Source organism: Podarcis melisellensis, assembly GCF_964234715.1.
Source record: "Podarcis melisellensis genome assembly, chromosome: 8".
Taxonomy (NCBI): Eukaryota; Metazoa; Chordata; class Lepidosauria; order Squamata; family Lacertidae; genus Podarcis; species Podarcis melisellensis.
In genome coordinates this window covers 14,201,566-14,252,779 of record NC_138540.1, presented here as the reverse complement: position 1 = coordinate 14,252,779, position 51,214 = coordinate 14,201,566, and the positions used below count along the sequence as shown (strand labels likewise).

At 47.1% G+C, this 51,214-nt stretch overlaps 2 protein-coding genes across 2 annotated transcripts; one reads left to right on the top strand and one right to left on the bottom strand.

Annotated features, from left to right (window-relative positions):
• Nucleotides 1-7,398: 7,398 nt before the first annotated feature.
• EMC1 (ER membrane protein complex subunit 1) lies at nt 7,399-36,330 on the bottom strand. Its single transcript, XM_081923534.1, has 22 exons — nt 36,177-36,330; nt 35,649-35,773; nt 34,358-34,423; nt 33,159-33,252; nt 29,500-29,628; nt 28,293-28,419; nt 26,901-27,050; nt 24,891-25,058; nt 23,787-23,858; nt 20,537-20,659; nt 19,454-19,550; nt 18,534-18,650; nt 17,400-17,599; nt 16,205-16,354; nt 15,221-15,382; nt 15,008-15,127; nt 14,078-14,215; nt 12,756-12,929; nt 11,665-11,875; nt 10,259-10,343; nt 8,865-8,994; nt 7,399-8,623 (listed from the first exon to the last, which is right to left on the bottom strand). Exons 1-22 carry the CDS (start codon nt 36,284-36,286, stop codon nt 8,444-8,446), a joined length of 2,928 nt encoding a protein of 975 aa, XP_081779660.1. The 5' UTR covers nt 36,287-36,330; the 3' UTR covers nt 7,399-8,443.
• Nucleotides 36,331-37,308: 978 nt separating this feature from the next.
• Nucleotides 37,309-51,214, top strand: MRTO4 (MRT4 homolog, ribosome maturation factor; the record flags this gene model as incomplete). The annotated part of the gene is made up of 8 exons (XM_081921757.1): nt 37,309-37,524; nt 40,579-40,637; nt 40,966-41,069; nt 42,377-42,458; nt 42,582-42,649; nt 45,492-45,643; nt 49,886-49,962; nt 51,173-51,214. Coding segments are annotated over exons 1-8 (612 nt in total), but the record flags the coding sequence as incomplete, so codon positions are not given.

Below are 51,214 nucleotides of genomic sequence, written 5' to 3'. Positions count from 1 at the left end.
CCCCAGTCAAGCTTGCAAAAATTTATCATTTCCCCGATAATAAATGTTGGAAATGCAAAGAAAATGAAGGTACATTCTTTCACCTTTGGTGGACGTGCCCAAGGATTAAGGCTTTCTGGGAAATGATTTATAATGAAATGAAAAAGGTATTTAAATATACCTTCCTGAAGAAACCAGAGGCCTTTCTCCTGGGCATGGTCGGCCAATTGGTGCCAAAGAAGGATAGAACTTTCTTTATGTATGCCACAACAGCAGCAAGAATACTCATGGCAAAGTATTGGAAGACACAAGATTTACCCACCCGGGAAGAATGGCAGATGAAGGTGATGGACTATATGGGACTGGCAGAAATGACTGGCAGAATCCGAGACCAGGGAGAAGAGTTGGCGGAAGAAGATTGGAAGAAATTTAAAGACTATTTACAGAAATATTGCAAAATTAATGAATGTTAGAATGATGTTGGATAGAAACTAAGTGGTTTCCAGCTGTAATGCTTTAAGAGAATATGGGGGAAAAAAAGGTTTAGAAATAGGTAAAAATTTATTGATAAGGATTTGCTGAACTAACAATTTGAATTGGAATACAAAAAAAGGAGGTATGAGGAGGTCCGGGAAATAAGTTAATGGAAAATAAGTAATGGAAACTCTGTGTGTTTTTAATTATTTTCATTTTTGTATTTTTGTTATTTTTTTTTTCTTTTTGATTTTTATTGTATTGCTATTGAAAATTTTAATAAATATTCTTTAAAAAAAAGGAAGAGCTTCCACAAAATGAATATAAGCAAGGCCTTCTCTCAGGAAAAAAAAAAACCCTCAAAATAAAAACTCCTGAGGGGATTTGTATTTATTTATTTATTTGATGTGACACGCTGTCTGTTATCCCTGCTGGAAATGCATCTCTGATCCTTCAGGCCTTGAGAGGTAGTTACCGTATCTAGAGAAAATAATTTGAATTTTGCATTCAAGCGCCTTCTGTGGGGAAAAGAGCAGGAAACTCCTCAGATGGAAGAACACTCCCATGTCTCTGCCCTCCTGCCTGCTCAAACCCCGGCCTGCTCTCAGGAGAAAAGTGTGTTCTGAGGAGAAAAATCTTAAATATCTTCCCCACTGAAACAACACTGACAATTGCTAGAATTTTTTTGAGGGGAACTGACAGGGGTGGGGAGGCATGTTGGACATTCAGACGACCACCAGCTTGAATTATTTTGATTTTTTTTCTTCCTTCCTTCCTTCCTTCCTCCTTCCTTTCCCTGCCTTTTTCCTGACTACACTCAAGGCCTACTGTTAATAACTGCCCCAACTGACATAACTGCCTCTGGCAAAGGTTTATGACATCACAGAATTCAAACTTATAATGTTGTAGCCCTTGTGAACCCTTTCTTTTCTCCTTCCTTTTCTTTTCTTTTCTCTTCTTTCTCTTTTCTTCCCTTCCCCTTCCCATCGTTCATCAAAAGATCTCAGGGCGTTTTATTCTGCATTTTGGATGCTTTCGTCCCACAAGCCCCTTCTCGGACAAAATGTTATGTCTTTTTTTATTATTGTTATATGTGTTTTGTTTTGTTTTTATTAAAGAAAATAAAAATTATAAAAAAGGCCTAATATCCACATTGGACAACAGTATGGATGATCCCCAAGAGGTAGCAATTGGGCTATTGGTAACTCAAGGAGCTTCATATCAGAGGGGAGATTAGATGGTTATCTCTGCTTTAAGGGTTTTTTTTTAAACTGTTTTATTAAATTTGCTTAGTAACGTAACATTATTATATATATTCTATAAACAAAGAATACAAAACACAATTCATTCATACTACAATGCATACCTACATAGCATTAATATATATGGTTTCTGAAAAAGGGCTTACATAACAAAATCCATTCAAAATACCATCCGGTTTACCTTTTTTTTCTTCTTTTTTTCCCCTCCCTCCCTCCCCCGTCAGGCCTTCCTTCTTCATATCTTTATCCATGTAGACAGTCTGTTCATTCGAGCTTGTATGTTAGGTTTGGCTTCCTCTCTTTCTATCCAGTCCCTGTAAAAAGCCCATTTATTTGTGATTCTTTGGCATTTGTTTTCCCATCTATCCTCTGCCACTATCTGTGCAAATATTTCTGATTGTACGTATTCAAAAACATCATCATTCCATTTTTCCATATTCCATTTGGCCTTTTCTTTCCATCTATCCCAAAGCAATAACTGCCATTCCAGCTAGAATCAGAATCTTGTACAACTCTTGCTTATTACTTTTTACTTTGTTGTCTCCCAGTATTCCCGAAAATAACAAATCCCTATTAACTTCTATGTTTATTTGAAATAATCCAGAAATTACCTTTATAATCTTTTGCCAATATTCCTTAACCAGATTACATTCCCACCACATGTGTGAATATAGTCCTTTTTCCTGACCACAATGCCAGCATTTGGGACTAAAAATTTCTACTTAATTCTTTATACTTTTCTATTTTAATATTGTTTATATTCTTCATCAGTTCTTGGGCCATGTTTGGATGGATCATACCTTCCTGCTCCCATTTAATCTGAATTAGCCTTATCATTCTTTCTTTGTCGCTTATCATCAGTTTATATAACATCCCTGCTATCCCTTTCTCCGTTATTTGTCTTTGTTCAGCACCATATCTATTTTCATTTCTGCCCTCATCATGGACAAAATGCTACGTACAATCATTATTACCTTTAAACATTTTCATAATAATAATTTAATAATAATTTATTATTTATACCCTGCCCATCTGGCTGAGTCTCCCCAGCCACTCCGGGAGGCTCCCAATCAAGTGTTAAAAACAAAACAGCATTAAATATTTAAAACTTCCCTAAACAGAGCTGCCTTCAGGTGTCTTTTAAAGATAGGATAGAGTTCACAGCCATTTGCACAGAGCCTATATTCCCCTTCCAGTTCCCTCCCCTTTCTCCTCCTCCTCAAGAGTCCTGCCTCATGAGTTCCCCTGAGCATGAACAGAAAGCTCCTGTCTTGGGACTCTTGGCACCCTTCCCAGGAAAGGGGGGTGAGAAGCCTTGCGTTCAGCGTGTCCAAAGATGTGTTACAACCGAATGAGATAAGAGTCAGTTCTCAGGCTTGCTCTGACAGAGCCTATTCATTCGCTTTTTGAAGCCTTCTCCTACTGATAAAGTAACATTTTGCCTTTGCCACAGCATCTTGTGAGAAAACAGAGGAAAACTTTAGCTGTGGATTTTTAGAAGACAAAAGGAATTTTGGACAGTTTTGAGGCCTAGGTGACTTCTGGCCTAGGTGGGGCACATGTCCTCGCCTCCTTCACTCAAACTGGAGGGGGGGGCATGTTGGACATCCAGACAACCACCAGTTTGCCATGCCATACACATAACCCCACTTATTTTGATTCTTCCCCCCTTCCTTCCTTCCTCCCTCCTTCCCTTCCCTGCCTTTTCCCTGACTGCACTCAAGGCTTACTGTTAATAACTGCCTCAACTGACATAACTGCCTCTGGCAAAGGTGTATGACATCACAGAATTCAAACTTATAATGTTGTAGCCCTTGTGAGCCCTTGTGAACCCTTTCTTTTCTCCTTCCTTTTCTTTTCTTTTCTCTTCTTTCTCTTTTCTTCCCTTCCCCTTCCCATTGTTCATCAAAAGAGCTCAGGGCGGTTTACTTTGCATTTTGGATGCTTTCTTCCCACAAGCCCCTTCTCAGACAAAATGCTATGTACAATCATTATTACCTTTAAACATTTTCATAATAATAATTTAATAATAATTTATTATTTATACCCCACCCATCTGGCTGAGTCTCCCCACCCACTCCCGGAGGCTCCCAATCAAGTGTTAAAAACAAAACAGCATTAAATATTTAAAACTTCCCTAAACAGGGCTGCTTTCAGATGTCTTTTAAAGATAGGATAGAGGCTTATTTCCTTCACATCTGAAGGGAGGGTGTTCCACAGGGTGGGCGCCACTACCGAGAAGGCCCTCTCTCTGGTTCCCTGTAACCTCATTTCTCGCAATGAGGGAACCGCCAGAAGGCCCTCGCCGCCGGATCTCAGTGTCAGTCCCATTTTGTTTTGAAGAGAGTTGAAAATTTCTTTTGCCTGAGGTTTTGTTAGACTATCTGCTATCATTTCCTTTGCAGAACAATATGATAAGTTTACAAGTTCTAACCGTATAACTTCATGTATAAAATGATATTTCATTTTGGATATGCTTTGTTCTTGCACAAAATTTATCACTTTGAATCAGCTCTAGACAGCTCTGGTTGTTCTCCATTAGTTGAATTGGTTTCTCTCTCACTAGACCATAGTCTTTCATTAGTTGATCAAACCACTGTAATTCTCTACTGGCTTCTGTAGCTGCTATATATTCAGACTCCATAGAAGGAAGAGTCATACAATTTTGCTTATAGCTCCCCCAAGAAATAGGTCCATTTGCAAATATATAAATGTAGCCTCTGGTTGATTTAAATTTTTTAGTGTTTCCTGCGCAGTCAGCCTGTGTAACCTTAATTTTAAAAACCCACTGACACCCATTTACCTTCTTTCCAGTAGGTAGCTGGGAAAGTTTCCATGCTTTATTTTGTTTTTGTTTTTTTATAATGATATTTATTAAAATTTTGTTTGAACAGTAAAAAACATTCAGAATAACATATAATTTTCCAATATCCACATTTCATTCACCTCATTGGACTTCCTCACAACTCTCGTTCCTGCATTCCAAAATCTTAAAATTTACCAGCAATTTATTAACTTGTTTTAATACTTATAATATAATTTTCCAGTATTATGTCCCTAATTTTAGATAATTTAGATCACGGTTTTGAAAACTTAATTTTGACATAGTATTTATCCAAAATTTGTCTATTCTTTTAAATTACATTTAACTTCATATTCCTTTTACCTAATTTGTTGGTACCATATTGTTGCTAATCTTACATCTTTCTTAACATTCATACAGTTTGCAATATTTTTGTAGATAGTCCTTAAATTTCTTCCAGTCCAGTTCTTCTCCCAGGTCTTGGATTCTGCCAGTCATTTCCGCCAGTTCCATATAGTCCATCAGTTGCATCTGCCATTCTTCCAGTGTGGGCAAATCTTGGGTTTTCCAGTATTTAGCAATAAGTATCCTTGCTGCTGTTGTAGCATACATAAAAAAAGTTCGGTCTTTCTTTAACACCCTCTGGCCGACAATGCCTAAAAGAAAAGCCTCTGGTTTCTTAGGAAAGGTATACTTAAATATCTTTTTCAGCTCATTATATATCATTTCCCAGAAAGCCTTAACTCTAGGGCAGGTCCACCAGAGGTGAAAGAACGTTCCTTCAGTTTCTTTACATTTCCAACATTTATTATCTGACAAATGGTATATCTTTGCAAGCTTGACTGGGGTCATGTACCACCTGTATATCATTTTCATAATATTTTCTTTCAAGGCATTACATGCCGTGAATCTCAGGCCGGTGGTCCATAACCTTTCCCAGTCAGCAAACAAAATATTATACCCTATATCCTGTGCCCATTTTATCATAGCTGATTTGACTGTTTCATCTTGTGTGTTCCATTTTAGCAGCAAGTTATACATTCTTGAAAGTATCTTGGAACTGGGTTCTAACAGTTCTGTTTCTAACTTTGATTTTTCCACCTGGAATACTATCTGTTTCCATGCTTTATTTTGATGTAGTGCATCAATTTCTTCCTGTGCAGCCTTTCTCCGTAAATGAGCTTCCGCATTTGACATCTGCTCAATTTCCTCCCAGTTAGAGGGTTCATAGGGTTGGACTGTCCTTGCAGTGTAGGACAATCTTTACTGGTGGGATGCCTTTACTAGATAAGCATCTGATTTCCAGCACTGAAACTGCACCAGTATTTTCATCGCATTCAAAGTTTGGCATTTCCCTTTGGACATAATCTCCTGCAATGTTGCTTCTGCTAGGAGTTGGGATCTCTACTCCTTCCTTCTTATCTTCAGAGGTAGGTGGTGTAACACTGGAAATCAAATTTGGGTATTGACTTGTATGTTTTGGAAAATATATGAGATCTGGTGATTTATTCTCTCATTATTTAGAAGAGTCAAATATAGATCCTTTCATATATGGTTTACCCTCTTCATCAAAATAAATCACGTCATTGTACAGCCATGGGGAGTTGTAGTCCAACATCTGTAGGGCAACAGGTTGGTGAAGCCTAGTCTCAATTATGAGCCTTCAACCAGTAATAATTTATTACTGATTTGAATCGGGGGGGGAGGCACATCTCTCCTGCACATAACAACACTATAAGGACACTGGGGAGACTGAGGAGCTGGCTTACTGTTGGGTTGGTTAAGGGGTGGCCTGGATCTTGGGCTTTCAGGGTAGAAAATGGTGCCACCCACCTCTCCCCATTTGTACATTGAGGAACATGAAGTCAGTTCTGCACAGCAGGACCCAGGCTGATTTCAGTAATAAGAAAAGAAAATGATTTGCCATGTTTGGCTGCTACGTAAGTATTTGTCAACAATTAAGAATGGTCAGAATAAGTGGTCTAGGGTAAGCATGAGCCTGTCTGCATCTCAGTTCTTCAACAGTAAAAATTATTGTTGTGCCAGCATACAGAAAGAGAAGGTTGCACTTCTGGTGGCCACCCAGCTTTGGGGACATGTTTGGAGGAAAGACATTACTTGGATCCATCCCAATCTGGCTTCAGGCCGTGTTAACAGAACTGCTGTGGTAGCATTTGTGGATGTCAATTGTCAGGAGAGATGCAGGGAGTGTGACCCGGCTTATGAAGAGCACCTTCTCTGTGGCAGCCCTTAAGTTGTGGCGGGAGTTGTAGTCTGGAGAGCACCAGGCTGGTGAAAACAGGTTTAGATTCTTCTTATTAAACCAGCTCTGGGGAACCTCTGGCCCTCCCAATGTTGCCGAACTAAATTCCCATCATCCTCAAACAAATGGCTTTAAGTTATAAGAAAGGAAATTCCGACTAAACATCAGTAAGAACTTTCTAACAGTTAACAGCTGTTCGACAGTGGAATGGACTCCCTTGGAAGATGGACTCTCCTTCATTGGAGGCTTTTAAGCAGAGGTTGGATGGCCATTTGTCTTGAATGCTTTAGTTAAGATTCCTGCATTGCAGGCAGTTGGACTAGATGACCCTTGGGGTCCTTTCCAATGCTACAATTCTATGATTTTATGATTCCTGGTCATTGACCATGCTTGCTGTGGTTGATGGGAGGTGTAGTTCAGCCACAAGTCAGCACCAGAAAATCAACATTCCTGCCCCACATAAGGAAAACAAAACCCGCATGGGGTTGTATCTAAATCCTGCTTGGAGTAGTCCCACTGAAATTACTGGACCCGAGTTGGCCATGACCATTATGGATCTACTCTGATCAGGACAATCTGATACATCCCATGGTAAAGAACATGCAGAGCAGAAAGGGTTCACTTAGAACTTAAAAGGTTTTTTATTTTATATTATCAAGGGAGGAAACCTAGCTTCAAGTACTTCCATTCACCCCAATGCAGGATATGTTTTCAGAGCCTACCAGTCACATTTACCATTACACCAGTCAGTGTAATTTAAATGGCAAGCCCTAGAGCAAAGAGATCAACATCACAGGAAAGAGTCAAACAATTATGTGTGTTTGCAGCAGGAACACAAGATCAAATGGGGGGAAATATCAGTGCAACAACCAGAATATTAGACCATAATAGTCACATCTTCTCCAATGCCCCTTCCCTGAGCTATTAAATGTCAAGCTGATCTGATCTGTATTCAACTCCATTTTAATTAGCATACATCCAAAATTCCCTTATGCCACCCTAACCTAATCTCCCCCATCCCTCCCTCAGATGTTATTCAAACTACAGCTCCCATTATCCCTGACCACTGGGCTATGCTGGCTGATGGAAGCTGGAGTCTAAAATATGGAAGGCAACAGGTTGAGGAAGGCTGGCTCCCACTGTCCTCTTCTCCCAACTGCAAATCCAGTCTTTTTCCAACTGCTTTCTTGAGTTAAGGGTTTTCAGGGAGGGTAAGGGGTGGATCAGAAACTGTTGGGGCAAGAAAGGCAGGGGACTCCCTCCCCTACTCCCAAGTAAAATGTATGTGATGACGCAGGCTGAAGACCCAGAGATTGACTTTTATGGCAAAGGTGCTTCAGAGATGGGATCAGAGGTGTTACATTACAAGGCAGTCAAGACAAAGCACCCGGACCACCTTGGACCAGTTCCCAAGGAGAAAATAAAAACTTTATATAGTCTTTTGTTTCGTAGCATATTCTTGTTCCTTACGTTTCTCATTTCCCACGAGGAACTGGGCTTAGCTATTCCAGCAGATGAGACGCAGACAAAAAAAGGACCCCACAGATCTTGTTCCATCCAGGTAACAGCTATCTAATCAACAATGTGGCTGAGATCCTCCCTCTCCTTGTGGACCAGGGTCTTTGTTGTCCAGCCCCAGCAGGTTTGCTTCTGCAAATCTGGTTATCGCCAGGCCCGGTTGAGGAGCTTCACCTGAGCCAGCCTCTTGGTGATCATGGTGGCAAAGACCAGCCCGAAAAGGACACTGCTGATCAGGACATAGTCGTAGTCATCCTTCAGGACGTCAAACTGCTTGGAGGGGTAGACTCGGGTCTGGTAGATGTCCAGGCCGTACGCCACAACCTGCGGGTGAAATTAAGAAAATAGAAGTGACAAAAGGCCAAGGACAGCCGAGTCCTGCCTCAAGCAAATATTTGGATATAGTTGGTGCAGGGGGGTACTGAATCAGACCAAGGAGTCCATTCCTGTCCTTGTACGGTGCCACTGGCAGGCCAGAGTTACCCTGTCCCTGTAAGCCCCGTGTGACCATCACCACCTTGTTGAAGAAACTGCATCGTTCGAGTGAGGAGTTAAGAGGGCTCACCAGACATGTAGACTCAAGGCCTGACGGGGCTGTGTAAATGCCTCTCATTCGGGAGATGGTCTGGTTGTAGTTGATGAACCTCTCTGCATGGATCTGCACGTCTGGGGAATACGGGATCAAGTTTTCTTCCCTGGAAAACAGCAAGCAAGACCAGGACATCAAAGCAACAGGCTGTCACCTCTCCACAAGATCCATTTGGACTGCCCCATGGGCCCCCCCCAATATTGTAGTATTTTATATATTGTAATTTCGCTGTTATTTTCACTGATTATAATTTATTGAAATTGTTGAGAGTGAATTTCTGTTCGATTATTATTTGTTGATATTTTGAGAGTTAATTTTATTGCATATTATTATATTCTAACGGGTTACTGAATATTACTTTAAGTCATATCTTCTATTGTGACCTATTTGTATTGGATCACATTGTTTAAAGATGCAAGATCTATGCTGCATATTTTGTTGTTTTTTCAGCTGGTAAATTGCCTTGTGTACAACAATATGGAAAGGCAGTATACTAAAAAAGAAAGTAGAAACAAGGAAATTAAAAATAAAGGAAACCCCCCAAAGCCCCCCTTCCTTCTCATGTTGCCTTTTATTGATGATTTTTATATTTCTTTGTAAGCTGCTTAAAGGTTTCACCACAATTAAGTGGTATCTTAATTTTGTTAAATAAATAAATAAATAAATAAAAATAAAAATAAAATAAATAAAAAATAAAATAAAAAATAAAATAAAAAACAAAATAAAAAAACAAAATAAACAAAATAAAATAAAATAAAAATGAATGAATGAATGGTCCGCTTAGAACTTCAGGGTTGTGGAACCAATAATGATGGAGGTTGAGGCCTTCTAAATATTTCTGGACTACAACTCCCATCATCCCAGACCACTGTAATTGCTGGAGGGCTACAGGTTCCCCAATCCCCAATCCTGATAATGGGGGAAAGACCTTTCTTTTCTGCAGGAATTCCTTGAGAGTGGAATCCAATCACAGTAGATCACACTGGACTATTGATGGCCAAGCTGTCTTGGGGGCAAGGCAGTTTGCTCATATAAAAGTACTTCTGTACTGCCACAATGTAAAATAGCAGGGCAGTGTGCCACATTTAAGATACAGAAAAACATTAAGATGACTAGTTAAATAAAAAACAATTAAGAATTAAACACCATACAAAAGCCTGGCAGCATAAAAAGGACTCCAAGAGAAAGACCAAAAAGTGAATGTTGAGGGAAGAGTGCTTCACAGAACAGGACCTATCTGGTTTCTACCTGAGGCCAATTCTAGTTTTCTACAGTCCTCCTACTAGATGGCCTGACTGTCTAAAACCTGCAGCACACACTCAAAGGCTTCTCCAAAGGCCTAGGAGTTACACCCACCCCAATTTCCTTACCTAGTTTGCTCTGTAGGGATTTCTGGCCGCCGCGGGTCCAAGAGAGCTTTGGGGAGTGAAAGGATCGCCCCAGAAGGAAGTCCAACTGCAGAGTTACAAATGAAACAAACCCCATGGCAAACGTTATTTCAACAATTGCCACAAAATCCACACTTCCTCCTGAGCAACAGAAGTGTTAGATTATACAATTTTTTTAGATTATACGGTAATCGTGTTCAGGAATGCATTGCAGTGCAGAACTCCATGTGTTGCCTTTCAGCTAGATTTACTATTTTCACGGGCAAATGATTTGGAGGTCTCCTGTATCTCCTTTTGGGGTGATCCAAGTTCTACTTTCTGTTGGTTTCTGTGTGTTACCACTGTGCAGTGCTCTTGGAGTCACAAGACTCTGTTTTGCATTCCAGAGACATTCCAGACTGTTGGAAGTCTCACGGAAGACAGGAGACGGATGTGATGTTACTGGTTTCCTGTTCCTTTGTTTTTCAGTTGCTCTCTGCTTTCACAGAGAGAGGATGTTTCTTTTCTGTCTGTGTAACTAGAAATAAAATGCTTAGCATGTACAGTGGTACCTCGGGTTAAGTACTTAATTCGTTCCGGAAGTCCGTACTTAACCTGAAACTGTTCTTAACCTGAAGCACCACTTTAGCTAATGGGGCCTCCTGCTGCTGCCGCGCCGCCGGAGCACGATTTCTGCTCTCATCCTGAAGCAAAGTTCTTAACCTGAAGCACTATTTCTAGGTAAGCGGAGTCTGTAACATGAAGCGTATGTAAGTACCACCGAGGTACCACTGTAGCTCATATTTCTCGTCCTTCCCTGTGCTGGATTCTCTGTGTAATGGGAATGTGCTTGGAGCCTTATCAGAGGCTCAGGTCATTAATCACGTCGGAGGCGATTCCAGAGGAGTTGCTCGGTCGAACGCAAGTCCGACATTTTCCTTGAAAACCCATTGTACATAACAGAACTTGTGCACCATTCTCTGGAAATAGAAGCAACTTAAGTTCTCCATGTTCCTAAATGCTTAGCTTTGGAGCATAGAGAACAACTCATTGGTGTTCTTCCCACACGCCTCCTAGAGTGATCCTAGGAGCCATCTTCAGTGGCTGACTTGCCTCATTCCACTCCAATCGGCATGAAAAGTAAGAAGACACTTTCTCGGTGGCTCAGAAGCCGATTTCATGCTGATTGGCTCTAGGACACTGGGGACAAGAGACCCTGCTGCAGAAATAGTAAAGGGTCTTCAAATTCCTCACCACCCCGGACTACTAGGCCTTTGGTAGAAGCTGGTGGGAAACCTTTTCACTGCATGTTCTGAAACTGAAAGGGGCTGCTCCCTCCCCGCTTCAAGGTGGCCACACTCTCAAATCCCGATTGATCAGAAAGCTCAAAACCCGGCCCGCTCCTTAACTGAGCAAGTGGCGGCTGGTGATCCCCCGTTCTGTGATGGTGACCTCCATAGCACTGATGGCGGAGGGGAAAATGTAGGACTGCTGCAGGACCTGGGGCAGGAGGGGGCGGTCCAGGGAGCTGAAGGCCGTGGCGTTGTACTGCTCCGTCCCCTCGTACAGCTCCAACACTGTGAATTCATTGCGGCGGGCCTTGGCGTTCCAGTACTGGTACTGTGGTGGGAGAGGAGAAAGCTGGCTCAGAAGTAATAATAAAAATACTAATAACGATAAATCTAAACTACTTTTAATACAATGGTACTTTGGTTCTCAAATGCCTTGGTACTCAAACACCTTGGTTCTCAAATGCCGAAAACCCGGAAGTAAGTGTTCCATTTTTCGAACGTTTTTTGGAAGCTGAACATCTGATGCAGCTGTCAGCTATTGTTTCTGGGGTGTCTGCACCAATCAGAAGCTGCACCTTGGTTTTTGAACACTTTGGTAGTCAAACGGACTTCCGGAACGGATTAAGTTTGGTGCTTTTGTTTTTGCTATTTATTTTGCGTTTTTGGTTTTGAGGCTTTTTCAATTAATTTGTTTTTGTCACTTTGTGGAATCCAGTTCAGCTGCTGATTGATTGATTGATTGAGTGTGTGACTGCGGAAATGGATAAAAGTCCCCCATCCAAACAATGACTATCATCAGTGCAGGTAAGAATTCTTATTTTTTAAATCATCTACAATACGGCCTTATTTATTTTATAGTACAGTACATTGTTTACTGCTTTCATTTTATGGATCAATGGTGTCGTTGGATAGTAAAATTCATGTTAAATTGCTGTCTGGAACAGGTTAATCCATTTTGCATTACTTTTGATGGGAAAGTGTGCCTTGGTTTTGGAACGCTTTGGTTTTGGAACAAACTTCGAGATCAGATTAAGTTTGAGAACCAAGGTACCACTATATGGTATTTTAATTGCTGCTGATCCTAACTAAAACCCCAAACTCCCAGGCAACGGCACACTAGGCAAGGCCTTTCTCCTTCCACAACTCCTTCATGATGTTCTCACAAATTCCACCTGCATGAAAGGGTGGGACATGGGGACACTGCTTACCACCACCCAGTTCTCCGAGTGGACAATGTGGACCGGCCCCTTGGCCTTCTTCTGCACCGAGGAGTGGATGATCCTGCCAGTGACGCTGTCAATCAAATGGATCCCGATGAACGTGCGCTCCGGGTGGGTGTCCGTGCTCTCCGTCACCACCGCCAGCAGGTTTGGGTTCAACGACTGCAACAAGACAAAGGCTGACACCTTGAAACAGGCCCAACTAGCCTGTGTGTTCCCTTCCCAGCATGAAACAATGTGACTCAGATGGGGAAGTTGTCAGAATCGGGGGACGAAAAGCCAGCTTGTTCGGCCTCAGCTGGAGCGTCTCCCTCTGCAGCCTTGCCGCTGCAGAGATCCATCGACCTCTGCTCCTCTGACGTGCGTCTGTGACTCAAGATGAGCAGCCTTGAGCACACATTTCTCAGCTGTGTAATCCGCGCAACAGGTGAGGCTTGAGGTGTGGACACATACTAAACTACACATTTATTATACATAAATCAGGACAAAGAAAAACATATCTTCTCTCCTTGCAGTCTTCTCAGAGAGAAACTGAAAACAAAAGCAATACAGAGCGGAGGTTCCGCTCACGGACTCCAGCAATCGGTGCTGGAATGTAAACAGACATGTAACATGCAACAATCCACGTATCTGCAGCTCGGGAGGAGTGTAATCCCAACAGAAGTGCCATGGCTCTGTGTTCAAGCATCCGCTTTGCATGCAGGTCTCAGGTTCAATTCTCCAGGTACAGCTCTGAAAATCTCCTGCCTGAAACCCTGGAGAACTGCTGCCAGTCAGTGTTACCAATACTGAGCTGGTCAGTCTGATTTGGTATAAGAGAGTTCCCTATGTTTCAGTTTCAATCAGCTCCCTTTTTAAAGAACCAAAAGGACAAGGCTCTTGTTTATTTTAAGGGGAATTACAATGGCTCAATATTAAAGCCGCTGCCAGTCAGACAGTATTGAGCCAGGTGGACCCAGGGATCTGTCTAGATATAAGAACATTTCCTATGCTTCTATTTAAATCAGCTCTTTATTAAGAATCATGAGGACTAGGCTCTTAGTTTATTTTACGAGGAAGGGCCAAGGTTCAGCATTAGAGCATTTGCTTTGCATACAGAAGGCCCTAGGTTCATTCCGTGGCAGCATTTCGAAGTAGAGTTGGGACAGAATCCTGCCTGAAACCCTGGAGAGTTGCTGCCAATCAGTGTAGGCTATACTGAGGTAGACAGAACCAGGCTCACCATAAGGCATCTTTCTATTCTTCCTATGAGAACTGCAAAGGCATGTGATGCTGTCTGACCCACTGGACGTTCACACACCCTCTCCTACCTTGTAAAGGACACTGCGATCTCCCATCACCCGGCCCTGGGAATGGACGTGTTCATTGGCCCTCTTCCCCTTGATGGTTACGATCCGCTGCACGTCAGGGGGGATGTTGATCTCCCAGCTCTCCTCCGTTGTCAGGTCCTGCAACACATGGCCAAGAACCCCAGGATATAAAAAATGTCAAGCCAATTCCTAGAAAGTCCCGTCCTCCCAATATAAGGCCCCTAGTCTGAGATGTACTGAAAACACGATTCCTTGCTTGCATGCAACTTCCCTGCACAAGAAGCTTAATGCATACAGAGCCCCATCCCGCTGCAGCAGGTGTGTGGGATCTTTGGCCCTCTGGAAATTGATTAACTACAACTACCATCAATCTCATTGCTTACTGGGGCTGGTTCAAACTTCCACTTCCAGGGTAAGCCCAAGAGCGCCCACTGATGACATCACTTCTGAGTTGGCCAACCTGGACGGACACACCAGTGGTATGGGGGGCACTAAACCACTCAGTTACAGGTCCACAACAACACACAGAGTATTTAACGCCATCTTAACAAGGGGGAAGGGACGCGGGTGGCGCTGTGGTCTAGACCACAGAGCCTAGGGCTTGCTGATCGGAAGGTCGCGGTTCGAATCCCTGTGATGGGGTGAGCTCCCTTTGCTCGGTCCCAGCTCCTGCCAACCTAGTAGTTCAAAAGCACATCAAAGTGCAAGTAGATAAATAGGTACCACTCTGGCGGGAAGGTAAACAGCGTTTCCGTGCGCTGCTCTGGTTCGCCAGAAGCGGCTGGACACATGACCCGGAAGCTGTACGCCGGCTCCCTCGGCCAATAAAACAAGATGAGCGCCGCAACCCCAGAGTCGGTCACGACTGGACCTAATAGTCAGGGGTCCCTTTACCTTTATCTTAACAAGGGGGAAATGAGAGCTAAGTACCTTTTGCAGCCTCCGTCCCATCAACTTGCCCTGTTCGGTGTCTGCCAAGTAAAAAGAGACAGTCGGAGCAATTTCCTCAAGCTGCCGGAGGACATTCCTTGTTGCTGGGAACACTGTGACCTGGCAGGAAGGAAAGAAGGGAGAACAAGTCAAAGAAGTGTGAGGGTTTTTCAAGAGGCTTTCCGCATAACCGAAGGATGAGGCAAAGCGCACCTTGAACTCGTCGTCGATCAAAAGCAGAACTTTGGCATAATCTTGGTCCATGATGGGGAGCAGCAGGGACTGGAGGATGGGGCGGCTCAGCACCGGAGGGGCCACCTGACTCCACCTCCCAAAGATGGGGTTGAAGACGTAGAGGGAGCTCTTGCCGGTCTCCTGGGAGAGGAAGAGGCACGGGGACAGGAAGCTCATAAGAAAGTAAGAAGAGCCTGCTGGACCAGGTCAATGGGCCCATCTAGCCCAGGAACCTGTTCTCATAGTGGCCTCAAAGCAAGAAGCAGGATCTGAGCATAAGACCGCTCTCCCCTCCTGTGGCTTTCCAGCAACCAATATTCAGAAGCATTGATGCCTCCTGGCTGCAGAGCACAGCCATTCTGGCTAGTAGCCACTGACAGCACTCTCCTTCTTGAATTTCTCTAATCCTCTTTTAAAGCCATCTAGGTTGCTGGCCATCACTGCCTCCTGTGGGAACAAGTTCCATAGTTTAACTCTGCGCTACGTGAAGAAATACTTTCATTTCTCTCTCCCGAATCTTCCCGCAATCAGCATCATTGGATGCCCACAAGTTCCAGTGATATGAGGGATAAAAATGTCTCTATCCACTGTCTCCGTGCCACGCAAAATTGTTATAAACTTCTACCATGTTGCCTCTTCTTTGCCTTTTCTCTAAAGTAAGACATCCCAAACACTGCAACCTTTCTTCATAGGGGAGCCGTTCCATCCCCTTCAACATTTTGGGTTGCCCTTTTCTGAACCTTTTCCAACTGTGCGATATCCTTTTTTAGGTGAGGCAACCAGAACTGTACACGGTATTCCAAATGCAGTTGCACTACAGCTTTGTATACTGGCATTATGATACTGGCAATTCTATTTTCAATTTAGTTTTCAAACTCAGGCCTTGCTAGCTACCCACAAACAAACTTTCCCCCTACAATATCTCCCAAGTCCAAACCGGCCATCACAGACATGGGTCCTGACCTTGTCCTTGACCAGGAGGGTGCACTGCGGAGGGTGGGGGAAGTGGGCAGTCGTCCTCTGGACCATCAGCTTGAAGGACGAGCCCGGCTGCACGTCCTGGAGGTACTGCTTCCACAGGATGGTCCCGGAGCTGCTTTCGATTCCAAAGAGCTGGACAGAGAACACAAAGACCACACAATGGTCAAGCCACACAGGTTCATATAGCAGAGAGGCTTGATGGCACAACAGCAAGCGGACACAACAGCATGCGGTGATCTGCATGGAAAATGATTCCTGTATTGTAAGGGGTTTGACTAGTTCAGGGGTCAGCAAACTTCTTCAGCACGGGGCCGGTCCACTGTCCCTCAGACCTTGTGGGGGCCCGGACTATATACAAATAACCCAGAGATGCATCTTTAATAAAAGGACACAATCTACTCACGTAACAACATGCTGATTCCCGGACTGTCCGTGGGCCAGATTTAGAAGGTGATTGGGCTGGATCCAGCCCCCAGGCCTTAGTTTGCATATCCATGTACTAGATGAATCTTTGGCAGTGGCGTGGGGTGTGGGGGGGGGCTGGCCGCACCGGGCGCAACATCTGGGGGTTAGGGTGCGCAAATCCACGGGTTAGGGGGCACAAATCCACGGGTTAGGGGGCGCAAATCCACGGGTTAGGGGGCGCAAATCCATGGGTTAGGGGGCGCAAATTACTTGCCTTGCCCCGGGTGCTGACAACCCACTGATCTTTGGGTCCCTTCCAACTCTACAATCCTAGGATTTAAATATTGTGTGTGGTGGAAGAGGGTGGCTGCCTTTGAGCTGATCCAGTGAGACTCTTCCTAATGTTCTCATTAACCACAAGAGTCAGGAGTACAACCTCCATGTTCAGTGACAGTCTACCACCTCTTAACGCCAGAGGCCACTGCCTTCATGCCTTGCTTGTGCGTTTCCCACCATGCCATTTGGTTGACAATAGTGGGACACATAGGAATATGGGAAGCAGCCTTATACCAAAGTCAGACCCTTGAGTCCACCTAGGTCAGTTCTGTTGACACTGTCTGGCAGCGGTTCTTCCAAGTTTCCAGAGGCAGGGGACATTCCCAGTCCTACAAAGGAGGCACTCTGCCACTGAACTAAAGATAAGACTTGACCCTTGATTTAGCATAGCTCTCTTATATAACTTAAGTTCCTGGCTCACAAGCACACTCCTCACCTTTCCAGAAGCTGTGACCACCACAATCATCTTCTGCAGGTTAAACTCATCCCGGGCCAAGTTGTCAATGTTGACTTCGTTCTTGATCTGGCTGCGGGGCTTGCGGGCGTCGTAAAACATCTTCCAAAGGTGAGCGGTCCAGGCCTGGAGGAGGATGAGCTGAGAGGACAGGCGCTTCAGGAACATGCCCAGCAGACCATCTGGAAAGGGAGAGAGAGAATGTGTCACACCCAACAATTAAGCAGAGGTTAATATAGAGGGAAGAGCCTGTAGCATGACCAGATGAGCTACTGCACCAATTCAGCATTACTCTTGTGTTCTCATAACTTGGCTGACATTTCTGAGCCTCTCTAATAAAGAAAGCTTGAAGCTTGTGTGAAATCCCTCATCTTCTTCCAAGCTTGGGAGAAGGACAGGGGATCTTGGACAGGGGACAAAGTTCCTCACTGCTGGCGAGCAGGAAAGCATGTTTGTGGAGCCAGACAGCAAGCACAACTCAGCAGGACCAAGGAAGCTCATGGAAGACAGATAGAGCCCCATAGATTGACACATCTCTCTCTCTCTCTCTCTCTCTCTCTCTCTCTCTCTCTCTCTCTCTCTCTCTCTCTCACACACACACACACACACACACACACACACACACACACACCTTTCCAAAGCAAGATTGTCAAGAAAAGCAAGTGAAAAAGACATCTGGAGAATTACCTTGAATTGCTGGTTCCAAGACAGCAAAAAAGACAAAGGAGAAAATATTTGAAATGTACTCACTGGAGTAAGAACAAAAGCCGCAGTATCAGAGATGTAACAACTAAGTTGTGGAACCTTCCCTGCAGAGATTATTTTGGCCCCTTCATTACACAGCTTTTGGAGAATGCTGAAGATGCACCTCTTTACACCACCCCCACCCCAGCTTTTGACACATGAGATGAATATTTTTAGGAACCACCTTGTTTTTGTAATTTTATCTTTTTAAAAGATGTTCTTAATGTTGTGTTTTAACTGTTGTTACCTTTAGGGTGAATAATAAATTGCAATCCACCTGTGCAACACTACCAAGCAGCCTTGCTGACCAGGAGGGTCTTGTGAGTTTTGACAGGACTGGGAAAGGGAAAGAAACGCCAACTGTGGCTTTACCTGCTTTCTTCCCAAATTCACCCTCCAGCTCTGCCTGCGCGCCTGTCAGGGGCAGATCCACCATCTGCAAGCTGACCACTTCAGCCAAAGACTCTTCTCTGCTCCACAAAACTTTCCCTGTGGAGAAAAAACAAGAGATGCATAGGTAAAGGTAAAGGGACCCCTGACCATTAGGTCCAGTCGTGGCCGACTCAGAGGTTGCGGCGCTCATCTCACTATATTAGCCAAGGGAGCTGGCATACAGCTTTCGGGTCATGTGGCCAGCATGACTAAGCCACTTCTGGCGAACCAAAGCAACGCACGGAAATGCCGTTTACCTTCCCGCCGGAGCGGTACCTATTTATCTACTTGCACTTTGATGTGCTTTTGAACTGCTAGTTTGGCAGGAGCTGGGACTGAGCAACGGGAGCTCACCCCGTCTTGGGGATTCGAACTGCCGACCTTCTGATTGACAAGTTCTAGGCTCTGGTTTAACCCACAGCGCCACCCGCGTGCATAGGTGGCCGTAAAAGGAAATATGGAGGGGGTGCTGTATCCAGTGTTAGCGGACCCCTTGAAATGAATCTTACTTAGCTGCATTGGTTACAACAGGTCTACACTGAGGCAGATGCAACACTTAGACTGCAATCCTAGAAACACTTGCTTGGAAAGACAGCCACGACTTCTAATTCTCCTTCTTAGGCCATTGGCACAGCCAGCTCTCTGTCGTCCAGTTACCAGAAAGGTAAAGCTTGGAGTGTGGGGTAGTGGTTAGAATGTCAGTCTAGCAAACTAAGAGACTGGGCCATGAAGCTCACCCCTGCCTCTCAGCCTAACCTACCTCACAGGGATTAAATGAGAGAGGGAACTGCATATGCCCCCTTGAGCTCTGTGGGGAATAAATGCAATAAATGAACTGTGCAACACAGCAGAAAGGTCACCTGGTTGCTGAAGGAAAGAGAGCATGTGATCCGCCGTCTGCACCAGGGCTCGGTAGCCCACGGAGTCATCTTTCTTCAGAAACACCTGAATGTAAAGCTGAAAGAAAAAGGGGGAAGGCAGGTGGATGAGCATCAGGGTATCATGGTGCTGACCTTTAAAGCCTTAAACGGCCTCGGTCCTGTATACCCGAAGGAGCGTCTCCACCCCCATCATTCAGCCCAGACACTGAGATCCAGCGCCGAGGGCCTTCTGGCAGTTCCCTTATTGAGAGAAGTGAGGTTACAGGGAACCAGACAGAGGGCCTTCTCGGTAGTGGTGCCCGACCTGTGGAACACCCTCCCTTCAGATGTGAAGGAAATAAGCAGCTATCTTCTCTTTAAAAGACATATGAAGGCAGCCCTGTTCAGGGAAGTTTTTAATATTTAATGCTGTATTGCTTTTAACACTTGATTGGAAGCTGCCCAGAGTGGCTGGGGAAACTCAGCCAGATGGGCAGGGTATAAATAATAATAATAATAATCATCATCATCATCATCAGCTCGCAGGATTAGCAAGATGTCCAACCAATTAAGGAAGCAACTTAGAGCTTTCTGAGAAGACTGCTAAGATTCTTGGTGTTGGTGTGGGTAGTTATATGATTGAGGCCTGTTGTTCATATTAACTTTATTTTGGAGGGGAAACTTGGATTGTATCCAACCAAGTTTTACTTAAGTTTAGGGAAGCTTTTAATGTTTGATGCATTACTGTATTTTAATATTTTGTTGGAAGCCGCCCAGAGTGGCTGGGGAAGCCCAGCCAGATGGGCGGGGCATAAATAATAAATAAGTAAATAATAATTAAGTGCAGACCTGTCAAAATTAATGGGCTCAAGTAGGTCATAATTTCACCAAGTCTACTTTGAGGAGAATTGAGAACTTAGGTCCATTAATTTCAATGGGTCTGCTCTGAACTGCCCCCCCAATACAATTTGTGATTAATATATATAGTCTTGCCCATTGTGTTGCCCGTGGACAGCACATAAAATTCAGACACCCACCAAGGCCCCTCTGCTCCCGCTCTCTCCCCAAGACCACTCCCCATACCTGTTCTGGCCTCGAAGAAGTTTTCTCCAAGGTGAAGCTGATAATGGTATCCAGCAGCCTCTGCCCAGTTTCAGCCAAGTACAGGTTAATTACGTAGGACTGGTTGTGGCAGGATAAGGATTCCTTAAGTGTCATTCAGAAGAAATTAAAAGAAGGGGGGTAGGATTTAATATTAAGGCCACCGTCATGCATGCAGTGTCACCACGAGCAACAGAGTAGCTACCTGACCCAAGGAGTGAAGATTGTGGTGGGGTGGGGTGCACGAAATACATTTAAACCCTAGCACTTTAAACCGCACACTTCAAATGCAGGGTAAACATGGTTCAGACATAATGGAAAACCATGGTTTCCTGTCCCAAGAACAAGCCTGCATGAATCAAAGGGTCATGCTCTCACCCTCCTTGCTCCTCCTTTGCATGCAAGGAAAGATTGAAAACATCTGCTTTTATAATTGTTAATAGCTCCTCACTTTTGACCAAAGTGCAGGAGGCAGTGGAAGACAGAAGTGCCTGGTGTGCTCTGGTCCATGGGGTCACGAAGAGTCAGACACGACTAAACATCAACAACAAAGCTCCCCACTGTGCACAAACTCAGGAAACTGTGGTTTGTTCTAACTCAGTTGAGTTTTTTAAAAAACAAAGGTATTGAAGCATGGCTTGATCCCAACTTGTTCTAACTCGCCACAGTTGGAACTAACCACAGGTCCTTGCATTGGTGTACAACGGCCTCGGTCCTGTATACCTGAAGGAGCGTCTCCACCGCCATCACACAGCCCCGACACTGAGGTCCAGCGCCGAGGGTCTTCTGGCGGTTCCCTCACTGTGAGAAGTGAGGTTACAGGGAACGAGGCAGAGGGCCTTCTCGGTAGTGGCGCCTGCCCTGTGGAACATCCTCCCAACAGATGTCAAGGCAATAAGCAACTATCTTACTTTCAAAAGACATCTTAAGGCAGCCCTGTTTAGGGAGGTTTTTAATGTTTAATGCTCTATTGTGTTTTTAATATTCAGTTGGGAGCCTCCCAGAGTGGCTGGGTAAACCCAGCCAGATAGGCGGTGTATAAATAATAAATTACTACTACTACTACTACTACTACTACTACTACTACTACAGCGAACTGCCCTTGGCTCTAAAACCAAAGTAAAGGTAAAGGGACCCCTGACCATTAGGTCCAGTCGTGACCGACTCTGGAGTTGCGGCGCTCATCTCGCTTTACTGGCTGAGGGAGCCGGCATACAGCTTCCAGGTCATGTGGCCAGCATGACTAAGTCATTTCTGGCGAACCAGAGCAGCGCATGGAAACAACATTTGCCTTCCCGCTGGAAGGCACTTTGACATGCTTTTGAACTGCTAGGTTGGCAGGAGCAGGGACCAAGCATCGGGAGCTCACCCCATCGTGGGGATTCGAACCACCGACCTTCTGATCAGCAGGTCCTAGGCTCTGTGGTTTAACCCACAGCGCCACCTGCATCCCTAAAACTTCTTCTTTCAGATGGGAAAGGAGAGGGGAAAGTGTGCAGACCCAAGGCTTGTGCTACCTCATGGTCATAAGGCCATAACATAAGGCCAAGGTTTCCTGTTACACCTGAAATCATAGTTTTTGCTTACTACAGATGTGAACCTAGACCATTATTCTGAGCTTCCAAACTTAGGACAGGAAGTGCCGCCTGCTTCCATTTTCCATCAGCTTCAGAAGTTCACTTCTGTCTCCATTGTCATTAAGGCAAAAGGACAGTTCTCACCGTAGCTTGTCAATGGATGGTGAACACAGACGTACCAACAAACCACAGTCAGGACAAATCATGCTGTGTTATGCTGATTTGGTGGCCTCTCTCAAACCATAGATTGTGAGCTGACATGAGGTCAGAGGTGAGTGGTGAGTTCATGGCAGGCAAGATTTGACCTGGGGACTTTGCGAGCCATAGCTCAGCCTCTCAGCCACTGCACAACCTTAGCTCTGGCGCCCGGGTGTTCACATCCTTCCACGTGTCAGACGCATTATCATCTGCCATGTTGCAGTTGGTAAGGGGGATGATAATGCAGGCCTACTTTACATGGTTGTTGTGTGGATCACAAGATAATCCACATGCAGCACTCTGAGCATTTGAAACCACTATAAATAGCATCCATTTAAGCTACTACTTGGGGACGCGGGTGGCGCTGTGGGTAAAACCTCAGCGCCTAGGACTTGCTGATCTTATGGTCGGCGGTTCGAATCCCCGCGGCAGGGTGTGCTCCCATCCTTCGGTCCTAGCGCCTGCCAACCTAGCAGTTTGAAAGCACCCCCGGGTGCAAGTAGATAAATAGGGACCGCTTACACGGGAAGGTAAACGGCGTTCTGTGTGCTGCGCTGGCTTGCCAGATGCAGCTTGTCACGCTGGCCACGTGACCCGGAAGTGTCTGCAGACGGCGCTGGCTCCCGGCCTATAGAGTGAGATGAGCGCACAACCCTAGAGTCTGGCAAGACTGGCCCATACGGGCTGGGGTACCTTTACCTTTACGCTACTACTTAATTTGTTGTTATTTAAAAAACAAAGCAATAATGCCCTCTTTGCACTCACCAGTATTTTGGCTCACAAGAAGACCTAATTTCAGAGTGTGGGCAATTGCCTTCTGCAATTTTATTCTTTAACACAAATTAAGTCTACCACAAGATTTCCAAAGTCACACAGTGGGAGAATCTCAGGTAACAAGAATGAACAAACCAAGATTTAAAACAAGACTAGCTGCCTCCTTTCACACAAACCAGCAAACCAAGTATGAAGCTGTCAGCTATAGTTCAGCCTTCCCCAACTTGGTGCCCTCCAGATGTTTCAGACTACAGTACCCATCAGCCCAAGTAAGCATGCTTGTGCTGTCCAGGGCTGTAGTCCTGCTGCATTTCCTGTTTCCTGCAATCTGAGAAACTATGGTTAACAGCTTCTGTAACAAGCCAGGACACTAAACCATGGTTTGCAGTTGACTTCATATCCTGGCTCATCCCAGAACTATTAACTATAGTTACCTGATTCAGAGAAAATGGGTAAGTTAAATTAAAGACATCCCCATTTGTTAGCTGGCTCACACCGAGAGAGAAGGGAAGTTGCCAAAATGTTTGTATCTCAGCTTATTAAAAGTAGAGAGACGATTGCCTGAATGCAGACAAGTAATCACACTGCAGCAACAAAAGCCAGCATGGTCCTAAGGAAGTCAAGGGCATTTCAGGGACAAGACAAGCTTCTGATTTCACCCAACATGTCACCCTCAAACTTACCACTTCGGCCTTGCAGGTGAGAACCGCGGCTACCGTTTTCTCGTTGGTGGTTGCGAAGGTCACGAGGACAGCCTGAGAAACGCAGCAGTGAGAGAATGAATAAGGAAAACGCTCCTGGAAGAAACACTGGGCTTGGTGGGGTGAGAGGTGCACTTAGATAAAAGTTCCCTTGGGTGACCCTGGCCTAGGAGCTTAGGCAATAAACTTGAGCTTGAACATCAGACTACAGGAGGACTGGCTGCCTACTGAAAAATCCCTGCACTTAGTCACATCACCAGCTCACCCTGCTCAGATCTTCCTCTTAGAGAGACAGAGTTCCCAAGGTTTCGAGCAGAGAGGGATTTCGATAACATAAGGAAGCTGCTTTATACAGAATCAGACCCACTGGTCCATCTAGTTCAGTATTGTCTGCACTAGCTGGCAGTGGTCCTCCAGGGTTTTAGAAAGCGGGACATTCCCAGACCTACTTGGAGATATCAGAGATTGAGCCTGGGACCTTCTGCATGCAAAGCAGATGGGCTGTAGTTAAGTGGGAGAACTTCTCAAACCGACTGCCCCTGATCCTTTTAAAACAGGAGGTGTCCTGGAGCCTTCTGCAGCAGAGATGCCACCTTCCAGGCATTGCTGGGCTCCATCATCATCCCTGGCCACCGGCCATGCTGCCTGGGCCTGATGGGAGTTGTAGTCCAACATCCTCTAGGTCGCCACTAACTAGACCATCACTTATTTTTACAGGTGGGTTACTGCCATCACAGCTCTGCCTTCTTTTAATGTAGGGATGTGAAGCTTGTGGTCCTCCAGAACTTGCTGGACTACAACTCCCACCATCCCACCTGCCAGCATGGCCAATCATAGGGGCTGATGGGAGTTGGAGTCCAACAATCACTGGAAGACGACAGGTTCCTCATTCCTGATCTATGGAGAGATCACAAACACTGCGCTACAGCCTTTTCTCAGTGTACACCTGCAGAGAGTTGGTAACATTCCTCAAGGGGACTGGCTTTTAAGAGGTAAAACATCAAGGTGCTGGCACTGCAGCAACAGCTTCTCCTCTTCATTTTTCCTTTTAAAAAAATAATAATAATAAGGACCATTTCCTTTTACCTGCGGAAAATCCCGGAGGAGGCTCAGCACGCCGTTCCGATGCTGGAGCAGCGCAAAGTGGCTTGGAGACAGCTGCAGGAAGAACTGGGGGCGGGAAGCGCTGGCGGAATTGGGCTGAGAGGAAAGCAAGCGGGGCCGGAAGCCGCTGACAAACTCCAGACCAAGGGACTGTGGAGGGTGAGGGAAGGAAGAGAAGGCGAGTCAGGCAAACGTGGGACGTAAGAGGAGGAGGACAGCCCAGAAGCATTCAGTGGTCAACCAAAGGATGCCTCTGGGAATTGAAAGCAGGACCAGAGCGCAACAACAACTCTCCCTGTTTGCCTGCGGCAGTGGAGAGAGAATATAGCCACTGATAGCCCTATACCTGAAGGAGCGTCTCCACCCCCATCATTCTGCCTGGACGCTGAGGTCCAGCGCCAAGGGCCTTCTGGCGGTTCCCTCATTGCGAGAAGCAAAGCTACAGGGAACCAGGCAGAGGGCCTTCTCGGTAGTGGCGCCCGCCCTGTGGAACGCCCTTCCAGCAGATGTCAAAGCAATAAACAACTACCTGACATTCAGAAGACATCTTAAGGCAGCCCTGTTCAGGGAAGTTTTTAACGTGTGATATTTTACTGTATTTTTGGTTTCTATGGAAGCCGCCCAGAGTGGCTGGGGAGGCCCAGCCAGATGGGCGGGATATAAATAATAAATTATTATTATTATTATTATTTATTATTATTATTCCCCACGGATTTGTATAATCCACATTGGTGTCCATTGCTACACGAGAACATTGGATCAGACCACTGGCCCATCTGGTCCAGCATCCTGTTCTCACAGTTACCCACCAGTTGCCTCAATGGGAAACCAGCAACTGGGATATGGGCACGACGGCACTCTGCCATGTGCAATTCCCAGCAACTGGGATTCAGAGGCGTATGGACTCCAACAGGGGAATTTGCCTAATCCTAGCTGACAGCTATCACTACATCCTATAACGTAAAAGCATGGGCCCTGAAGCTAGATCTGGTCAAATACTCATCTAAGCCAACATCCGGTTCTTGCAGTGGTCAACCAGAAGTCTTAAAAGGATGCCTGAATGGAAAGGCTTGTGATTTCCAACAACTGGTTGGTACTCAAAGGCCTCAGACTACAGGGGTAGAGCACAGCTGTCATGGTTTGCAGCCATTGATAGCCATTCTCCTCCTCCATGGAGGCTATCCATCTTATTGACCTTCCCACAGGGGTTCCCTGACACAGATAGTACAGCATCAAAAAGACAGGGAAATTAGCTGCATTACAAAAGCCATTGGAAGAGCACAGCTGAATCTAGCCCAATAAGCCATCACAATGCAGTGCTCTGATCTCACCAAACTCTGTGCACAGAATCTGAGAACAGCAGCAATCTCCTGACTTGGGGATTCCCCATAAATGCGCTTTCCGGAAACAACTGGGGACATTTTGTCCTGACATTCCCCAGCTAAATAAATGGGTCTTTATCAAGAGTACCCACTTGTTAGGTTTTTAGTCTTGTTTTAAATGCATCTTTAAACAAAAACAAAAACAAAATCTGTTTTTAACTACAGTGGAACCTCGGCTCCCGAACAGAATGCGTTCCGGGAGTCCAGTTGACTCCCAAAATGGTTCGGGAACCAAGGCACAGCTTCCGATTGGCTGCAGGACCTTCCTGCAGCCAATTGGAAGCAGAGCTGGATGTTCGGCTTCCAAAGAACATTTGAAAACCAAAACAATCATATCTGGTTTTCAATCATTTGGGAGCCGGAACGTTTAGCTCTCAAGGCGTTTGGGAGCCGAGGTACGACTGTATCATGTATGTCAATTGCCTTGAGAGTAAGGTTTAGAAGGCAATTAATAAATCAAAGGTATTATGGTTATTAACTGGCATTCAGAGGCACACTGCCTCCAACAGGGGAAGGAGATCACAGCTGCCATAGCTAGTAACTCTTCAGATACACCAAGCTGAAAGCCAAACCCGTCCAAAGGTATCAGCCTGCTTCCTAGACCCCTTACCTGCAGTGGAATCTGCTTCACCTCTTCCCCAGAATCCAGGGACAAGGCATAGAGTGAGTGAGTGGCTGAGTCGGCGCACAGGAGGACTCCCTCTCCGACCACGCCACAAGCTCCATTCAGAGTCCTTGCCCAGGGGGCTGCCACCTTGACCTGCAGAAGGAAAAAAGTGTTGAGAAACTGGATTCGCCTCCCCAACAGCAGCTCCCTTCTCCACCACACACAGCAGAGACATTTTCATTAAGAGTCTAAATACTAATAATAATATTCTGCCCAATTTATCAAGGGCACCTGTTGTTGTTTTTCCTTTTTAGTCAATCAAAAGGTTTTGCGATGATTCAGCGGTAGCCAACACGGTGCCCTTGAGATGATGCTGGACCACAGCTCCCATAATCGCTGACAGTTGGTCATGCTGTCTGGGGCTGAGTCCAACAGGCAAATGGACGGCCGCAGGTTCCTTGTCCTTGAACCCTTGCTTTCGCTGCCCCTCAGCTAGCTCCCTCCATCCCTTGCCTTTACTGTCCCCAGCTACCTCTGGCTTTTTAAAATGAAGGATGGAGAGCCTGTGGATGTTGTTGGGACTACAACCCCTGTTATCCCTGACCACTAACAGTGCTGGCTGGGTTGATGGAAGCTGGGAGTCCAATCACCTCTGGAGTGCACAGTTACAGTTTACCAACCCAACTGATTAAACACTGCAGTGCTAAAGGTAAAGGGACCCCTGACCATTAGGTCCAGTCATGACTGACTCTGGGGTTGCGGCGCTCATCTTGCTTTATTGGCCGAGGGAGCCGGTGTACAGCTTCCGGGTCATGTGGCCAGCATGACTAAGCCGCTTCTGTCGAATCAGAGGAGCGCACGGAAACACTGTTTACCTTCCCGCCAGAGTGGTACCTATTTATCTACTTGCACTTTGAGGTGCTTTTGAACTGCTAGGTTGGCAGGAGCAGGGACCAGGCAACGGGAGCTCACCCCGTCGCGGGGATTCGAACCCCCGACCTTCTGATCGGCAAGTCCTAGGCTCTGTGGTTTAACCCACAGCGCCACCCGCATCCCTGCTAAAGGTAAAGGTAAAGGGACCCCTGACCATTAGGTCCAGTCGTGACCGACTCTGGGGTTGCGGCGTTCATCTCGCTTTATTGGATGGAAGCTGGGAGTCCAATCACCTCTGGAGTGCACAGTTACAGTTTACTAACCCAACTGATTAAACACTGCAGTGCTACTCAGGAATAAGTCTCACTGGGGTCAGTCAAGTTCACCCTCAAGTAAGCACACACAGAATCACAGTCTTAAATCTGCAAATTTCCCAGATGCCATCCTGGAGGGGAAAAAAAGTAATCAAAAACCCAGCTTTTTCCGCAAGGAAACCCATTCTGAGCCAAGACCTTGTCCTACCTGTCTTGTGATCTCTCCATCCTCAACGCTGAAGGTTACGATGCTGAAGTGGCTTTGAGGACTGACTCCAACTGCGTGCACCGACCCCGTCCCGTGGGAATACACCAGCTGATACTGGACAACCTCACTAGCAAGGAATATCAGAAGTTGATTAAGTCAGCCGGCTGTCACCACAGGTCTTTGGGGGACGGGGGAAGGTAGAGCTTGGAAGCTCCAGGATCTACGTGATCACCTTCCAGCCTACCAGCAAAGCAGCCCCGAGGAAGCATAACAAGAGCAGCTGCCTCTTGTTTACCCCCAGAACCTAGTAATCAGTGGTAGGCTGCCCCTGAACATGGAGATACAACCATCAGTAACAAATGTCTTCAGATGTACACGGAATGACAACTCATATCCAATGATCAGGCTGCTGGTGATGTTACTTACACAGGCAAAACAGCACCATATGCACATCACCAGACTGGGGGGCACCCAAAGGATTGTAGAAATACCAAAAAAAGAGGGGGGACTTAGGTTGATGAGAAGGGAGCCCCAAGATCAGACCAATGAGGACTGTGAGCATGGAAAGTTGACTGATTAGCTGATCAGAAGGCAGATAAAACAGAAAACCGTGAAGGGGGTGTGTGAAGGAGGTGGAACAGAATGGAGCAGAGGTGGAACAGAATGGAATACATAGGAAAGGGTCTTACAGCAAGTCAAAACCACTGGTCTGGCTAGCTAGCATTGCCTACACTGACCAGCAGCAGCTCTCCAGTATTTCAGGTGGAGGACATTCCCAGGCCTACCAGGAGATGAATCTGGGACCTTCTGCATACAAAGCAGGTGCCATTTCAACAGCTACGGCCCTTCCCCTGTGTTTTCGTGTTCCACTTGTTCTTGTTCAACTGATCCATCCCAATGTGCATAAGAAGAACCTAAAGGCCCTTAAGGAATCTAAATCCTGAATAAGCAGCATGCAACACCCCATTTGCAGACTCCATTTGCCTCCTACGAAGACAATGACCTAATGTTTTTCTGCCTGTGTGGGAGCGCATTTATTTTTTGGGGGGTTTGGCAGAGCACTTAGCTACTTGGGTCTATTATTTCCCAACCCTTCCAGGAGATGGATTGAACCTGGGACCATTCTGCATGCAGAGCAGGTGTTCTACCACTGAGCTACAGCCCCTCCCTGAACCACAGACGAGCATGGCTCACAATCACTTCCTACCTTTCTGGCAAATGCTCTAACCACTTCTGATGGCCGTTGGAGAGGTAGTGAAGAGAGAGCACGTTCTTCTTCAAGATGGCTACGTGTTTCACCATGTCCTGAAGTCCCACCAAACTAGCCATCTGAAAACTTGAACAGTGAAACACACAAATGGTTTATTACAGCCACAGACCGAGAGAACTCACCGCAGAATTAAAAACATACAACTAGCTAAAACAATTATGACTAGAGGATGAGATTCATTTTGTTTCACAAAACTGATACGTTGCCTGACTGAAGAAACAAACCTCAAAGCAGTTTATGAAAAGAACAAAAGAATAGAATTATAAAGGAGGGGCAGGGAAGATAATTTTAAAAAGCTATTGAAAGCATTCCAAAATAATTAAAACCAACAATAAGTTAAAAGCCAAATTAAAACAGGCACCAGCGTTCTATGTGCCTGGATAGGCCAGCCTAAACAAGAGTGTTTTTAGCAGGCCCCAAAACGAGAAGAGTGAAGGTGTTTGCCTAATGTCAATCAGCAAGGAGTTCTGAAGTGTGGGTGCTTTGTTGTCGTTGTTTAGTCGTTTAGTTGTTTAGTCGTGTCCAACTCTTCGTGACCCCATGGACCAGAGCACACCAGGCACTCCTGTCTTCCACCACCTCCCACAGTTTGGTCAAACTCATGCTTGTAGCTTCGAGAACACTGTCCAACCATCTCGTCCTCTGTCGTCCCCTTCTCCGTGTGCCCTCCATCTTTCCCAACATCAGGGTCTTTCCCAGGGAGTCTTCTCTTCTCATGAGGTGGCCAAAGTATTGGAGCCTCAGCTTCAGAATCTGTCCTTCCAGTGAGCACTCAGGGCTGATTTCCTTAAGAACGGATAGGTTTGATCTTCTTGCAGTCCATGGGACTCTCAAGAGTCTCCTCCAGCACCGTAATTCAAAAGCATCAATTCTTCGGCGATCAGTATGAATGCTGCCACACTAAAAGAGCAATTTCTAAAAAATGTGGAACAAGTATTGTGTGGCACCTGCAAAAGTGCCAGTTCTGTAGATTGGAGCGGTCAAGTGGGTTTGTATGGGGTAAGGTAAGGTGATCTCACAAGCAAACTGGTCCCAAGTCGCTCAGGGCTTTATTTACTAAAAGTAACAACTTGAACTTGGTCCGGTAGCAAACCGGCAACCAGTGCAGGTCTGTATAAATGTACTTTTTTTCAAGGAACTGACAAAATACAGTGGTGCCTCGCAAGACGAAATTAATTCGTTCCGCAAGTCTCTTCGTCTTGCGAGTTTTTCGTCTTGCGATGCACGGTTTTCCATAGGAATGCATTGAAAATCAATTAATGCGTTCCTATGGAAACCGCCTTCCCCCGACCTCTTCTGGCGGGCGGCATTTTAAAATCGCCCGGGACAGCGGAGGACTTCTCCGCTGTCCGGGGCGATTTAAAAGCCCCTGGGAAGGCAGGCAGGGGGGACAAAGACTTTTGCCCCCCCGCCTGCCTTCAGAAAAGGTCCAGGACAGGCGCGGACCTCTCCGCAAGCAGCGCGCTCCTTGCGGAGAGTTGCCAGCGCGCCCAGGCTTTCCCACCCCGCCGCCGGGCTTCGGGACATCGTTCCGATGCCGGGCGGCGGGGGGAGGCTTTCTCGCCCCGTCGCCCGGCATCGGGACATGGTTCCGATGCCAGGCGGCGGGGGGAGGCTTTCTCGCCCCGTCGCCCGGCATCGGGACGATGCCCCGAAGCCGGGCGGCGGGGGGAGGCTTTCCCGCCCCGAAGCCGGGCGGTGGGGGGAGGCTTTCCCGCCCCGTCGCCCGGCATCGGGACGATGCCCCGAAGCCGGGCGGCGGGGGGAGGCGTTCCTGCCCGGCCACCCGGCATCGGGACGATGCCCCGAAGCCGGGCGGCGGGGGGAGGCTTTCCCGCCCCGTCGCCCGGCATCGGGACGATGCCCCGAAGCCGGGCGGCGGGGGGAGGCGTTCCTGCCCGGCCGCCCGGCATCGGGACATGGTTCCGATGCCAGGCGGCGGGGGGAGGCTTTCCCGCCCCGCCGCCCGGCTTCGGGACATGGTTCCGATGCCAGGCGGCGGGGGGAGGCTTTCTCGCCCCGTCGCCCGGCATCGGGACATGGTTCCGATGCCAGGCGGCGGGGGGAGGCTTTCCCGCCCCGCCGCCCGGCATCGGGACATGGTTCCGATGCCAGGCGGCCGGGGGAGGCTTTCTCGCCCCGTCGCCCGGCATCGGGACATGGTTCCGATGCCAGGCGGCCGGGGGAGGCTTTCTCGCCCCGTCGCCCGGCATCGGGACGATGCCCCGAAGCCGGGCGGCGGGGGGAGGCTTTCCTGCCCGGCCGCCCGGCATTGGGACGATGCCCCGAAGCCGGGCGGCGGGGGGAGGCTTTCCCGCCCCGCCGCCCGGCTTCGGGACATGGTTCCGATGCCAGGCAGCGGGGGGAGGCTTTCTCGCCCCGTCGCCCGGCATCGGGACATGGTTCCGATGCCAGGCGGCGGGGGGAGGCTTTCCCGCCCCGCCGCCCGGCATCGGGACATGGTTCCGATGCCAGGCGGCGGGGGGAGGCTTTCTCGCCCCGTCACCCGGCTTCGGGACATGGTTCCGATGCCAGGCGGCCGGGGGAGGCTTTCCCGCCCCGCCGCCCGGCATCGGGATGATGCCCCGAAGCCGGGCGGCGGGGGGAGGCTTTCCCGCCCCGTCGCCCGGCATCGGGACGATGCCCCGAAGCCGGGCGGCGGGGGGAGGCTTTCCCGCCCCGCCGCCCGGCTTCGGGACATGGTTCCGACGCCAGGCGGCGGGGGGAGGCTTTCTCGCCCCGTCGCCCGGCATCGGGACGATGCCCCGAAGCCGGGCGGCAGGGGGAGGCGTTCCTGCCCCGATGCCGGGCGGCGGGGGGAGGCTTCAAAAGCCGTCCGGGGGCTTTTAAATCGCCCCGGACAGTCCCGGGGCGATTTAAAAGCCCCCGGTTAGGCAGGCAGGGGGGGCAAAGACTTTTGCCCCCCGCCCGCCTTGGGAAGAGGTCCAGGACCTCTTCCCAAGGCGGGCGGGGGGGCAAAAGTCTTTGCCCCCCCTGCCTGCCTTCAAAAGCCGTCCGGGATAGCGGGAAGCGCTTCCCTGCTATCCCGGACCGCTTTTAAAATGCTGGCGGTGGGGAGCAAAGCCTTTCGCCCCCGCCGGCCTTCCTGGACCTCTTCTGAAGTCCGGAGGGGGGAAAAAGGCTTTGCTCCCCACCGCCAGCATTTAAAAAAAGGTCCCCGAGATTTCCCTATGGGCTTTCGTCTTGCGATGCAAGCCCATAGGGAAAATCGTCTAGCGAAGCGTCGCAAAACCCGAAAAACCCTTTCGTCTTGCGGGTTTTTCGTCTTGCGAGGCATTCGTCTTGCGGGGCACCACTGTACTACACCTGATTTACGCTGAAATCAGAAAGCTTTCTGTAACCCTTTCAATAAATTGGAAAAAGCATCCCTCAAGCAAAAGAACACAATGTCTACAGAAGATTTTCCAGGGAAAGCGTTCTTAATCGTGGGAGAATCAACCTCTATCTACACTCACAATGCAGAGGAAGAGCATGATCAACGGGACCCTATATATGGTGTTTAAAAATCTGCCAGTACCCCCAAAAGGTTGCAAATGAGTTCCCCAACATTCCACCCACCCACCCAAAATTCTCACCTGCCAGCATCCATTGATATCTCCCAGTTCAAGCCCCCGATGTTGGTCTCCCAGGAGCGCAGGAGGCGACCACCGTTGGAGACAGTGATGGCATCTATATGACAGAGTGGTGAAAACAGCTGGTATATTATAAATACCCACAAACAGAGCTCAGAAGTAGCATATCCCTCCTTCATAATAAAGGGGTGGTGGATCTGCACCTGACTTTCCTCGTTTTGTTTTGGGACAAGAAAGGCTTGCAGCCACTCTGTCTCATCCATTTGTGTTCAACTCTATAGAACAGGACGAAGAACACAGGACTCTCCCCAGGACACACCCTCTCCTGGACCAGCTCAGCACCCTCCTTGAGGGTTTTTATACGACTGCAATATGTCCTTGGACTCGTATAATGGTTCTTGCATGCCCATTCAAAGGATAAAGAGAGGCATATGTGTGTGTGTAAAAACCAGACAACTGTGCTAAGGTAAAATTCACACTTGTTGCTCTGCCCACTTTTGACTCAGTAGAGAATGCAGGCCGTCAAGTGAAAAAACAAGGCTCCCTGCCCCTATTGTAAAACAGCCAAGGACTTGCTGGGCTCATAGTTTTGTCTCTCAACTCTCAGTCTTCCCGCCTTTACCCCGGTATGGCTCGCCTTTATCACATACGCAAGCTCAACAAGACAATGACAATAATCCACCAACAGCATACAAATCAGTATGGCTAACCTAATCCAAAACACACACACACCCCCCCCACTCACACACGAAAACAAAGATCACCACAGCCAATCACAAACAAACAACCACACCCTAGGCCAACCCCAACCTCTCTCACCACCAAAGGAACACAAGTGAATAGCACAAGCAATGCTGACACCAAACCCTACATACATTAAACATAATAGAAACATTGCCACCCGACCCCACCCCACTCATCTTCCCTCCCTCCACCCCCTTTTTTTCTCCCCATAATGTCTCAACAAATGAAATGGATTTGTAAAAATGTTACATGGAAAAAATACGAGAGACATTACACTTACTTCTGTAAAACAAGAAAATCTTTAATAATAATAAAAAATAAAGAACTCTCAGTCTTCCTTTCTGTAAAATGGGAACACTCAAAGAAGCAGAATTTGTAGGGAGGTGAGATCGTTAAGCAATATTATGGCCAGCGCTACAGACCTAATAACTCAGCTAGAATACAAATGCTTCACTTACCTTGTCCATGGATCAGCATTGCATCTATCGCTCCTTCAGGAGTTCCTTTGTCCACGTGGCGCCACACTTAAAAAGAAACAGGAGTCCGATGAACAGAGGAAGCTACATTTCAAGGGTTGGGCCATTTTGTCTAATAGCACCCATTCCTCCCAGAATTGCAGAGTTTGATGGGACCCAAGGGCCATGTAGTCCAACCCTTTGAAATGCAGGAATCGCAACTCAAGAATCCCTGACAGATGGCCCTCCAAACTCTGCTTAAAAACCTCCACGGAAGGAGAGTCCACAACCTCCCAACGGAGACCTGTCCCCTGTCAAACAGCTCTTATAGGCAGAAAGTTATTCCTGACATTTAAGTCTGAATCCCCTTTCTTGTAACTCGAAGCCATTGGTTTAAGTCCTACCCTCCAGAGAAGGAGAAAACAAGCATGTTCCCTCTTCCATCTCTTTAGATATTTGAAGATGGCTATTATATACCCTCTCAGTTTCCTCTTTCCCAGGCTAAACATTCCCAGCTCCTTCAACCGTTCTTCATAAGGCTTGGTTTCCAGACCCATGATCATCTTGGTCGCTCTCCTCTGCACATAATCCAGCTTGTCAATATCCTTCCTAAATTGTGGTGCCCAGAACTAGACACTGTGTTCCAGATGTGGTCTGGCCAAGGCAGAATAGAGTGGTACTGTTACCATTAGCCTAATGCACTCAGAGCAAATACCGTGTTTTTTTGCCCTATAGGACGCACTTTTTCCCCTCCAAAAATGAAGGGGAAATGTGTGTGCATCCTATGGGGCGAATGTAGGCTTTCGCTGAAGCTTGGAGAGCGAGAGGGGTCGGTGCGCACCGACCCCTCTCACTCTCCTGGCTTGCGGATAGCAGCCTGCATCCCGAAGCCTGGGGCGCACTGAGCAGCACGCCCCGGGCTTCGGGCAGATATCCGCAAGCCTGGGGAGCCCGGCGGGAGTTCCCACCAGGCTCCCAAGGCTTGCGGATAGCAGCCTGTTCTGGGGGCTGGGGTTGGGGAAAGCTCAGGCTTCGCCTGCCCCAGCCCTGCGTCTGGGGGGGAAATATTTTTTTTCTTTATTTCCCCCCCCCCCAAAAAAAACTAGGTGCGCCCTATGGGCCGGTGCGCCCTATAGGGTGAAAAATATGGGTACTCTACATGCGAAGTTGCCTTAGTATGAGTTGCACATCCACTCAAGCCCCTGCTCTTCATACAGTTGTCATCACCAATGCATCTATCAGAGCAATAGGTATAAACAGGCCCTATCGTGTCCACTGCCTAAGAGATACTCACAGATGTCTCCTGTCCTGGAGTTCAGAGCAGCCATCACGTTCTTCTCGGTGGCCACAATGAGCTTCCTGGAGCCCTGCGAAGCTTCCAAGGAGGCAAACTTAAGCTTTCCCACATATTGCTGTCTCCTATTAGAAACACAAAGGGGTGTATTTTTGTTCTAAAAATAATGAAGAGCACATAGCAGAAAGTAGTGAAATAATGTGGTCAGTTCTGTCAGGCACCGAACATTTAATGCAAAACTTCATGCAACTTTCAAAATAATCCAGATTTGCTATGTAAATCACTTTTGAGTCTCTGTTAGGGAAAAAGGTGGGATACATAAATAAATAAATATTAACATTAGGCAACATCAAAGAACGGAGGGTCTGCAATCAATCAATCAATCAATCATGGGGGTCTGAACTAGCAGTGACTGATCAGGGGTTCTCTTTCCCTCCATCAGCTTATATTAGAAACCTCCCTCCCTCACATCAGCACTTCTTGTGGCGGGGAGTTCCGCAGGTGAGGTCAGTTCGGCCTGTCACCCACCAATCAAACTTGCCCACTTGGTCCTCGTAAACGGCGCCCGCTGGGTCAGGCGAGAGCAGGAGAAACAGCCGGAGTGACAGCAAAGGCCCCAGAAACCAGGACGCCGCCATGACAGGCCGGGGAGAATTGGGGGGGGGTGAAGAGAGGGAAGGAGGCCCTCGCTATCCCATCGGGCACCGCGGGACCATAGAGTGCAGCTCCTAGGCCTTCTGCCTCCATAGAGATATGTAATGAGAAGATATAGAGTGACCCCCCAGTCATCTGGAGGTAGGAGTTTCGAAGCCCCTTGAGACTTTTCCCCCTTCCCTTCGTACGCGGAGGGCGGAGAATGTGATAAATATATAAGCATTGTAATTATTATTCTTTTAACCACACCTGTATCTGCTACCCAGAAGCAAAAGCGAACAACAAAGGATGTGGGAATACTTCCTGCTCAATAAGAAATCAAGATAGCATTTTTTTTTTACAAAAGAATATACGTAAATGGTTTATTTAATATTTACAGGTTTATAAATAGATAAAAACATTGGCAGGATTGTTGTAATAATCTGCAGTTTTGTAAGAGTGTATATTTAAATAAAATGAATAAATGAGTAAATTAATTTGGATAGGCAGAAGGTATTAAAAACAAATTTAAGGAACCGCAGAAAGAGGGGGAAGGAAGTCAAGTTTTGAAGACAATGATGGTGTTGTTGTTGATGGTAAAATAAGTTAAATGTATAAAATAAGTGAAATGTATGAATTGGAAAAGTATAAATAAAGAAATGGAGAAAAAATAGTTCCTGCTAATTTAGGTCTGATGTGGGGGAGAAATGTTTAAAAACATTATTAATTAGCAGCAACATGGATTATTAACAGCGCGACCCGAAGGCGCAGCTGAGCATTTAACCTGAAGCTTTCTGCGTGGAAAACTGGTGGAGATGGTGTCCAAAGTCAACCCAGAAGTTGAACCTCCAGGGCGCATCTTCATTCCAAACTCTATGTGACAGAGACCGTCAGGCCCTGAGCGGAAGCAGCCCCGGGGTCCTGCCTATGACGAGGAGCCACCCGAGACAGCGCGAGGACCCCTCTCGGGACTATCTACTCAAATCGCCTGATTAAAAATAAAAAAGAACTGATGCGCCTCGTTCAGCCCGTCTTATAGCGCAGTTTAATTAGCCGAGAAGGTCGCCGGGCGTCTTCGACGGCGGTTGCGGAGAGGTGAGAGGGAAGGGTTCCTCTTGGCGAGTCGGGCGTCTTTATGGTCGCCTACGTCCTTCCCATCAGCCCCCGCGCCGAGCAGCAGCAGGAAGAAGGCGCAGAACCCACGTGTTGGACAAGATGCCCAAGTCCAAGCGGGACAAGAAGGGTGAGTGATGCCGCAGGTCCTCAAGGAGGGTTTTCCTACGCACCTATGTATTCCCCACACACACCTATATATGCTTAGTGTTCAGAGCTTTATGTAGCCTAAGAGTGATAATTAAAATGTTGGAAGCTATACCTATACTGTATAGCCGTAATATTCTCCATTATTATTGTATTAATGAGGGGGCTGGTGCTGTGTTGCTTTTGTTGTGACTTTATGGTTCTCATAGGCTAGGATTAGACTGGGGACAGCTCAGTCGGTAGAGCGCGAGACAACTTAGACTCAGGGTCGTGGGTTCGAGTCCCGTGTTGGGCAAAAGATACATGCATTGTGTGATAGGAATTTTGAGGTCTTAGATATATGGTAATGTTCATAAGTGTAACAACCAAGCAAGTACATAGATCAGCACAGGAAGACCGACCTGGAACCATTTTTGATTCCCAAATGACCAAATGTTTTCTCTGCAAGGAAAATGGAAAAGCCTCCCCATTGTCTTTTCCTTCACATATCCTGTCTTAAGGGTATATCTGTGTATGAATAGGGTAAGCCTGTGTTCTGGCTCAGGGACCAAGTATTTATCATTACAAAAGACTGGCCAGGCTCCCCAGGCAATCCAATCAAGTAACCTGCCAGACAGGAGATAAACAACAGCAGGAGAAAAACAACATTCAAATTTCTGTTTTAGATCCCCTTTTCTGTGATGTATCTGAGGAGTGGTCTTAGGTTACACCTCTTTTGTGATGTATGTATGATGTTTCTGGGGGTGGTCTTGAGCTACAGGGTGGCAATTTCAAAAGTCTTTATAAGGCTTTGCGTGCCATTGTTCTGGGTTCCTCCTCCTCCTGCGGGTGAGGGGAGCAACCTGTTGCAACAGAGCAATAAAGATCAAGCTTACTAGCTGCTTTGCTTCTCAATATTCTCTGGTTGGCCTTTGTTATTTTCACCTACCAATAGGGAACCTACGTAAGGACTCATTATGGGCTCTTGGATACCCCATAAGGGAAAAGGGCAATTTTTGTTTTAAATTTTTTTAAATAACCTACCCTGGAGCTCAAGACCACCCCTCCATACATCATACATACATCACAGAAGGGGTGTAACCTAAGACCACCCCCCACAAACATCATACCTACATCACAGAAAAGGTGGTCTACAACAGAAATTTGAATGTTGTTGTTTTTCCGGTCTGCCAGGTTATCTGATAATGCCCCATCTGATTGCCTTTCCTGGTAGTCTAGCCATTCCTTTGAGATGGTGATTACCCACTTCTTGAGACAATGGGAAGGTTCCCTCACCCCCTCCCTCCTTGCAGAGAAAACATTTGGTCAGTTTGGGAGTCAAAATGGTTTCAGGGTGGTCTTCCTGTGCTGCTCCAGACATGTGGTCCACATATCTATGTACGTGCTTGGTTGGTACATTTATGAACATTTATTATATATATAATTTTTTTTATTTCACCTGCAATGCAAGGGGTTGGACTAGATGACCATCGTGGTCCCTTCCAACTCTACAGTTCTATTTATAACAGTGGTTCCAAACCATTTTTGGCCAGGCCCCACCTAAGCATCTCTAAAATCCTGATCCCCACCCCCCGGGGACATGTAATTCTTATTATTCAAAAAGTGAGCTCCTGTTCATGTGGAGGAAGCCTAAAAGGCCATTAACTGTTAATAACTCATTCTAGAATTGCCCCCCTTAGAAATCAAATTGCCCCCCTTTGGGAACCACAGATCCATAGTGTTGTTGTTTGGATCCATCTGTCTCAGGAGACAGTGGAGGAGTGTGCTTTTGGGGGTGAAGCCACTGGAGAGTTACAGCGCCTGCTGTGGCTGTAGAGATTGATAGGGGAGAGACGTGTTTTGTTTCAGGTGGGGCAGATGAAGGCACTTGCATGTGCTGATGCAGATGCTCCAGACATTTCTTCTCTCTGCACTCCTCCCAGCAGTCACTGCTATGGATGGACAGCCTGACTGCCTGTCTTCAGGCACTGGTGGTCCTTTGCAAAGGATCCCCACAGAGCGGAGTTGATGTTGCCAGCCTTGTGTCATGCTTGCAGACATCTTTGTAATGCAGAGTTGGTCTGCCAATGGGTCTGGGGCTGGAAGCTGGCTCCCCATAGTATCCTGCCATCTTCCATTCTGTGAACATGGCCAAGCAAGCGTGAATGTTGCTGAGACAGGAATGCGAACGTGCTAAGGATGGGGGTTTGGGAGAGCACATCTTTGTTTGAAATTCTGTCTTGCCATTCAAAACCCAAAATGTGCGTGTTCGTATTATACCGTATTTTTCGCCCCATAGGGCGCACCGGCCCATAAGCCGCACCTAGTTTTTTCGAGGGGGAAATAAAGGGGGGGAAATTATTTCCCCCCCCCCGAGGCTGGGGTGGGGGAAGCCCGAGCTTCCCCCAACCCTAGTCCCCAGAACAGGCTGCTCTCCGCAAGCCCTCCTGCGGACTCAGCGACTGCTGAGTGCGCCGGGGCTTCGGGATAAGAGGCAGCGCTGCGCAAGCCGCAGGAGCCCGGCAGGAACTCCTGCGGGCTCGCATGGCTTGCGGATAGCTTCCTGAAGCCTGGAGAGAGAGAGGGGTCGGTGCGCACCGACCCCTCTCACTCTCCAAGCTTCAGCGAAAGCCTGCATTCGCCCCATAGGACACACACAGATTTCCTCTTCATTTTTGGAGGGGGAAAAGTGCGTCCTATAGGGCGAAAAATACGGTATATAGTTTTAATTCTGTTAATGCTTCATTGTTCTTTAATTATTGTTTCCCACCCCCCTATGTTTTTAGCTGATCTTATTTCTATCTGCAATCCGCCTTAAGTCTCTGTCAGGGAAGAACGCAATGTATAAATAAATATATAATAATAATAATAGCCTGACTTACCGTAACTACGACAATTGCTGCAGGGTAAAGCAATAAGTCAAATATAACACTGAGCAAAACATCAGGTTTGCACAAACTCCAGGTTTGCCACGGAAACCGCCTTAACTAGGCTCTCCCTATGGCTGCCCAGCTGGAGTGTCCCATATGGAACTGAATCTCTTTCTTCTTCCTTCCAGTCTCCTTGACAAAAACCGCCAAAAAAGGATTAGAAGTTAAACAGAGCTTAATAGAAGAGGTAAGCAACATTGCAAACTATGACTCTGATCCCGTGTGAAAAATTGCTTTGGAGGAAGGGCTTGGGGTTATGTTGCAATTTAGAGTCATGTAAATGCACAGTCTTGAAGGGATTTTTTATTTTTCTCCCTGTCTTAGAACAGAAACCACAAAAAGTAAAATGAGGCCATAATATAAAATGGCAGAAGCAATATAATGATAACATAACTACCTCACCCCAAAAACAGAAACGTTAAAGGTTTCTTCCTTCATTCTGAATCTTGAAGGCTGTTTCTATTTAGAGAATAGATTCTTCTTACATTCTGACTTCTAAACTTCTTCACCTCCAGCTGCGGAAATGTGTGGACACCTACAAGTATCTCTTTATTTTTTCCATCGCCAACATGAGAAACAACAAGCTGAAGGATATTCGGAATGCCTGGAAGCATAGCAGGTAAAAAGAAGAAGTCGGGTCGCCCGTGACTCTTTCTCTGACCTGCTTGCAAAAGTGTTTGGATTGACTTAGAAAGAAAGAAAAAACACCTTTCAGGGAGAACCTCCCCCTGAATGATGGAGGACTGTGCATGCTCAGCAGCCATAAGATAATTGTTGAAAAGAGTGGGGGAACTGTCATAGTGGAGGAATGGAGTATCCTGGAAAGGACATGTTTCTGAGGTGGGGGGGATTGTTGTTGTTGGTTTTTTTATTATTATTGTTGTTGTTGTTGTTGTTGTTGTTACCATAATCCATTTCTTAGTCACTTTCTATACAACCATCAACAATGTAGAATAAAAGCAGTTTAACCACAACACCAATGAGACATTTAAAGCAAAAGTACCGTATTTTTCGCTCTATAAGACACACCCGACCATAGGACGCTCCTTGTTTTAGAGGGGGAGAACAAGGAAAAAAATTCTCCCCCTCTCTGCTCAGCTTCCCTTCAGCGAAGTGGCAGGAGAAACGGAGCGCCTTCCATTTCTCCTCCCGCTTAGCTGAAGGGGCGTTGCGCAGCTCTCCCTCTCTGCTGAAGACAGGAGAGTCTTGCTCTCCCAGCTTCAGCAAAAGGAACCCGAAGCCACCGGAGCGCAGCGGGAGTCTTCAGGCAGCTATCCCTGAAGCCTGGAGAGCAAGAGGGGTCGGTGCGCACTGACCCCTCTCACTCTCCAGGCTTCAGCGAAAGCAACGCGAAGCCTCTGGAGCACAGAGGGAGTGCTGCCTCTGTGCTTCGGAGGCTTCGCATTGCTATCGCTGAAGCCAAGGAGCCTGCATTCGCTCCATAGGACGCACACACATTTCCCCTTGATTTTTGGAGGGGGAAAAGTGCGTCCTATAGAGCGAAAAATACTGTAATACAATACTGAATAGTCACCCATGGTAGAGACATCCAGTCATCTAGCTTGGAAAGCTTGTCGGAACAAATATGTATTCAATCATTTCTGGAAATTCCTGCTAGAGGGTGCCAACTATTATCTTGACCAGGATGCTGTTTTGCAGAACAAGGGCAGCCACAGTAAAGACCCCGAGTTACTCAGAGCAGGCTATTGAGATCATTGGCACTTGCAGAAGAGACTCCCACATCCCACAGTGATCTACTTCTTAAATCTATTTAATCCATGGATTATTGTCTGCATTACTGACTTAAATATACTCCCAAAATGAGTTAGCTAAGTGTTTGTTGAGTAAGAGCATGTTGGTGTGAAATGTTTGATATTGGGGTCTCCTCCTGCAGTAGATTTGATCGATTGATTTCCCTTTTTGCAGGATATTCTTCGGGAAAAACAAAGTGATGATGGTGGCCTTAGGACGGAGCCCGGCCGATGAATACAAAGATAATTTACACCAGGTGGGGTGTCTGGAGTGTAAACAGTTTCACCAATGACTTCTGCAACTTAGATTCTGTGTGTGACAAATTAGGGGCACGCAGTGAATATTTCCCTATTATCTCCATTCTCCTTTTGTTTTTCAGGTCAGTAAGCATCTGCGGGGAGAGGTTGGACTTCTCTTCACCAATCGCACCAAAGAGGAAGTTGCAGAGTAAGCCTTTCCGAGTCGTCTCTGTCGCTTATAATGTTAGGGGATAACATCTTGCTTGTGAACATTGGAAGACTCAGGATAGATACCGTATTTTTCGCCCTATAGGACGCACTTTTCCCCCTCCAAAAATGAAGGGGAAATGTGTGTGCATCCTATGGAGTGAATGCAGGCTTCAGGAAGCTATCCGCAAGCCAGATAGATAGATAGATAGATAGATAGATAGATAGATAGATAGATAGAATATTTTTTTATTTATACCCCGCCCTTCCCAGTTCAAAAACCAGGCTCAGGGCGGCTAACAACAAATTTAAAACACTTAATTGTAAAAGCAGCATAAAATACAGTATAAAAACATGAATAACAATACAATTCAAAGTTCAGAAATCAATTGAGGGGAAATCCATCTATAATCCCCAGGGCTAGCTGGCTGAGTTTGTCCTACATGGGCCAGCGAGGAGGCCGGGGGAGAATTAGCTGTGTGGTCTCAGAGCGGGTAATCTTCATAAAAGGGGAGGGGGAGGGAAGAGAAGGGAAATAAAGGATCAGGCTGAATTCAAATTAAAGGCCAGGTGGAATAGCTCTGTCTTACAGGCCTGACGGTAGGAGGTTAAATCCTGAAGGGCCCTGTCATGGGACAGAGCATTCCACCAGGTCGGAGCCATCACTAAAAAGACCCTGGCCCCGGTGGAGGATAGTCTGACTTCCTTAGGGCCCGGGACCTCTAAACTATGGTTATTCATGGACCTTAAGGTTCTCTGCGGGGCATACCAGGAGAGGCGGTCCTGTAAATACGAGGGCCCTAAGCCCTAAGAAAGTACTTCACACGGCACACAATTAAACTGTGGAGCTCGCTCCCACAGGGAGAAGTGATGCCCACCAACTTTAAGGTCACTTTAAGAGAGGATTGGACTAATTCATGGAGGAGGAGAGGGCTAGTAGCCATGATGGCTCAGCTCTGCCTCCACAAGTCTGAATACCAGTTGCTGAAAATCGCAGCAGGGGCGAGAGCTCAGGTACTCAGGTCTTTCTTGCTGGCTTACCACAGGCAACTGTTCAGCCACTGTGAGACTAGAATGCTGGACTAGATGTCCGTTGGCCTGATCCAGCAACAGGGTCCTCCTTATGTTCTATAAACAGATAGGAAACAGGAAGCAGGAATATGTCCTAATTCTTGATACTGTAATATGGAATACAGTGGTACCTCAGGTTACATACGCTTCAGGTTACAGACTCCGCTAACCCGGAAATAGTGCTTAAGGTTGAGAACTTTGCTTCAGGATGAGAACATAAATCATGCTCCGGTGGCGCGGCAGCAGCTGGAGGCCCCATTAGCTAAAGTGGTGCTTCAGGTTAAGAACAGTTTCAGGTTAAGAACAGACCTCCGGAACGAATTAAGTACAGTGGTACCCCGCAAGACGAACGCCTCGCAAGACGAAAAACCCGCTAGACGAAAGGGTTTTCCGTTTTGGAGGCGCTTCGCAAAACGAATTTCCCTATGGGCTTGCTTCGCAAGAAGAAAGCCCATGGGGAAATCTCCGGGGACCTCTTTCAAATGCTAGCGGTGGGGAGCAAACCCTTCCCCCCCCCTCCGGCCTTCAGAAGAGGTCCAGGAAGGCCGGCGGGGGCAGAAAGGCTTTGCTCCCCACCGCCAGCATTTTAAAAGCAGTCCGGGATAGCAGGGAAGCGCTTCCCGCTATCCCGGATGGCTTTTGAAGGCAGGCGGGGGGGGGGAGCAAAGACTTGCACCTCTTCTGAAGGCCAGCGGGGGGCAAAAGTCTTTGCTCCCCCCCGCCTGCCTTCAAAAGCCGTCCGGAGGCTTTTAAATCGCCCCGGGACAGTCCCGGGGCGATTTAAAAGCCCCCGGGAAGGCAGGCAGGGGGGACAAAGACTTCCCCCCCCCGCCCGCCTTCGGAAGAGGTCCTGGACCTCTTCTGAAGGCCGGCGGGGGGCAAAAGTCTTTGCTCCCCCCTGCCTGCCTTCCGGGAAAGCGGAGAAACGCAGCGCTCCGTTTCTCTGCTCTCCCGGGAAGGCAGGCGGGGGGGAAGCAAAGACTTTCGCCCCCCGCCGGCCTTCAGAAGAGGTCGGGGGACAGACTGTCCCCGGACCTGGTCTGAAGGCGGTTTCCATAGGAACGCATTAATTGATTTTTAATGCATTCCTATGGGAAACCGTGCTTCGCAAGACGAAAAACTCGCAAGACGAAAAGACCTGCGGAACGAATTAATTTCGTCTTGCGAGGCACCACTGTACTTAACCCGAGGTACCACTGTACAGTGGACGCTCGGGTTGCGAACATGATCCATGCGGGATACACGTTCTTAACCCGCAGCGTTCGCAACCCCGTCTGTGCACGCACGGGTTGCAATTTGGCACTTCTGCGCATGCGCAAAGCACGATTTAGTGCTTCTGCGCATGCACGACTGCCAAAACCCGGAAGTAACCTGTTCCGGTACTTCCGGGTTTCGGCAGTGCGCAACCTGAAGCGGACGCAACATGAGATAGTTCCCTCCCCTTTCTCCTCCTTCTGAAAAGTCCTGCCCCATGTCTCCTGAGCATGAACAGAAAATTCCTGCCTTGGGACTCTTTTTGGATTCTTCCCAGGAAAGGGGGTGAGAAACCAAAGGGGGTTTCAGAGTGTTCAAAATTTTGAAAAGCTTTGAGAAGCTATGAGCCTGCTTTTGGGGGGGGGTGACTTCGGGCCTAGGTGGGGTCACCTGTCCTCACCTCCTTCACTTTGAGTCTTCTTTCCTTAAGAAAAGCGGGGTATAAATATTAAATCCAGATGCCAAGGTTTTGCAAACAGCTAAGCTTAATAGATTTGTCGCTTCCTTCCCCTCACCAGGTGGTTCTCTCAGTTTAAAGAGAACGACTTCGCCCGAGCTGGGAACAAAGCAACCTTCACCGTCAATCTGGATATGGGGCCCTTAGAACAGTTTCCCCACTCCATGGAGCCGCAGCTGCGGCAGCTGGGGCTTCCGACGGCGCTGAAAAAAGGTGGGCAGTGTGTCCCGGAGTTAACCTGTGGAACTCCTTTCCACAGGAGGCAGTGATGGCCACCAACTTGGATGGCTTTAAAAGAGGATGAGACACATTCGTGGAGGAACAGAGGGTGGACATGTGTTCGAATCCTGCTTGCTGGTTTCCCCGAATGGGCAGCTGGTTGGCCACTATGAGAATCAGAGCCTAGACTGGATGGTGCGCTACTCTGATCCAGCAGGCTCTTTTTACATTCTTATGTGCACGCTATTGGAAATAGCTTAGCCGTGCATTAATGTGGACCCAACTCTCAAGAGAAAAACTCTGTGCGTGTGAGTCTCCTTTCATGTTAGCATGATATATTTGGCTGTCCTCACTTCCCTGCATCATGTGACAGAGTGAAAAATTCCCACGTTCATTTTCCATCAGCTCAGTACAGGAAAACGAGGATTTACGCAACAACGTAAGAAAGTAAACCAATTCTGAGCTCCAGTCTGTTTTTTTAAATCTTTCTAGGCAATAAATTGAAGCTTCTTTAAAAAGGCCTGTTACCTGTTACTGCTTTTAACTGTACACAGCCTTTTCCTTCTGTGTTGTTTCATTGACAAATAGAGAATCCAATTCATTTCTTCCTTCCCAGTCCTAATAATAATAATTAAGAAAGAAGGTGCGAACTTTAAAATCTATTTTAAGAGTAGTTATTCAGTGCTCAACCCAATCATATTCCCTTGCTCTAGACCAGAGTTTTTGAAACTTGGGTCTCCAGCTGTTTTGGGGCTAAAGTTCCCATCATCTCTGACCACTGCTCCTAATTAGCTAGGGATGATGGGAGTTGTAGTCCAATAACAGTTGGAGACCCAAGTTTGGGAAACCCTGCTCTAGAAGCTTATCACCTCCCCAAAGATATGTCTTTCCCCCAGTACAGTGATGAATGTCTTCTTCAGGACATCTGAGGCTGTGCTCTTTAGCCCACAAGGGAATTAGGTGGTCAGATTTATCTTCTAACTTCCTCTCTTCACCGCAGAGTTATCTCTGCTAGCAGACGATATATTGGTTCGCCATAGATCCAACCGAAAGTCCTGGTTTGTGTGTGGGGGTCTCCTGATCATATGCAGAGGGTCGAATCACAGAATCATAGAGTTGGAAGAGACCACAAGGGCCATTGAGTCCAACCCCCTGCCAAGCAGGAAACACCATCAGAGCACTCCTGACATATGGTTGTCAAGCCTCTGCTTAAAGACCTCCAAAGAAGGAGACTCCACCACACTCCTTGGCAGCAAATTCCACTGTCGAACAGCTCTTACTGTCAGGAAGTTCTTCCTAATGTTTAGGTGGAATCTTCTTTCTTGTAGTTTGGATCCCTTGCTCCGTGTCCGCTTCTCTGGAGCAGCAGAAAACAACCTTTCTCCCTCCTCTATGTGACATCCTTTTATATATTTGAACATGGCTATCATATCACCCCTTAACCTCCTCTTCTCCAGGCTAAACTTGCCCAGCTCCCTTAGCCGTTCCTCATAAGGCATAGTTTCCAGGCCTTTGACCATTTTGGTTGCCCTCCTCTGGACACGTTCCAGTTTGTCAGTGTCCTTCTTGAACTGTGGTGCCCAGAACTGGACACAGTACTCCAGGTGAGGTCTGACCAGCGCAGAATACAGTGGCACTATTACTTCCCTTGATCGAGATGCTATACTCCTATTGATGCAGCCCAGAATTGAATTGGCTTTTTTAGCTGCCGCGTCACACTGTTGGCTCATGTCAAGTTTGTGGTCAACCAAGACTCCTAGATCCTTTTCACATGTACTGCTCTCAAGCCAGGTGTCACCCATCTTGTATTTGTGCCTCTCATTTTTATTTTTATTTTGATTCTGCCCCCTCTTCAGCAGATGCTCATTCCTTCCTCCTGTCTCCTGGGAGGAAGGTGGGCTCTTCCCAGATAGCTTGTGCTGATAGGAACTTTGTCAGCTGCATAGCTGTCAACAGAGTTGAAAATAAGGGATCAGCAGCCTCGAAAATAAGGGATCAGCAGCCTCACCTGTCCTGGGGACAGTCTATGGGATATCTAACACTCCAGGATAGCAGCGGGAAACGGCGCTGGAATAAGGGAAGGTTGACAGCTATGTGGCTGCTGAAAGCTCTGAATAATAATAATAATAATATTTGTACCCCGCCCATCTGGCTGGGTTTCCCCAGCCACTCTGGGCGGCTTCCACAAAGACCAAAAACACACTAATATGTCAAACATTAAAAACTTCCCTGAACAGAAGTCTGGCAGGGCAAAAAACCGAGAATAAAATACAAATTGTTAACAGATGCGAAGGAAAGGGGCGGCTTTGCCCTGCCAGACCTGAAATTATACTACGAGGCGTCATGCCTATGCTGGGTGAAAACATGGATAAAACTGGAAGATAGGGAAGTGCTAGATCTAGAGGGACATGACAACCGGTCCGGGTGGCATGCTTATTTATGGCACGGCCGCAGGAAAACACATAAAGAATTCGGAAATCATATTTTTAAGGGCCCATTGATTGAGGTATGGGAGAGGTATAAAGACATGCTAGAGCCCAAAACACCGCATTGGCTGTCGCCACTAGAAGTTATGAGTGTTAAAAAAACAAATATGAGGGCTAACTGGGCTACTTATGAACAACTATTAATGAAAGAGGAAGGAAAGTGGAAAATGAAGCCGTATGACCAGGTTAAAGAACAAGTTTACGATTGGTTGCACTACCTGCAGATAAATAACATGTTTAAGAAAGATAACAAAGAAAAAGGATATATCGATAAACCCTCTAGATTCCAGATTGAGACACTTAATAATAATTACAAAACCCTATCTAAAACATATAGCCTGTTACTAGACTGGAACTTAATAGACGAAGAAGTCAAGCCGGCAATGGTACACTGGGCTAGAGACCTTGGCCATAACATTTATTTTGAAGAATGGGAAAAACTTTGGAAACAACATATTAAGTTTACGGCTTGCGTGACACTGAAGGAGAACCTAATGAAAATGTTTTACCGCTGGTACCTGACCCCTGCAAAATTAGCTAAAATGTATGGTTCCTGCAATAAGTGTTGGAAGTGTAAGATATGGGAGGGGTCTTTCTACCATATGTGGTGGGATTGCCAAAAGGTTAAAGAGTTCTGGGAGAGTGTGTATAACGAACTGAAAAAAATTTTAAGATACACCTTTGTTAAAAAACCCGAGGCCTTCTTGCTGGGCCTACTAGGGAAGGAGATAAAAAAGAAAGACCACAAGCTGTTCCAGTATGCAACAACGGCGGCAAGAGTCCTATTGGCTCAAAGTTGGAAATCAGAAGGTCTGCCGACGATTGAGGAATGGAGAGCAAAATTGCTAGAATATGTGGAGATGGACAAAATGACAGGGAAAATCAGATACTTAAAAGATCAGAGGTTTATCAAGGACTGGGAAAGTTTTACGAACTATCTGGAAAATTTAAGTGAGGGCCAAATAACATTGGTGGGTTTTAAGGGAGTTCTGTAAAGAGTAAAGGGTATTGTCGAAAGAGAAATGGTAGAATCAAAATGTTTAATGACATTACAAACTAACAAACGCGAAATCTTATAAAGAGGTCAGTACGGATGATTTGAGGAAAGGTTGAAGGAAGTCATATTTAAAATCTGTGAAAATGAGAATTTAATTTTGTGTATTATGTTTCTGTATCTTTTATTTTGAAAATCAATAAAAAGCATGTGGAAAAAAAAAAAAAAAACTTCCCTGAACAGGGCTGCCTTAAGATGTCTTCTGAATGTCAGCTAGTTGTTTATCTCTTTGACATCTGATGGGAGGGCGTTCCACAGGGCGGGCACCACTACTGAGAAGGCCCTCTGCCTGGTTCCCTGTAGCTTTGCTTCTCGCAATGAGGGAACCACCAGAAGGCCCTCGGCACTGGACCTCAGCGTCCGGGCAGAATGATGGGGGTGGAGACGCTCCTTTAGGTATACTGGGCCGAGGCCATTTAGGGCTTTAAAGGTCAACACCAACACTTTGAATTGTGCTCGGAAACGTACTGGGAGCAAATGTAGGTCTCTCAAGAACACCTTCTCTGCAAGGAAGCAAAAAAAAATATCCTTTCCCCCACATCCTCTGCCAGCCTTCCACCCATTTCTGGAACCCCGATTTGTACCAGCAGTGCTTCCTGAGCTCCAGCCAGCATGGCCAGGTTATGGTCCAACTGACTTCTACAAACCAATTCATTCCGGCCACTTCCCCTCCTAATCTTCCTTTCTTGTTTGCAGGAGTGGTGACCTTAATCTCGGATTACGAGGTCTGCAAAGAGGGGAGCATCCTGACCCCTGAACAAGCACGTATCCTGGTAAGCAAATGACAAAGAACGCGGGGTGGATCCCTCAACCGAGGGATCTACGAGGCCTGGGGGTGGGGGGTGTCTTTGATTGCTGCTGTGCAAGGCGTCTTCCTTACAGGTCGAAGCTTGGACTCAATGAATCTCATGGTGCTTTAATGCGAGAGACAGCACGGTGTAGTGGTTAGAGCAGCGTTTCCTCAAACTTCTGCAGTTGGGCTACAATTCCCATCATCCCTGACCACCGGTCTTGCTAGTTGGGGATGATGGGAGTTGTAGTCCAACAACAGCCGGGGACCCAGGTTTGAGAAAAACTGGGTTAGAGCATTGGACTAGGAACTGGGAGACTTGGGTTCGAATCTCCACTTGGCCATGAAGCATAACGGAGGTGACCTCAGGCCAGTCACTGTCTTCTCTCAGCCTAACCCTACCTCACAGGGTTGTTGTGGAGATTACATGAGGGCAGAGGGAGAACCATGTATGCCCCCCTGAGCCCCGTGGAGAAAAAGTTGGGCTGTAAATATAATAAATACTGCTACCTCTTCCACTGTCTGGGACACGGGTGGCGCTGTGGGTTAAATCACAGAGCCTAGGACTTGCCGATCAGAAGGTCGGCACTTCGAATCCCCGCAAGGGGGTGAGCTCCCGTTGCTCGTCCCTGCTCCTGCCAACCTAGCAGTTCAAAAGCACGTCAAAGTGCAAGTAGATAAATAGGTACCGCTCCGGTGGGAAGGTAAACGGCGTTTCCGTGTGCTGCTCTGGTTTGCCAGAAGCGGCTTAGTCATGCTGGCCACATGACTCGGAAGCTGTACGCCGGCTCCCTCGGCCAATAAAGCGAGATGAGCGCCGCAACCCCAGAGTCGGCCACAACTGGACCTAATGGTCAGGGGTCCCTTTACCTTTACTTCTGCTGTCTAGTGTCCTCCCACTTCTGTCCTTTTCTCATGGAGAGGAAGACGCTCCCTTCAGAACCACATCATACTTGTTTCAAGTTGCTAGACCTCATTGTTTGCATAGATTCCCAGAAGTGGACACCTGGGAGACTGCCCAGAGAAGAAGCCCACCCTCACCCCTCAACTACAGAAATGTAGCTCTTGTGCTAAGCGAATAAGATACAGATTTAGATGCAAAGAGAAGGCAGTTTTGTGTGTTTTGTTTCTTGGCATAAACAGCTGTGGCTGAGGACATTGGATGTGGCGATCACTCTTCTCTTTCGTTTCAGAAACTCTTTGGGTACACGATGGCAGAATTCAAGGTGACGATC

Excerpts from the sequence above, each read along its gene's own strand:
- EMC1 (XM_081923534.1), bottom strand. The coding sequence starts at position 36,286 with ATGGCGGCGTCCTGGTTTCTGGGGCCTTTGCTGTCACTCCGGCTGTTT. Across the intron at positions 19,551-20,536 it reads CTTCTTCGAGGCCAGAACAG|CTTTACATTCAGGTGTTTCT; the intron begins GTATGGGGAGTG and ends TTTTTCTTTCAG. Across the intron at positions 18,651-19,453 it reads CTCTTTCCTTCAGCAACCAG|GGAAAGTTTTGTGGAGCAGA; the intron begins GTGACCTTTCTG and ends TTTTCTCCACAG.